Genomic DNA, 72,089 nt, shown 5'->3' on the forward strand with positions numbered 1-72,089 from the left:
AAGTGACGGGAAGAAACAAAGGGCAACCATAATTCGCGGTGCTCAGCCCTCCGAACGAAAATAACATGCGTTGTTGCCAGAATAGTGTCAGCAAAATATACATAATTTACGGACTATGTAAACTATTGTTTTTATCTCACTTTCACCCAACTGTATCAGATCACCCTCCGATCTATTTCCTTAGAAATTAAACACTGCAGCAATAACAACGTTAAAAATTTCTTACATTATGTATAATATTTCGTACACAGCAGGGTCGGATCCAGGGGGCGATCGCCCCCCAGAAGAGGACAGTTTCTTATTTTATATATAAATAAAACCCATCCCAGAGTTTGGAGCTCTTAAAAATAGCTCTAACAAGGGAACCTTCCGAAAATGATAGTTGCAGAGAAAGATATGGCCTATGCCAATTGAAAGAGCTGTAACAGAGATGAACATTCCCAAAAAATTAGCTGCCCATAGCAATAGGTTCAAGAAATATAAGGGGTGGAAGTTCGGGAAACAGCAAGATTGGACAAGGGGGAAAAGTGCAAATTCCGCAAAAAAAAGGGGGGGCACGGCAAAATACAATGCTGACAAGTCATGTATAGAAAGAGACTTGCCACAATAGGGAACAAATAAAGGCCACCAGTGGGGTTAACAGTGTTGCCAACTTCAATGAATAGTACATGTTTTGCAAAGAGCACTATATGTAGTGAGTGCAATATTCAGTGTCATGTAGAACATAAGATATGACGTGTATAATCAGTGATACAATCTAACAAAAGAGAATAGAAAAAACAGAAATACGAAAAATACGGAAAAGACGAAGTTGGCCATAGTGCGCCACATTTGATCACGAGCTGTGCATATTAGAATGATCAAAACAAGAAGCACCAACAATGCAGGAAACCGACGTACCTAGAGTCGAAAAGAAAAACGAGTTCCAAAGTTGGCAACACTGGCCATGAAAATCCAGACAATTCTAATATAGTTAGGCCACTCGCTTCACAAAAAGAAAATTCCGGCAAGAGGCATTAGCCTTCGCATCATTTGTACATGCTCGTTCACATTGCACGTGCAATTGTTCGATGAGACAATGGTCCAAACAGAAGATACATTTGCAGTGAGCACAGCGGAATACTGCCAATCCGTCAAACATGGTACAGCGGGGGACACTTCTAAATGGTACAGCCATATGGAGATTTACGGCTAAGGTGTACCATTTAGAAGTGTCCCCCGCTGTACAATGATCGCCTGTGAATGTCTCGAAACAGTACTCTAGAGGTGTCGGAACCTTTGGTGGTCTTTCTATACATATCCACACCTGTAGAAAGCAAACATAATCAAAGGCTTGATCTGCTGTGTGTTGCTGTCTGCAGTACTATCACCGCCTATATGATGTATCCAGAGTGTCCTACCTAACTCTGCAACTGAAATAGTTTCAAAGCGGAAAAAAAAAATGTGACACATCCAGTTGTGCAGGAATGTACCCATGTCAGCGGGCGAGAAACTTCTGTGAGACGCAAATGCCCCCAAGTCCCCCATCATAGAGTCCCAGGGGCCAACTTCAAACTTTCAAATAGCACCATCGGTCGAGTTATATTTCTTTCCATAAATCATGGAATATGCAACAACGCATATCAGAAATATTTACTATATGGGATTTCAAAATGACAAATGTTTCTTATAGGCGGTGTTGTATCTATCCAGAGAAATATCATCCGCCCCCTGTTCCCATTTGAAATGTTGCGGTTGACCCCTCGAGCCTTATGATGGGGACCCTGGGGACTTGCTTCTTACAAAGTTTTCTTGGCCCTCGACATGAGTACATTCTTGTGCAATGGATTTGCAACATCTCTTTTCGCTTCGCAGCAATTTGAGATCACAATGTTCGATGCCATGTTAAGACACAACATATATTTGTGGTGGCCATTTTGAAATACATGCTTCATATAGCAAATGTTTCCTATATGTGTTATTGCACATTCCATGATCTATCGAGAGAGGTACCACTCGGTCCCTGTTGCCATTTGAAAGTTTGAAGTTGGCTCCTGGGGCCCTATGATGGGGATGCTGAGGGCACTTGCTTCTCACAGACTTTTATCATCCCCTGACATTGGTACATTCCTGCACAACTGGATCCGTCACATTTTTGTTCGTTTCTCAAATCTTTCAGGTCACAAAGTTTGGTGGGACACCCTGTATATTACCACATAGGACCCAACCATGGCATAATGTTTACTTCTATTGTAGGTTGTTGGCTCAACCCAACCATTTCATGTTCCCCGACTTGGCATTGCCTCAATCACTCTAGCATTGATGCATTCCGAGTGATGCCTGTTGCCGGAATTTTCTTTTTGTGAAGCGAGTGGCCTAACTATATTAGACTTGTCTGGATGTTCATGGCCAGTGTTGCCAACTTTGGAACTCGTTTTTCTTTTCGACTCTAGGTACGTCGGTTTCCTGCATAGTCGGTGCCTCTTGTTTTGTTCATTCTAATATGCACAGCTCGTGATCAAATGTGGCGCATTATGGCCAACTTCGTCTTTTCCGTATTTTTCGTATTTCTGTTTTTCTATTTTCTTTTGTTAGATTGTACCACTGATTATACACGTCATATCTTATGTTCTACATGACACTGAATATTGCACTCAATTCATATAGTGCTCTTTGCAAAACATGTACTTTTCATTGCAGTTGGTAACACTGTTAACCCTACTGGTGGCCTTCATTTGTTCCCTATTGTGGCAAGTCTCTTTCTATACATGACTTGTCAGCATTGTATTTTGCCGTGCCCCCCCTTTTATTTATTTATTTATTTATTTATTATTATTATTATTATTATTATTATTATTATTATTATTATTATTTTTGCGGAATTTGCACTTTTCCCCCTTGTCTAACCTTGCTGTTTCCCGAACTTCCACCCCTTATATTTCTTGAACCTATTGCTATGGGCAGCTAATTTTTTGGGAATGTTCATCTCTGTTACAGCTCTTTCAATTGGCATAGGCCATATCTTTCTCTGCAACTATCATTTTTGGAAGGTTCCCTTGTAAGTAGCAGTATTACAACCCACCGCCACCCCCCCAGAAGTCCGTCCTGGATCCGCCCCTGGTGCGCAGTGTCGTAGGTTCAATTCAAGAGGAAAGCCTTGAAATTTGATCCCATTACGGTGGTTCGACAGTGTTGAAAAGAGACATTACACTATGGCTAAACAAAACATTAGGATCTTGAAGTTGAAGCACCTGTATGTACCCCTAAGAAACGAAACTTTTCCCGTTTTCCTTACGGTCCGAAAGAGAGAATAAATTCGGATAAAACAGGACGTCTGAAAACAGGACGTCTGACGGATGGCTCCATATATTCAAGGTTAATAGCCCTGTAACTATGCAAAATTACACAGGGTTTTAATATTATCTATCATCTTCAAAGTACTTGAAATAACAACTTTCCACAAACATTATTCTTTATTGGTAGTTTTGATTAATTTTTAAATAGCAATAAATAATTTGATATCTTATTAAAAATATTTACTGCATTCCTACGGTGTAGTCAACAAGCTAGTCTGGGAGATCGTGTTCAGGGGATCTGGGCTTTCTATATACTGAAATGAAACCATACGTCTTCTTTCAGAATCTGAAAGCATTGATAGCTCACCATAAATACATACATTCCTATTAAACTAGGATTATTGTTATGTTTTCAATACGTTACTTTATTGAAGCATGGGTCTTGACAGATCAAGAAGTAATGCTCATAAATTGCAGGAAATATACTTATAAACTACCCATAAGGAAGAAAAACTATAGGAGTCGATCTTTACATTTATACATGGTGTTTCAAAACAACACGGGCAATGTTTAGGAGATGATTCTTGACACCAAGATCAGCCAAAATGCATAGACCAACCTGAGTACACAAATGCTTCCTTTCGGAGTTACAGGCTGCCGAAAACATGAAAAAATGAACTTTAGAGGTTCATAGCTCCAAAACTATGGGACCTACAGTAGTCAGGTCAAGACTCCACTTAGGAACTAATATGACCACTATCCAAAAATCCATGTTTCGGAATCCTAAGGTGCTCACGCAACAATTTTTGTAGAGGAAGTTTGGTTACAGGTATGTAATTTGAAGTACTCACGAACTACCTCCATAAAAATTGTCCCGAAAGTAACGCAGGATTCTGAAACTTGGATATTCAGATAGGGGACATACTAGTTCATAAGTGAAGTTTTGACCCGACTACGGAAGGTCTCGCAGTATTGGAGCTATGGAACTTTGGAAGTTCATTTTTTCGTGTTTTTGGCAGCCTATAACTTCGAAAGGAAGCATTTCTGCAGCCAGGTTGGTCTATACTTTTTGTCTTATCTTGGTGTCAGGAATCACCTCTCAAATGTTGTCGGTGTTGTTTTGAAACAACCTGCATATAAATGGCTAAACTGATCAAAGAGAAAATAAGATGAAATTCAAACACTCTTGCGTGATAATATAGTCACTGTTTGTATGTGAGTCATATGATAGCAAAATATATATACAGTAATTAGTTTCAGTTATTTTTATTAATTAAAGGGTGCATGGTGGCTCAGTAGTAGAGAGTTTATCTCTGGTGTTTGGTTCCCTCTTTCGATTCCTTCTGAAGTAAGTTTGTGGTAGACAACATCATGTCCGTGGGTTTTCTCGGGATACTTCCGCTTCCTCCCACAATTTCATTCCACCAATTCTATAATCATAATTCAATTACCTTAATCATCCGCCTCCCTTAGCATAAAGGGCATAAACGTGGTACGTTAAACTGAAAGATTATATTTCAGTTTCATTTTTAATTAATTAAACGTGCTGACAAGTTTTATTTACAGGGTGAGTCATAAGTCTTCATACAAATGAAAATACGTAAAACACAAACATTAGTCATCTTGTATGGAGACTTACTACCTGGAAAACAAAAAAAAAAAAAAATATCATTAGTCATCGTGTATGGAGACTTACTACCTGGAAAAACAAAAATAAACATTAGTCATCTTGTATGGAGACTTATGACTCACCCTGTATCTTAAAACAAATCTTTCATTCGTACGTGGTAAATAATTTTAATAAAAAGTACTTGAAAGATGACCCTCAACTAGGGAGGAGAGATAGCAGTTGAGGGGCCTTTACTCATTTGTCCCACCCTCTTACGTGATTCTATCTCTCCCATATTTACCATACTACCTATGTTACAACTTAACGACAAGTGTCTTGACAATTGACAATAATTCCATGTAAAGCGGTATCGCATCACAGTGTGCTACAACAACTCCTATATGATGCGATTCAAATCAAAAATTGTGTCGCAAAATGTGATTAGTCTATGCTCATAATTTATTACCGAAGTGGGCTATTTTTTTTTTTCAACAGAAAACAGTTTATCGTTATCTTTCCGTTATGACAAAATAGTTCACTTTCGATCTTACGCAAAGCTCAATGATTAGTGTTCCTGGAAACCCGATCTTTTACCTTCAGGTGTCTGCTGGTTCTCAAGAACACAATCTACTATTGACTACAAATCACATTATTGGAAACAGACCGTACAACTCATGACAGAGACCGTATCTTCTTTGACACTTTATTCTATCTGTAAAGAAAGTGGCTCAATCGACTCTCCAAATCCAAGATTCGAGCCTACTTTTCAAAAACTAGAGATTACAAGCTAAAATACGCGACCTTAGCAGTATTCTTTTCTACCCTCCTATTATTTTCATATTTGTTCCTATTATTGGTCTAGAAATATCTGTTTTACTATGCTTGCTTATTTTACATTAAAAAAAAAATAGTGTTCGGTTTAAAATGTTTGAAATATGGATTGGCTACCATTAGAAACTGGACTTTGTGAAATATGTTATTTTATTTCATCGTAAAAAAAGGGATGTTGACTTCGTGGTGCGTAATTCCAGTTACCCGTTTCTTCAAGTCATTAAGAATTCAAAATTAATTTTTAGAAAAGAAACTCTATATGGACGGACACACTCGAAAACAGCTACTAGTTTAAACAATCACTAGAATGTCAAAGTTTAAACTTTTTTAAAAATATAATTGCTGTTACTTTTTCCTTACTTTTTGCTTTTCCTTATCATACTTGTTTGTGATACATAGAAAATGTTTACTATTTCACTTGAGAAAATAATAATAATACAGTAGAGCGTCGATTATCCGAACGACCGCTTAACCGAACTGTGTACTCTCTCGCAACTGTTACTCTCCCACCCTATCGTCCATCATCCCCCTCACTCCCAAACCAAGTTTCCCACAGTAGTCGCCGCGCTGAGCCACCGCTGACGGAACATTGCTTCTAATGGGGCCTTCATAAAGCGCTGCTGACCGGCCAAGCCGCCAGTCGCTATGTTTCAACAATCAGCACACTTCTGTCGGTTTGGCACTGGCTGTAGAAGTAGCGGCAGTATCAAAACTGTTCACAGCAACAGCTGCGCCAGTTTAGAGTTGAGGCGTGCCGCATGGCAAATAAATATGTACAGTTCGATTATCCGAACAAACCAGTTTTCCGAACACCCATGTCCCCCAATTACTTCGGATAATCGACGCTCTACTGTAATATTAATAATAATAATAATAATAATTTTTTCTTGGCAGTCGAGAGTGCGATACAAAACTAACAAATTGCAATACAAATTTAAATTTGTTTAAGATTTTACTATGCAAAAGTCAAAATCTAAAAAACACTGATTCTCTCTCTCTCTCTCTCTCTCTCTCTCTCTCTCTCTCTCTCTCTCTATATATATATATATATATATATATATATATATATATATATATATATATATATATATATATATATATATATATATATATATATTTCTAATGGGTCTGGGACAAATTTGTGTCAATGAAATATTCAACTCTTCCTTTCTTTCCCTTTTGGAAAAAAAAAACGGAAAAAATAAGAAAAATGATTTTATCAGTCGAAATCTGAAAGAAACTTAACAAAGGTTCACAGAGAAATTACGTGGATAAATCCTTGTGTAAACATACATGTGTAAAAGTGGACTGACATCAATATGCAAATTTAATGTCCTGCATCATGTTTTTCAATTCTTCTTCAGCGACATAAAATGTTGTTGTGTAACATGCCAAGGCTGAGAATATAAACAAAGAATTCATACGTTATTATATATAGAGATCCCTCTGTGAAGGTTGTTTACATTTGTCAGTATGACTCTCTGACTCTCAAATTGTTTATCATTCTGCTTTTTCTAAATTCAATTATTAAGATTACAGTCATCATTCTAACTCTTGATTTAAGACTACGCCCTGTGGACTTTCTGTTGTTTCTTCTCAGACCCGTAGTAGCTAAGGGCACCCTTGTGACTACTTTCAACTTCCCCTGAATCTTTCATTTGTTTGTTTGGATAAATATAGGTTCGAAAAATAAGCAATCAGGAATCTTTTTTATAGCTTGTTCCATTTTAAGCAAACAAATAAAATCCCATTTGGCTATGGAGAGAAACAGAGAACCATTTTTAAAATTTTAATATTGTCGACTTACTATTTTCCTGAGAGAAGTCGATAGACTTATTCTGACAAATTTGTTTGTTTTAGAGATTGCCGTTCTTGTTGACTTAACTATGATTCCATGTATCGTTGAAGGAGAAATGGATTTAGACGTTTTTTCTTTCCAGAAACGTAAGTGTTTTCACATGATTTTGTCTTATGCAGGCAGCAGAGATGGAGTGGGTCAGTGAGTCAAGTTTTCTGAGTGGGTCAGTGAGTCGTGGGTCAACAAAATGTAATCCAGTTAGACCTACCACCCACCGTGACCTACTGTTACCCACCATCCACCTTGACCCACTGTGACCCACCGACACACCATAACCCACTCTGATCTACCGACACACTCTGCTCAGTGCATTGTAGACAACATCTTCTGAACACTGGTGAATTTGTTTACGTTTTACTTTCAAGGCCTTCATTTCCCTTCCTTTTTCATTTGTTTCTGTTTACTTACCTAAGATCAGTATATCTCTGATTGAAAAACGAACTTCAGGCACTTTTGGATATTGATATTTGTAATCGTAATAGTAACAATAGAACTTACTACTTGGCTTTCGAGACATACAGCTTGTTAGACTTTAGAGGAGTAACTACTGGAAAAAAATACATTTTTTGAATCACTGTAATATATAAATTATTATATAAAAAATTGAATGTAACTATGTGTGTCTGATCATCACGGCCAATTTGCAAAGTTAAATGAAATAACTTTTTGTATATAGTTAGGCCTTAATCCAAACTGGGATGTTATCATATCGTTTTCATTGTAATACATATCCTAAGGGGGTAGTGGGGATCCGAATTTTTGAGAAAAAAAATTGAGTCTCTCTCGAGCCGTTAAACTTAGGAAGCTAAAATTCAGTATATTAACTCTTTATTAAAAATAAACGAAACGTGTCCTAGCCTTTTTTTAAATTCTCCTTACGGGGAGGGGCATATTTTATATATGGAAATTGGTAGTGAGTTGGTTTGTAAAAATTATCGAAAACGATCGATATTAGGTGAGAAACAAATTCAGAAACAATTATTAATTGAGAAATAAAAAAATACAGTGCTTCACTTCAGGCCGGTAGCCAGCCCAAAAATTTAGGGGGACCCGGTAGAAGTTAGGGGGGGGGCGATCAAATCATATTATAGTCCATTACCATATTATAGTTCATTTGCAAGCCTACCGTGGAAATTTAGAGGGGGCCAGCAAAGATTTAGGGGGCCGGCTCCCCCTAGAACCCCCGTGGATACGGGCCTGCTTCACTTCATGTATTCATTGCTTTCTACTATAATAATTGCTGAAGCTTGTGTTTATTATATGGAGCGTTCAGAGCACAAAGCAATCAATCCATAAAGTTGTAGAAAAATATAGCTACATAAAAGTTTTACTGTTGCTTAATTACACGGAAATTTTAAGTTCGTACTGTACGCTTAATTATATGAAAAATTTTACATTTTTTTCTTTAGGTTGGTCTACTTACTTTGATTTGAGACTTTCAAATTTCATCTTATTTTTCTCTGAAAAGAATATGGAATTCAACAAGGAAATAATTATACCATGATAATTTAATTGAAATCCATCGTAATTTGGCCCTTGACAAACACTATCATTTTATATTGTAAAGCTCAGATTTACCGTTATTGTAACAGAGACGTGCTTGAGCGATTGACTGTAGAAATTCAAACTCCGATTAGTGAGAATTTCAAAGTCTTATTTTATTTCAAGTGTAAACTCTTTAAAGTCAGTAGAGAAGAGGCCGTTGATCATGAATCAGAGTTGATGACGATGGGTTTTGGTGGGTCACAGTGGGTCACGACGGGTGTGGGTCATTTTCATTGACCCACGCCATTTCTGGCAGGCAGAAACACCATCTATTCACTTAACAGGACTACATGTTCATTTTGTAATTGATCTTTACAAGCTGTTAAATTCATATTATACTGAGTCAATAGTTCACTGCAATTCAAGTAATTTTGTTTCAATCCATTCTAAGGAAATTTGTATTATTTACATATTAACAGAAATATCACCTAAAATATTCTTCAATCCAACGTATTATACTGTCACCAAGCAGCCAAAAATATTTGTGCTGTTTGCGTTTTAAGTGACTAAGCAAGAAATTAATTTTAATTTATGTTGTTTAAGTCAGCACATGTGAAATTCGTGTCAATATACATCTGTACGTTTGTTCGACTTGTGAACGATAAATTTTATGGGAAATATTTAATTTTGATGCCACGTGATGCATGTTTTCTCTGGGATTTTTTATTTGCTCTGGAGTGACCTCTAGTCATTGAGTCACGATTTATTACCAAGATTGGACTAGTCTACCAGGCAGTTAGGCAATTGTCCGCTGCGACCTCCCTTTTATGTATTTTCCCCCAAATTTATTTAATAACGAAATTTACATTATTTTCTGCAATAATACACAAAATAGTTCGCATGTCTTGTGGATCTTTGTTGAAAATAACTTTTCAAGGTGCGTGTATATTGTTGAATAATCTAAAAGTACAACTACGAGCTTTGTCCAGACAGAAACAGAACTTTTTCAACATAATGGCATTTACCGTTTGTGGAAGCAATTCTGATTTATATTCTTCAAAATAATTTCCACTCTTAAGATTGTAGGAAACAAACTTGTAGATGGTGACATCTGTGGAGCAGTCCATTTACTAACGTCAGGTGACGCTGTTACAGCCTCCGACATTTCTGTTTTTGAGAGGCTGTTGGAGAAGCATCCAACCCACCCTGGTGAATTTACTTTACCGAATCTTTCTGTTGACCCAAATAGTTGTCAAAGAGTTTCGTTTAATGAAATTAAAATTGCTATTAATTCATTTTCATCTGCCAGCGTGGGAGGTCTTGATGGTCTTCTTCTTTCGATTTTCAGATCTCCTATCCTGTCAAGTACTTGAATCGAAGAAAAAGCTCTTAAAATCATTACGCGATCTGTTCAATTTAACTATTTCAGGAAAAGTACCCTTGGAAGTTCGCCCATTGTTTTTCAGAGCCAAACTTACTGCTCTTAAAAACAAAATGTGGTGGAAATAGGCTATCACCGTTGGGAATGTTTGGCGCAGAATATCAGCAAAAATTATATGCTTCAGAACACGGGATCCTTTTACGAACTTTTTCTCTCCCAATCAACTTGGTGTTTGTATTCCCAATGGAGCCGAAGCAGCTGTAAATGAAACCCGGGTTTATTTTTCCTCCACTCACAATGCTCCTAAGGCTATCTTAAAGCTGGATTTTCGCAACGCCGGGACTGCATGCTTACTACAGTGTTGAATGAAAATGAAATCTTTAGTTTTACGTCCCACAGTTATGCCGGTTATTCTAAAGGAGATGGTGATGATGAGAAATGAATGAAATAGTGGAATGAAGAAAGAGGGGGAAACGGGAGAACCCCGAGAAAACCCACGAGCACGATGTTTGTCCACCACAAAGTCCACACGGCGCGAGCTGGGATCAAATCTGAGAACCCACCCAAGCACCGGAGGTGAACGCTCTACCACTGAGCCACCGCGCCCCCCAGTGTTGAATGAATTTCCTTCAATCCATCCATATGTTTATCAGTGTTACGTCCAACCCAGCGTTCTATCCTTAGGTCAAGACACTATTTTATCCTAGAGAGAAGTACAACAAGGCGATCCCTTGGGCCCAGCATTTTTAACTATAACCATTCATTTCTTACTGAAATCAATTAAGACTGAATCAAACATTTGTATTTGGATGGTGGGACTATTGCTCATGAATCTGAAGTAGTACTTTCAAGTTTAGCACAAATACATGAGAAGGAAGGCATCTTGAACTCAGATCCTACATCTGAATTTTTCAAAGTGTGAAGTTGGGTTTCTTGGATCAGATGAAGTCATGTTCGACCTATTATGTAAATTTGGCGAAGCTGCCCCAGGAATATGTCTTCTAACTAACCAGGATCCTTGTCTTCTGGGCACCGCTCTCACAAACGAAGCATTTACAAATGTGCTGTTAAACAAACTATCAAAATTAGAATACTTTTTGTATCGTCTTGCCTCGATTTATGCCCATGCAGCTTTTTATCTTCTACGTACCCTTTTGTCAGTCCCTAGTTTAAACTACTTTTTACGATGCTTTTCATCTTGGAATGAGAATCCACTACTGGAGAAATATGATCTTATCCTTAAAATGGGTCTGGAGCCAATTTTGAACTGCTCCTTAAGCGACAAATCTTAGATTCAAGCATTCTTACCTGTAGGATTAGGGGTCTTGATATTCGACGATCCGTGGACATGACGATTCCTACCTTTTTAGCGTTCTAACACGGATCTCTTCGTTTAGTCGAGTCTCTCTTTGCGCAAGGTTATCATCTAGACGCAGATGGTACAGTTCAAGAAGGGTTTAGCAAATGGAAAATTTAACAGATACAGATCTTCCAGAAATTAACAAAAGACGTTCTCAGGCTTCTTTGTATACACCAATTACAGCGCATTTTCATGAACTTCTCTTACAGTCAGTTATTGCTCCAGAGGATAAAGTCAGGATTCTTGCTGCCTCATCCCTATATGCTGGGTCATATTTGAATGCAATACCCTGGTCTTCATATGACTAATGAAACCTTTCGAATCGCAGTCACCTCAATATTAAGTTCAGCTGTTTGTGAACCACATCGCTGTCCAGCTTGCGGGGATCAAGTTAACCAACACAGACTGCATGGCTTTTCATGCATGAAGAACAGTGGCAGATACACTAGACAATCCTCTGTTAATAATATCATATTACGAGCCCTTACCACAGCTGAAATACCTTCCATACGCGAACCCGCAGACTGTTGTTCAGATTGAACACGACTCGATAGCATGACATTAGTTCCTTGGACAAGAGGTAATTCATTAGTATGGGACTTTACATGTTCAGATATGATACATTTGTCCATTCAAGTCTCCCTTTGGCTGTTATGAATGTTGGAGCTGTTTGCTAATCACAGAGAGGTAGAAAAGGAAAGGAAATACAACAACCTCCTTAATAAATTTATTTTTGCTCCAATTGCTATCGAGACTAGTAGTGCTTGGGGATCTACAAGCTTTGATTTTATTAGAGAAGTATTTATATCGTTACTGGAGAAGTTCGTTCAACATCTTTCCTAATTCAACGCATATCTATTGCTATCGAACGTGGCAACGTTTCGTCGGTTCTGGGCAGCTTACAACACGGAAAGTAACTAGATGAGATGTTTCTTCTCTAACACAAAGGACAACATTGAACATTTATACAACTGAACGACATACTCTACAATTAAGATAAATTACATCAATGTTTGCTAAGAGAAAAGTCTGCTTGGCTAATTTAATAATAATAATTTATAAAGTAATTATCTTATGTCCTGCTAAGATATTATTTTTCATTCATACTCTGATATATTAAAAGTATAGACTTTCTTTTGGTAAGAATTTAAGTAAATAGCTGACGCTTTTATATTTGTTCCTATTCATAGTGGGCTTCTTCAACTGTGTTGAAGCATGTTAATATTTATTTTTAAAAAAATGAAAGGTGCGGAAGATAATTTCCTTCACTGTTAATACATCGTTCCCAGCACATCTTCCACTGTGGAATGCATGATGGAACGCACTTTTGAAAATAGTCTGAAAATCACATTAATTTTTATTTCTTCTGCGGATTGGAAGCGGAGACCTTGAAGAATGCATTTCAAGTTGGGGGAAGATAAGATCCTACAGGTGGCACTTCAGCCGCATAGGGTGTGAAAATCGTCCCTAAACTCTTGTCTCACCTTCTCTGCGACATCCTTTGTATTAAGTGAATTTACGAAAGAAGTTCCTGTTCTGCACAATACAACTGTCCGAGTGGGCATGCAACGCAATGTAAAATTAAATAAATACTTTTAACCCCATGATCTTTATTGAATGCAGACTCTTATGTAGACAATGAAAAGTAGGTTTCTTTTGCTATTTTTCACAGAAAGGGGACTGTCAATGGGATCGGATGTTTGGATTAGCGTTCCAAAGGGAAATAGGTCAAATGAATGAGCAATTAATTCAGCTTTACTTCAGCAAAAATATTGAGAAGGTAAGCACAATTATTTACATCCTCTTAACATATTACATTGTGGATAACAAAGACGGTCTCCGAGCGGCAGACTGTCGAAAGTAACAGACAATCCAGGATCTATATTACAAACATTATTTTCTTGAAGAAAATAAGAGTATTATTGTTCCACGTACCAGTGCTTTAGTGAAGGAGACATGCAGGGACGCCCGCATGATTTTTTTTTCCAAGGAGGGGCAGAAGACTTATACCAAGGATGGGCAAAAGACTGATTCCAAGGGAGACAAAAGTCCAATACACAAGCACGGTTACAAGTACGCACAATTTGATGCTGATAATACATCATATAAAACAACAAGTATTTCCATACATTAACTATACTAAATAAACCATAATATCAGCATTTAATGTACAGAGTGCAAATTATTATGTATACAATGTTTGACTGACTGTAGTATTTGCAATTCTGAACAAAAAGTTTCGATATGGCAACACTGCCTACTCTGATAGTGGGGATAACGGTCACTAGACTTAGAACTGTTAGTTCTTGCCACACAAGATGACGGAACGGTTGTCTCTGGAACAGCGTGTGCGTTGTCTGCACTGGATCTGCCGACGTGGGTCTGTGGAGTGACCAGCTCGATCTACCGATTTCAAATCACCTCACTTTTTCTTACGGGGTGTTGTAAAGAACAAAGTGTATCAATACCACATATGCAATTTGGCTGAACTACGCAAAGCTTTCACAGAAAAGTTTCACAGGATGCCACAGTACTAATCTGGTCGAGCCACGTGTGACAATGTTGCTCTTCGTCTTCAGGCATATATCGATTTGGATGGTTGGTCTTCGACTCCAGTCATGTATCGATTTGGATGGTTGCTCTTCGACTCCAGGTATGTATCGATTTGGATGGTTGCTCTTCGTCTCCAGTCATGTGTCGATTTGGATGGTTGGTCTTCGTCTCCAGGTATGTATCGATTTGGATGGTTGCTCTTCGTCTCCAGACATGTATCAATTTGGATGGTTGGTCTTCGACTCCAGTCATGTATCGATTTGGATGGTTGGTCTTCGTCTCCAGGCATGTATCGATTTGGATGGTTGCTCTTCGTCTCCAGACATGTATCGATTTGGATGGTTGGTCTTCGACTCCAGTCATGTATCGATTTGGATGGTTGGTCTTCGTCTCCAGGCATGTATCGATTTGGATGGTTGCTCTTCGTCTTCAGGCATATATCGATTTGGATGGTTGCTCTTCGTCTTCAGTCATGTGTCGATTTGGATGGTTGGTCTTCGTCTCCAGGCATGTATCGATTTGGATGGTTGCTCTTCGTCTCCAGACATGTATCGATTTGGATGGTTGCTCTTCGTCTCCAGACATGTATCGATTTGGATGGTTGCTCTTCGACTCCAGGTATGTATCGATTTGGATGGTTGCTCTTCGTCTCCAGGCATGTATCGATTTGGATGGTGCATTAGTAGTGCATGCCATGGAGATCAGAGATTAAACTTCTTGTAAGGAAAGGTATGAGCGTAATGTGTGTATGTCCAATTTTATGTTCAAGTCATGTTGCTAGTTTCTTTAGCACAGTCTTTGAAACATCATGTACATAATTATGGGCCACCTTGTATAATTTAATTAAGACTATAATATGTAAGAGATCGGAGAGAGGGGTTCCGGATTCAATTTCCGGTGGGGGCACTCGGTCGAAAAAGTATAAAGAACTTTTTCAGGCCAGCAATCCTGAATGAGGTTTTCCTGGATTTTCTTCATTTACATCAGGCGAATGCCGGGGTGGTACCTAACATATAGGTCCCAGGTTGTTTCCTTCCTTCCCCAATCCATTATTCATTCCCTTTCCCCTGATAATGTACTCGCCGAGGGAGGTCATCCCTCATATGTTGCGGGCTAAATGGCATGGATGCCGAAAGCCCAGAAATTTATATCCTAAATCCTAATTATGTAAAAGAAAATTACTATGTTTTGGGATATTTCCAAGAACTGAATAACCTTTTGAAATTCCGGAGGAGGTTCGATTTCCCTCTTTGTTCCCTGCTGCGGGCGACCATGGAGAGATGGCATTTTTTTTTTAAGTCTGACTAACAATGATAAGAGAATTGTGATGTACGATCTTGTCTTCAAAGTAATAAGAATTTTGGCTGCAGAAAATAAAACATGAAGTACGTGTTTAGATCGAGTTCCCAGAAAATGATGTGTTTAAGAAACCAGGAATAATGACTATGTTTTCAAGTATAATCCGACATTAAAATCTAATATTATTTGTATATATTCAGTCTGGGGTGAAAGTGGATCTGAAATTGTAAGGAGACGCATGCCGTCAAACCGTCCCCCGTGTCTATCTTTGCTCATTGTAATTTTTTAGAAAGCGGGGGGACGCCACAAATATTTTCTGGAAGTGCGGAGACGACGTCCTCCCGCGTTCCCCCTCAGTTTTACCCCTTGTATGCAACATTACTTATGTTCATGATTATGTACTTTGTAACGTAGTAATAGATGAAAAATAATTGTAGTTTTCAAAAATCCGTTAAACCTATGGTAATAAATTCAAGATGACACTCTTATCTGCTTAGGCTCCATTGTTACATAATTCAAAGAAATTTACGTTATAGACGATCAATCTGTAACGTTATGCCAATTTCCGTAGTACATTACACCAACCCACTTAAATGTACCACATTTCTTAAAACTTCTTGTATTTATTAAGCATACCATTAAATATTCAGGTAGCCCAACTTCAATACTTTCTCTTGTATGTTTGGAGATTCATTTTTCTAATATTTCCATAGTTACACGGATCTAAGTACTGTCCAAATCTAACGTACGTAATGATGGATTATCCCATTAGTGGTGAGATTTATTGGAAATTCAGTAGCTGCCAATTGAATGGTTCATAGAAAGAAGCTCTTATAAATCTTATATACGCAATATTTCTAGAACACTATTTTCTAGAATTGATTGGTTAATTTGCACTCAACGTCCTTTTAAACCAATGAGGTTAAATAGAACGAAACCTATAGTTCCAAGTTAGATTCGAACTACCACGTTATCGGGAATCCAACCCGCGACTTCGTGTACTAAAGGAACTCGCACTAACTATCAGACAACAAGGAGACATTGAGTGTTGAATGGAATTAAACTCTTAGATGCTGGTATGTTCATCAAGCAATCGTATCAGAATAAAGTTTTAGTTTGTTTAGAAGCTCACGTAAACAGTAGGTTCCATCCAGTGGCGTATGCAAAGCTGGTTTTTAAGCTCCCTTTAGCAGGGTATTATGTAACTATAAACATTTACCATATTCAGGTACATCTGAATGATATTTACTTGGAAGCTCGAACCCTTTCCCCTTGATTGAATTTTTTTCACGCCATTGATCCCATCTTTATAAGATCAATAATGCGAAAGAACGGAAAATAAAAATAACCAGTCAACATTATGGATTAAAATACCACTTACTTTTTGTATTATTTCCTATAAAACGGGTGTTGGATCTCAAGAAACATCTTGGGGACACACCTAGAACAAAAAAAAGGACTTTTTTTTGACTGGATTTCCAAGCATGAGTAACAGTACTTTTAACACCTAATGGTTCTTGCTCTAAGTAATAGTATAATAAATTAATCTATTCTTAAGGAAATAGATAAGTATTTGGGTCATAACATTTAAAAACATTTGAAGCAAGCAACACCCAGCTAAACGAAGGGCAACAACGGTCAATGGAAGGCTGGAGCCATGACCTTGCAGATGACCTCTTAACAACGGACGCTCTACCACAGTGCAAAACGGTTCCGTGTTCACTTTTAAACCAAACAAATTTTCAATGTCTCTTAAATGTAGTGGAAAAATTGTCAAATAAAAGTGCTTCTGGGAATGTCTCTTGCCCATTAGCCAAAGGTCATCAGGAGCTGTCGTGCTAATGACATTGTCTTTGGAGGCAGCAGGGAGGAGAGAAAAGAATCTGGAACACAGTAGGGTGATTACATGACAGAAATCTCATCTACTGCTGGTAGCATCCATATCTTCATCTCTACAATCTTTTTTATCTTGAGCCAAGTGAAAGTTCTTTTGTAATGGCAAGGCATTGGGACCTTGATCCCTTTCCTTCTTGGAGACGCTGGTCTCACACCAAGAGCTCGCACCAGTCAACCCAAGAACTGCTCCGCCGACTATCTTGCTCTTGCAGCAGAAAGCAGGTGTATCTAGCTGTTGGGCGTGCGGGTGGAAACGTAAAGGGGGGATTTTTCTCCAGCGACAGAGGTGACGGGAGGGGACTTCTTGTAGAGGGGGCAATAGCCACCAGCTTCTGAATTCGAAGAGAAGGTTGAATGTGCGATCTTGTGATCGTATATAAAACAAGTGGAGAGGGGAGGTCCTCCTAGTTTTGTAGTAGTTACCGGGACAGCGAGTGTGTGTTGCCCTCTTGCTAGTGACAGAGTGGGTGCTTTAGAATCAGTATGGTCTTCAGAACGGTACGTACTTTTCGTAACCCTAAGCGGTAAATTTTCCAATTGTATTATACATACCAAATGCATAACACTATAATTCACATACAAATATTAGTGTCGGAGATATTATTCTTGCAGAATAATCTGCAAAAATTTTCAATTCAGTTACGAGTGCCGAAAACCGGCTTAATAAGAAAAGTTGTTTTTATTGCTGTTATTTGATTCATTTTTAAAGGTTCAAACCAAGAAATACATACTCTTACTTCCTGAAAGAAAAAATCGACCATATTGTAAGCTAGTTATTTTGAAGTGTTTTAGTTGCTTTTGCATGCGCTAAACAATTTACTGAGTTGAAAATTCCGTTATTTTTGGTATATAAATATATATATTACAAAATTGTGAAATTAGGAAGAAATGGGCATACCCAGCAACTTTCAATATTTGTCTGCTCATATCTCTGGCTAAATGATTCGCTTTGCCTCATTTCCCGCGTAAAACTTCGAGTTTGGTTCCCCGTGGGAGTTTGCATGGTTGGCATCCCACGCTTAACTATACATCCATATATCATGTATCCTCAATACCGGATCGGAACGTCCAATTTAAAATTAGTATTTGCTCCAATAAGGAATAGAATTCTTTTAAAATAATACATCCAAAATTTTGTAAGAAACTTACAAGTAACGGGAAACAGACCAAACACATACTTCGATTGCCTTACTAGGAGGAGACACCGGGGAAAAGATTACCTGAAATTTGACGCGTTTTATTTTTTATTTTACGGTTTAACTGCTTTAAATATATTTCTTTATCATAATTGTACCCATACATTTCAAAATATAATTAAACAATATCTTTAATTAAATATAAACTAATTATTTGCTGAGCAAAACTATATATTTTCATTAAAATTCAACACGTGTTACAGTTTTGCCAACTAACTCTTTGGCTTCATCAGACAATATGTGATACAGTATCTTCATCACATATTCTATTACATAATGTCTGATGAAGCCAAAGAGTTAGTTGGCGAAACTGTAACACGTGTTGAATTTTAATGAAAATATATAATTTTGCTCAGTAAATAATTAGTTTATATTTAATTATAACAAAACAAAGCTTCTAGTTATGGAAAATATCTTTAAACTGAAATATTATCTTAATTTTGTTTCTTCACGGCTTCAAATTAATAAAGTAACGAAGATTAGAATGGTTATAGAAGTTGAATATCCATAAAAGGGGGTTAACGTTGACATCTAGTTTGCTGAGGGTGACTATTTATAGTTAAGAAGCAACTAAAACCGATAGTAGAATTAACTTTAAAAAAGTTAGAAAAGGAATAAAGAGGATAAGCTTTTATTCCGTAATATAAGTGCCCTTGAAAGGACCCAATGCATGCTCTTTCTTCATGGTACAAGAATACGTTTAAATTAGCTTGCCAACATTAGTGATTGGTATAAATATCACATTATAGGTTCAGTAAAAGTAATAGCAAACATGTGCAAATAAAACTGAAACATATGTGAAATATAAGCAAGAATAAAGATTCAAACTTTGATTATCCTAACGTATTAGTTAGAAAGACATCATTTCTGTAGGTAACTTTAAAAAAAGAACTAATTATGGCATACTTGACTTCACAATGGGGACATGTGACTATGGTTACATATTTAATTGTACAAAAGCCTTCGCCGCCCATCTTTTTTTTTTTTTTATAAAAAAAATCCTCGAATTGTTAGTAGAAAATTTTAATAAGTATTCAGTGGTTTTCAATGATTATGTTATTGCCCGGGCTAACGCATGGTATAGTTAAAAATTGGCATTTTTATTGTGAAGTATCTGTGAAGTAACAGTGATGTGACTCTGAGATGACTGTGTAAATTTTTAACTTAATTTGCCAAATTTAATTGCACAGCACAAGCACATTATTAATTAAGGTATTTTGTATCAAGTCCTCACCCCCTAGGAGAAAACTTTCAATATACCTCTAACTAAGTAGCAGGCCCGTAGCCAGCCCGAAAATGTTGGGGGGGGACCTCGGTGGAAGTTAGGGGGGGCCCGATCCAAAAATATTAGTTCATCCCATATTATAGTTCATTTCCAAGCCTGCCGTGAAAATTTTAGAGGGTGCCAGTAAAAATTTAGGGGGGCCCGGCCCCCCAGACCCCCCTGGATACGGGCATGCTAAATAGGAATAGCAAAAATTACTAAGTTCCCATTACTACAAGTGTTAGCAAGAAATGACTGGGTTTACTATTAGTAAAGATACTGACACATTTTATGCGGTGGCGTCACTTTTGCCTTCAGTGAGGCAGGCCCGTATCCGCGGGGGGCAAGAGGGGGCCGCCCCCCCCTAAATTTTGGCTGGCCCCCATAAAATTTCACGGTAGGTTTGCAAATGAACTATAATATGGTGATGAAGTATAATATGATTGGGTCGGGCCCCCAAAACTTCTACCGCCTCCCCCTAAATTTTTGGGCTGGCTACGGGCCTACAGTGAGGGCACTTACTTCCCTATGAGTTCGATAATACGTATAATACGTATAGTATTGTATTATTGTTTTAACCAATAATACAATACTATACTAATGATAAATATGAAAACCTATTTCCCGCCCTTTCCCGAAGCAAAACTTGAAATTATGCTACTGATTTTGAGCGGAATAAATGCATTTTATACTTTCCCTTCATATGTGTAGCGTGTTATGTATGTAGTGTGTCAGACAAAACGTTCTGAAGATAAAAAGGTCTCCGATCAACCAATCAACTGATTCACTTCATGCTGAGCAATCGTCAAGCATAAATAATTCAATTGAAAATCACGTGAATATTTCTTTCTGTGGTACGTTATGTGTCTGTACGGATAGCATAAATTAAGTGTAAGGACTTGTACGTTTTTAAGATAATTTTAAAATCCTAGTGAGTAGTATTAGGGACGTGATCCGGGATTCAATTCCCGATGAGGATTCTGTTTCAACATTAAATCCAAAATTTTCAGTGCTAAAGTAAAGAAGAAGTGCGCATATCAATTAAACCTCTGATACAGGTATTAATCTTCCGAAAGTAAATGCCATGCTTTTAAATATTATTATTATTAATAATAATATTATTAATGTTAATAATAATAATAATAATAATAATAATAATAATAATAATAATAATAATAATAATTTTTGAAAGGAGTTACAAGATCTGGAGAAAGGAAAGGAAAGGAAAGCAAAATTTGTTAAACTAACCCCTTCTGTATTTTGCTTGTCCATTTAAATTCATCACACTTCTCTGAATAAAGGAGACATACATTTCTGATACCATTACTCTGTAAGTAGATCAATCATGTATTTTGGTTGGTTCATTTTGAATTTAGCAGCCCTTTCAGCAGCCAGACTAGATAAGACATGTATTCACAGCTTAACTTGAGATCCGATTCACATGAGCTCCTACATGGAATCAAACCCGGACCTCCCACTTCAAAGACGCGCACAATAATCAAGTTTTCTTTGGCATTGAAAATGTCCATGGATTAAGGGTATAGAGCCTACTCGGGAATTTTAATGGGACAGTACTGAACCCTGCAGTCCGGTAGCCAGCCCAAAAATGTAGGGGGGCCCGGCTGAAGTTAAGGGGGGCCCGATCCAACCATACTATAGTTTATCATCGTATTATAGTTCATTTGCAAGCCTACCGTGAAAATTTTAGGGGGGGCTAGAGAAAATTTAGGGGGGCCGGGCCCCCCTAGACCCCCCTGGATACGGGCCTGGAACCCTGTTCCTAGCAATAGCTCTAATTAATTAATTCCATGGAATATCAAATTATTGTAATCAACAATGATAATGGGGAAGGATGTTAGTAAGACCCTATATTTAAATGTATGATCCCGGTATTCGTTCAGCCCTGAAAAATTCTGCCAATTTCGGAGGCATCTGGATTTGAAGCCGGTATCTTGCTATTATGAGCCACTATATTGCACCTTCCGTCTCTCCATAATTTCAGCATCAAATTTCTCTTATTACTCTGGCATATAGAATATTAAGCTTGCAAACTCCTTGCTTCAAAATTACATCTGCTTCATTTGGTTTGGTTCATTGGAATTTAGCATCCCTTTTCTTCAGTACCATGGCTATATGAAACGGGATTTATTGTTCACAGATGGATCCGAATAATTACTGGGTTTTGTATCCTAGCTAAGTACGCGTAACGAGAATCAAACCCAGGATCCACGTGTGAGCCACGTCTGAAGAGCAGGAGCACTTTACTACTTCGGTATGTACGGAATTACTTAGGGGCCATAGTCAAGGGAACCCATGTTGTGGTTTCCAAGTTGGGGGGGGGGCAAGTATAAGCGACATTTCAAATGTAGTCTCAAATTTTGCGGTAACTATTCTAAAATATCTATTGGGTTTTCGATTTTCCGAAGCACAATTTCCTCTAGGGGGGGGCGAGCGCCCCACCGTGCCCCCCTGATGGGTGCCTCCATGGCCATTAGTGGTTTAATGGTGAAACACTCACTTCTAGTGCGAGGGTTCCCTAGTTAAAACACAAACCAATTGAGTTTGAGGTGGACAACAATGAGTGTACGGGTTTTCTCAGGTTTTCTCCTTTTCCTTCCTCATTTTCTTTCCACTCACTATTTTTTTTTTTTTTTACAATAATTCAATTTCATTAACCATCCATCGTCCTTAGCCTATATGAAATAAAAATGGCACGTCAAGCTAAAAGTTTTCATTTAACTTTAATGTGATTATCTCTTTTTTTTAGTCTGTATTTAATACTAATTGATATTTACGTCCTGCATCAGCAGCGGGGCTATTTAGAACAGTGTCTACAGTTTAAAATCAGATCTGAACGACTGTAGCTCATTGCATACTATCCCATCGAGAATTGAACCCGAGATCTCGTGCATCAAAGTCCAGCGTGCTAGCCACTTGACCAGCAAACAGATTTATATACGAAATATTATCCGAACCACTAAGAAATAAGAATGTCTTGTGAAATTGCGTAACGTTTGAAAATGTAAGAGTTCATTCATTCTCTACAAAAAAAAAAAAAAAAAAAAAAGACTTCACAGCCAATACTTCAAAACATAAAGTATACTATACAAATAATTAACAATAGTAATTGGTTGATGACATAATGGTTGTTAGAACGAAGCTTGTTTCAGATTATTTGGCTGTCTTTTGCTGGAAGATATGTTTAGCTACAGAACACAATTGGTTTCTATACTTTTACTTTGTATCTATCGCTACTTAAACTTCCTGGAACTTTGTGTCTAAGTATCCATGCCTAAGGGAAGTAGCAATATGATATTTTGGAAAGGAAAATTACATAGAAATAAACAAATGATTTGTGTAGATTGAGATTAATAGCTTGTCCGTATGAGTAACAGCATCATTCTGAGTCGAGAGAAGGTTAGAGTAAAACACGATCAACAAGTAAGTACTTTCTCCAACAACGCTTTTCTGTGTGTCATTTAAGAACATATATAATACACACGCACATACTTATTCACTTATAAATACATACTTATGATGTAAGTGACTGATTTTTAATGTAATGGATTATTTTATATAATTATTAATATAATACATTGCTCGAAAGATAGCTATTAAATGCAAGTATGATTGCATATTTAACAGAATTGAATATTCGGCCATCTTTGTTTTTATCCCTATGAATTTTTCAATTGAAGTATGATAATATATTTGAATATGCTGAATATTTCGCTATCTTTGTTTTTTCCTCTTGAATATTTTAATTGAAGTATGATTGTATGTTATACAGTGCTGAATATTGCACTATCTTTGTTTTTATTTCTTTGAATTATTAAATTGAAGTATAATTGTATATTTAACAGTTTAAATATTGCATTATTTTTGTTTTTATCCCTTTGAATTATAGTCAGTTGAAGTATAATTGCATATTTAGCTCAGCGGTAGAGCGTTCACCTCTAGTGCATGGGGTCACGGGTTCAAACCCAGCTCCTGCCAAGTGAACCTTGTGGTGGACAAACACCGTGTGCGTGGGTTTTCTCGGGGTTCTCCCGTTTCCTCCCACTTTCTTCATTCCACCATTTTCATTCATTTCTCATAATCACCGTCTCCTTTAGCCTAACCGGCATAACCGTGGGACGTAAAACTCAAGGATTTCATTTCATTTATAAACTCTCAGTTGAATTAAAAGCAACACTGAAAAATAATTCCTCATATACATCAATGCCGTACGTACTCAACACTGTTAAAACAATCGGAAGGCTATAATAATAATAATAATAATAATAATAATAATAATAATAATAATAGTAATAAAATTTATTGGAAACCATATGACAGGGATTCTTACAATAAGAACATCCCAGTAAACTGAAAAGGAAGAAAAAATGAAATGAAATCTTCGCGTTTTACGTCCCACAATTATGCCCTGCAGGATAAAGAAGACGGTGATGATGAGAAATGAATGAAATAGTGGAATGAAGAAAGTGACAGGAAACGGTAATAAAAACACACATAGTGTTTGTCCACTACAAAGCCCACATGGAGCGAGCTGGGATCGAACCAGGGACCCCAGGCACCAGAGGTGTACGCACTACTACTTTTTTTTTTTAAAAAAAAAAAAGTTAACTGACTCGCCGAACGTGTCTCAATAACTTACTTGAACTACTTATTACTTAATTTTACTTGCTTTACTCGACTTTTTTCCAATTACCTAATACGACAGGGACACGAACACAGAAACATCGAAGACAGTTAAAATCACAAAGGCTCTCCCACCGGGAATCGAACCCAGGACCGCGTATACCAAAGGCGCACGTGCTAGCCACTAGACCAGCGAGGAGGGCACCACTGAGCTACCGCTACCTCAAGCTAAAGGAAATAATATATAAGACATTAGTGAGACTAATCTTACAATATTATTAGAATGTAGCTTTGAAAGATATCAAAAGTGGTATAGACCTTATACGAAAAGCAGTCAAAAAGTTCCCGGAATTTCGTTGTAATTATTCATTACTACAATATAGGTACATATTCATTTAATCGCCTTCTAAATAGGCTCCTTGAGAACGCACATACTTGTTCCACGTCTCCTACCATTGCTGGAAACAATGCTGAAAATCCTGTTTTGATATGTTCCAACGTTCAGCAGTCACTTTGGTTCGGATGTCTTCTACGGTGGCAAAACTGCTCGCAGATACGAACATTCCCCTCCTCTCCCAGCCTCCCCACTCACCGGATTTAGCACCCGCGGATTTTTGGCTCTTCCTCAAGACCATAAAGGACCTCAATGGTACCTCCAACGCCACCTGTTAGCGACCGGCTGAACCACATCCAACCTAGCGTCCAAGACAAGGTCAACACTGCGTCGCACTGTCTCTAATAACTATATCAGGAGCTTTCTAGATCTAGTCTATACTATTATTCATATGACTCCCCAGTTTACCTCACTACTCTGGCTAGACCCCGGGAATTGGACCCGGGACATAAGTCCAACTCTAACCACTAGAGTAGGGTCTCCGATTGATAGATGTGTGTTGTATTCGAGACGAGAAACTTCTCGTCTCAAATCCGAGACGAGACGACAACTTTGACACCGAAGTCTTTTATCTCAATCGTTTTTTAATGTTACATGATTCATAGAAAGACAACTTTAAGGGTGTAGACTACTAAATATTTTTGAAAGACTAACATTTTTTCTTTTGCCCGTTTTTCGTAAGTGGAAAGAGGTAATAAAATGTAACTTACCTCAATAATAGACAACGTTATTCTACACCCGAAAATACGAATCGGAAGATTTTTCAGTGTTGCCATCCATAGAAATTACAGTGTGACCAGAATTTGAATTACTCAAAAATCTAGGTTAAGGCAGCGACTAGAAAAATGAACTCAACGGTAATTGACGACTTATCATGCTGTCTATGTTCCTTGTTTACTACTTTTTAAATAATATTTCTATTTATTTTATAAACCTTACATAAATTATTACAAAATAAATAGAAACATTATTTAAAAAGTAGTAAACAAGGAACATAGACAGCATGATAAATCATCAATTTCGGTTGAGTTCATTTTTCTAGTCGCTGCCTTTACCAAAGAGTTTTGAGTAATTCAAATTCTGGTCACACTGTAATTTCTATGGATGGCAACACTGAAAATTACCCGATTCGTATTTTCGGGTGTAGAATAACATTATCTATTATTGTGGTAAGTTACATTTTATTACCTCTTTCCATTTACGAAAAACGAACAAAAGAAAAATTATTAGTTTTTCAAAAATATTTAGTCGTCTGCCCCCTTAAACTGATATAGGTATAGTTATTATACGAATACAATGTAGAGCATTTATGAACGTTTAAATATACGCAAGTCATTACACAATTCTACTCCAATAATAAACATGGTTTTAAATGCTGATATATCACATCCTTCGTAGCCTTATTGAAACGCAAGAGGATTTTAGTAACTTCTAAATGAAATTAAGAAAAAAAAAAAAAAACCAGGGCATAAAATTTGTATATACATAAATTAACAATACGGGACGAGAAAATCTTGCCGACAATCGAGTCAAGACAAGAAAGAATTCTTCGAGAAACAAGATGAGACGATGCTTCTCCAAAAAAAATATTTTGAGACGTCAAAACTTTATTTTTCGTTTCGTGGAGAACACTAATTCAAAAAATGAAATGAAATGAAATCTTTGGAGTTTTACGTCCCACTATTATGCCGGCTAATAAAGGAGGCGGTGATGATGAGAATGAAGGAAATAGTGGAGTGAAGAAAGTGGGAGGAAACGGGGTAACCCCGAGAAAACCCACGCACACAGTATTTGTCAATCATAAAGTTCACTTGGCCCGAGCTGGGATGGAATTAAGGACCGCATGCACCAGAAGTGAACGCTCTACCACTGAGCCACCGCGACCATCACTAATTCAAGACGAAGAGGGCCATACAACATGGAAGCCACTCAGCTAATGCCAGGTGACCTCTCAATAATAGGAGAATAGGAGAATATGATGAGGTTAATAATACATATTTACTACAAGCGCTCATTTGACTTTTGCATGTCACATAGCACATATTTAGTGTGAAGATAGCGTGCGTATGGTCATGTTGCAGTTCACCCTTGAATCAGCACATACTTACCCTATTAAAGATGAGCGTAGGCTCAATTCAGGTCAAGGATTTTTGCCAATACCACTGTTAAGCCTCCCACTGTTTGTTTATTATATGGATATCCTTAGTGGACTGTATTATATAATAGAAATTCCGAAAGAAAGTCTAGATTTAGAGAATAGTGTACACACGGCATGCTCTTTTATTTTCTTGATATAATAATAACATTTTTTGTTAGCACAGGTGATCAAACAAACCCAATTACTACAGTGCGTTTCAGAACCTGATTTTTTTAAAGTTTACATAATAATGGTCATTATGGTGAGTGTATATTTACTGAGTTACCTCACCACACCTCGCATAGATTAAATTAAAAAAAAAAAAAAACATTCTCACGCTTCCGCATAAATTACCCAGACCATACCCATGTGAAGCTGCTGTTCATATCTGAATGTGGGTAACTGTGTGTCTATTAGCATAATATATATGTATATCATTGAAAGTAGATCATATGGTTAGTTTTCTTTTTTCTTTCTTTTTTTTTTTTAAAGAACTTTCCAGTTTAACTTTTCCTTTCCAGCAGGATAATAATGAATTCCTGACATTCTTTCTTCTCTGTATGTTAGATTTGTTTCACGTGCTGCTAGTTTTAAGACGAAAATGCTCTGATGAAACGTCAAGTGAAGGTTTTTTCTTTTTCTGTCAAACAGTATATGTATTATTCCATCCCAGCCGTTGCTCACAGCGAGTTTTTAAATATTTATTAAGTGCAAAGGCTTTCATAATCTACGTAAGTAGGCACAAAAGCTTAGCATGCTAAACTATCTGCTGATAGGTCTCAGAGAAACCTGTAATTAGTACAAATATTCAGTACGTCTAACAAAGTGGATTAGCTTATTTATTGTTGCGCATTCCACGCTAAATTCATTTGTGTTTTTAATGTGAAAGTGGATATGTTTCGAATTTCACAGAAACAGCAATCTATGTGCTGAAAATAAAGTGTAAACAAGCCAATTATTGGTTTGCTGCAAATTTTAGTGTCCTTTCCAGCTTCGAGGCTATATGCGAAGGGGACCCATTTAGCATGGGAACCGTAACTCATGAATTCCCACCAGGAATCGAACACAAGGCTCGTATGCTAGCCGTAAGCCACGAGGGAATTCTATATGTATGATGTTAATATATATATATATATATATATATATATATATATATATATATATATATATATATATATATATATATATATATATATACAATATTAATAATTCTTCCACCATCACCCACTTGCCTTAATCATCCGTCTCCCTTAGCCTAAAAGGGCATAATCGTGGGACGTTAAACTAAAATATTTCAAGATACTCTTAACTCAACATGCATTTATGCATCTGGCTATGTATCTATTTCAATATAGTAAGTTTCAAAAATATTAAAATAGAAATGTGTTTACCAGAGAAATAGTTGTCTATATCTAATATATGTTTTATTTTCTCATCAGTAGTATAATTTCAGGTTTTGCCTAAGAGGAGCAAGTTTGTCAACCAACATAAGAGTTCTTTTATTAGTGTATTAGTATACACTTTATTAAAAATTATTTTCTTTTCACACTCGAGAGGGGTGGCAATTGCTCCCTGTCTTCCCCGAATAGAGTCCCTGTTTCAAATATGTACTTTCATAGATTTAAGCTTAGAAATTAACTTAAGTCCAGGGATAAAAGTGCGGTGGAACGCGGGAGGACGCCCAAGGGCGCCGATCCTGTTTGGCGGGGGGGCTCCCCAAATCTCATGTGGGCCCCCCTATTGTATTTGTGAATATACAATATTTGGCTTAATTCGAACGCAATTTGTCTTAAAATCCTCATATATATATAAGTTCTGCATCTGAATGGCTCCCCCCAAACTTACAGAGAAATCGGCGCCCTTGGGGTGCCGTTCTCCCTCCTCCCCAAAAAATGCACGGCTCCTTAGTGCCTAAGAAATTACAATGGGCAAAGATAACCAGGAGGACGGCGTAACATCATGTCTCTACCTACCGTCCGCCTACCTTTTCAGATCCACTTTTACCCCTGGTTAAGTCTATTCAGATCTTACTGAAATCTATACATAGCATTACAAATTCAATAATTGCAATTAGAGTGTAATAAAATAAAATAATTTATTATAGAGCTTTTTTACCATTTAAGGATACATGATCTTTATTATAATACACCTGTAAAATTCCTAATAGTTCAGAGTCTCCCTAATAGGCGTCTCTATCTATGCTTTCTGCCTATCTTGTACTAATAGATGGCGCTAGCATGCACGAGATTTCATTCATATTTAATTGTAAATTAAAAATTTGACTTTCAATTTAATTATTTCAAAATTAAAAAAATGACAGACATAGCTGTTCAATTGGCTGTAAGCTTCGGGAAACAGTTAGTTCTAACAGATATAAAAGAACATAATAAAACACACATTTGCATCTCTTCCAGTACACAATAAATTAGCAAAGTACTTTTCATCTAAGTACTGAATTACTTTCGGGGATCACTTTTTAGGATACAATTATCTATATTATAATTAAGTTATGTAAATTGAGTGAGACCAATGGTTGTATTTGAGTATGTTAAATCTTGATTGAGGTTAAGAAAGAAAAGTGCTAAGTCGATTAATATTCACTTTTTCAAGCTATCACATAATAATTTCTCTGCGATCAATTTACATTTTTCTTGTCAATAGTCAAACACTATCTTATATTTCAATTACGACAATACGTAATGTTATAATAAAATCACACAACCCGATAACGCTTGTAAAAAGAAAATCTATTTTGATGCACTATGGCGCATTCACATGGGGTTCTTTCACTTTTTCTTACGACTAGAGATTATGTAGATTTTTAATTCAAACTTTTAAGCGTTTATTTCGGATATGGCTTGAAAAAAAAAAAAAAAACGTAGACATATTCATGCATATTTCGAAGCAATATATATATTTCCTTATAGAATTAAGCCTGATTAATATTAATGAAATACTATTAGATTCAGGTTGCACAGTAGTAGAATCTCAGGTTTGAAGTGAAGAATGTTTTGTTTGAACTCAGACTACGGGCTGGCTCTGGACTCTTCTATTTATCTCCACCCACCCACCAACCAACTATTTGTATTTTACCATATATTAAATGATCATTATTTGTTTGAATATATCACAAGTCTTCATATTTTCATTCAAAATATATATATATATGTTCTCAGTGAATTACAGCAAATGCATGTCGGTGCATGTTAAGGTCACGCGTTCCCAAGGTTGACTCAAATTCTCTTACTTGTCTAAAATACACTTGACACGTAGAGTTCACTACCGTCCATATTCCATTTACTGCGTACGTGCATATTACCTTGAAATCCTGATTCTAGGACGACCTTCAATGCCATAAAGGGGGTGGAGGGTGGAACAAAGACATTTAATCATTTTATTGCTTGCATGCGAGCTCTTAACAACTACTCCTATATAAAAGAGTATACTACCAGACACTCTCTTAAGCAGACCCGCAAGTCAAGAAAAATGCATAATGCAAAAAGAACCATGTAGAAACTAGTAATCTTTTTGTTATGTGAAGGTAAATCAAATAATAATGGATAAACACAATTGATCAGACTTGTTTTGTGTAGCAGTCACTCTAGAAAAATGCGGAAATTTTTCAGAAACAATTTAACCAGCTCGTATATGCCTTAAGGAACTATCACTTTTCAATAAGCTTTGTTTTACTTGTGTTATTTTTTCGACTTTTATCTGTGAAACGGAATGAACAGCCTTGTTCACTGTTGGAACTCGTGTGATTCGGATCCAACGTTAAGCTGTAAGTTTATGTCTCATATAGCCTCGATGCTGAACGGGACGCTAAATTATAAATCAAATCAAACTAAACACCAATAATTTCTCCACAACCATTTAGTGCATCTACACTGCATTCAGACTGTAAGAACAACTATTATGCTTTTTAGCAGGGACGGATCCAGGACCGACTTCTGGGGGGGGGGGCATGAGTTGTCATACTGCTAGTTTTAAGGGCTCCAAACTTTGGGATGGGTTTTATTTATATATATAAAATAAGAAAGTTTCCTCCTCTGGAGGGGGGGCAATTGCCCCGATCGCTCCCCTGGATCCGCCCCTACTTTTTAGTAGATCTAATGTCTGTTTTGAATACTCTGTTGCACAAATTACTTATTCGTAAAGAAATAAGAAAAGTACATTCGAAGAGATCCAGGAAATAGTTTCTGACAGCTTCTCTCAGAATTCTCAAAGATGGTCTCGGCAATTATTTCTACTTCTAGAACTGTATCAATCAGTTTTTGTGAATTCCTAGATTTTCCCCCCCTTTTTGCTGATGCACTTTATTCTCATTGTTGATCCATCTACTCAGTAAGTTCAGGTTATTAACATTATTACATGGCTACTACTTGTCAACAGTACAAGTAGACCCCCCTATAGCACTTGAAGAAATATGTTTGTAGTTCGATTCCCGGTGGGATTTCATGTGGTTCGGGTTCTGCGTTAAGCTGTAAAGGTTGATATGTCTCAAATAGGTTTAATAATGAAATGAATGTTAAATTCCATCTCAACCAATCTATACAGCTATTAATAATACATTTAGAAACGAAAATTTAAATTTGATGTCAATTTAGTGGACATGTTTGAATTTTGTTGGATATTGTGTGTTTTAGTGGATTTTGGTCAGTTAGTACTTAAGCGAAATTTTTAAGTGCATCCTCCCAAAACTTCTGAGTATTGACAGAGTTTTTATGAAATGAAATGAAATCTTCCACTTTAACATTATATATTACAGAGATCCACGATTATATCCGTTAGACTAAGGGAGACAACGATTAAGGCAAGTGAATGATAATGGAAGAATTGATGGAATGAGAGAAAACGGGAGTACCCCGAGAAAACCCGTGGATACAATGTTGCCCACCACAAACTTACTTGGTCGGGAATCGAATCAGGGACCCCAGGCCCCAGAGGTAAGCACTCTACCACTAAGCCATCCTGCTCTACCGACAGAGTTATAGTTGTGATCCAATATAATGATGCAATACAGCACGCACATTATTTCTATTATGTTTTGTAAACTTTACTATATATTTCTAACAATACAGGGTGTCCGGAATGGGACTGACGGTTTTTAAAAGTGTATAGTTTTAATATGGTCAGGTACACAGAAGAAAAAACATGCATTTTAAAGGAGAACTCATAAAGTTTATTTGGTTTTACTTACAAGTCATTCTAACTCAATGTAACTCCACGTGAGCTCTATTTGTAACTTTTACAATAACTAGCCTGAACTCAATCTCTCTTCACGTATTCTGTAACATCTGAGCTGTTACTGAAGCAATCGCATTCCTAATACGGTTCTTTAGTTCATCAAGGTTACGCACCTTTTCACCAGAATACACAAGGTCTTTCACATACCTCCACAGAAAGAAGTCCAGGGGGGGTAACATCAGGAGAGCGTGGAGGCCCCTAATTGACCCATCACGGTCTATCCAATGGCCGGGAAATTCAGTATCAAGGTACTTCCTCACTTGTAGACTCCAATGTGGCGGGGCACCATCCAATTGGAATATCACTTGAGGTTGCAAATGTTGTAACTGGAGAAAAGCAAAGTGTTGAAGCATGTCTAAGAACACATTTCCTTTTATGGTTTTCTCTATGAAAAAGAATGGGCCTGTAACTACATTATGCGTTAAAGCACACCAAACATTTAATTAAGATTGTCTCTAGAATGTTCTATGTACGCATGAGGATTCTCAGATCTCCATATCTCTTAACATTGTGTCTCTTAACACAGCCAGACAAGTGAAAAGTTACCTCTTCAGAGATAACAACGTTCAATAGGAAATTATGGTCATAATCAATCCTGTCCGGAATTTCAGTTGCAAATGCTGCTCTCTGTGGCTTATCATTGGGCTTAATTTCTTGCAACAATTGCACCTTATACGGGCACAAACGTAACCGTTTGTGTACCACATCGTGCACTGTTGATTTTGGAATTGCCAATTGTGTGCTCGCTGAGCGAATTGACTTCCTCGGGCTAATTGAGAAACACTCTCTTATACCTTCCACATTTTCTTCTGACACACGCGATTTGCCACCGCTGTGTTGTTTCACTACACACCCCGTTGATAAGAATTGGTCCTTCCACGACTGGATACTGTTGTGTGATGGAGGATCCTTGTGATAAACACGTCGAAAGTTACGTTGAACAATGCTTTTTGTTTCTGCAAACCACCACACGGATTGCGCCTTTTCGACTGTAGATGCCATTTCTGTTTATCGGCGATACTAGCGCCATTACCGGTAGTTGTTCAAGTATGAAAATTTGCTGAACAAAAGTTTTTTTCGAGTTTTCCTTCAATATGAACGTTTTTTTTTTCCTTCTGTATCTCTGACCATATTAAAACTATTTACTTTTAAAAACCGTCAGTCCCATTCCGTACACCCTGTATTATTTCGATATCTAACTATTTAATAAATTTCCAGATAAAACCCCAAAGGCCATTCCTCAAATATAAAATCGTTAGCAACAATTTTGGAGAAATTATGATAGTATAGTTGGCTACACCTATATTTAAAGGCACAATACTAACACTCTTTTGATGGTAATTATATTTTTAAAAAATGAAATTTTAATTAGAATTCATGCTACCTGATTTAAATCCAATATTTCTGAATTGGGAAGCAAGAACGTTATCCACTAACTTAATCTCATTAATACTATTTTTAATTTTATTTATTTTTACATTTCTCGTTCACAGTTATGTATGCTTGCTCTGGTAGCAAGTTCCTTTGCTCAACAGTATGGAAACAACTATGTAGAAGACTATGATTACCAAGAGCCGGCCCCCGCACCCCCTCCGAGGGTACAGTCAAGACCTCCTGCAGCCAGGCCATCTACTGGTGGTTTCGCTTCTCGAGGATCAGCAGCTCCCGTCAGACCAACGCCAGTTCCCATTCTTAAACAGATCAACAGGTGAGAACTCGATAATAATAATAATAATAATAATAATAATAATAATAATAATAATAATAATAATAATATAATAGTGGTGGTGGTAGTGTTTATTTTTATTTTTTTAAAAAAGAACGATGGACAAAATAACAAAAATACGAGGGTTGATCGGAAAGTAAGATTACAAAGCCTGCAGTAAAGCATGTGTTATTTATATTGGGTTATTTTTCGACATAGTATTCATATCTGTTGAAACACTAGTCAGATCGTGGGATGAGTTTGAGGATTCCCTCCTAATAAAAGTCCTGTCTTTGCATGTGCAGCCACGTCGTCACGAAATATTTTACCTCCTCATCTGAAGTGAAGCGATAGTCTCTTAGGTGTTCCTTCAAGTGCGGGAACAGGTGAAAGTCACTTGGAGCTAGGCCTGAGCTGTAGAGAGGGTGGCCGATGGACAGCTGTGTTTTAAATTTGTTGATATCGTGCTTGGTTGGCCACTGCGCCCCTCGTCGGTGACGTTTTTCTCTACCAGCTGCAAACTTTCGACACCATTCTGCGACCTGCTGAGGAGACATTACAGTCTCTCCGTAAACTCTACCAGCTGAACGTGATTCTGCGTGAACGCGCAGAAAAATCGAATAATTCAGCGGACTTCTCCGCGAGACAAGTTTTCCAAAAGAGTCGTCATTTGTGTTTATCTACAACTGGCACCATAGGAGACTGGTGACTGAAACTCTGCACAGTCGCGAACTCCATTTATTAAAATTTATCGCACTCCCAGAAAATATAGGTCTTGTAACCTTAGTTTCTGGTCCACCTTCGTAGATATAATTTAATTTTTGATGACATTCCCAACCAAATTATGATAATTTCGAATATTCTATCAGATATGCACACAACAGAATGTGAGTGACGCCAGCAGGATTTTCCCAATTTAGGAATTACACCGATTCTATTGGGAGTGCAGAACACAAGTGCAGTCACAAATACACAGTTTGATGAACGCGTGCACATGTATATCATATAAAATGACAATTACATGCGCACATATCCTTATTAACTACAGTAAATAGATTATAGTATAATACAGTGGGACCTCGATAACTCGAAGCAAAAGGAAATACATAACTATTCGAGTTATCAAGTAATCAAAGTTCGAGCTATTAAGGTGGCTACAACAAAAATTCGAGATATCGTTGCTCATGAAAAGTGACTATATATCCTCTATAACTGGAAGTTTTAGTCATTCAACCCTTAAAATTCGAAGTTTCGAAAATTCTTTAAATTAAATAAGATGACTAGTAAAGATCACTCGTAAGATGACTAGTAGCTACTAAGTAAAAGTAAGATGACTAGTAGTAAAAGTACTAGGCATGACTAAAACACAATTACAGTACATATTAGCAACAATGACAGAACTAGTAACAATGAGAAAAACGTAAAACCATAGAACTATGGCTTCGAGTTATCGAGGTCACATCAAAAGAAATTCGACTTACAGAGGTAAACTGATGCAAATTAGTCGTGCTCATACAAGATTAATTTTATGAAAATAAAACATTCTTCCATTTGTTGGGGCTATTACGTTACACACTACAACATTTAGTTTAACATTCCATTATGCTCCGAGAGGAGGGGAGACGGCGACAATGAAATTGACAGGTGATAATGATGAAATGACGAAAGCAGAAGGAGCGCCGGCAGTGACTCAGTGGTAAAGTGTTCACCTATGATGCATCGGGTCCTTGTTTCAATCCTAGCTCGCGCCAAGTGGACCTCATGGTGGACAAACACTGTGAGAGCGAGTTTTCTCGGGGTTCTCCCGTTTCCTCCCACTTTCTTCATTCTACCATTTTCTTCATTTCTCATCATCACAGGCTCCTTTAGCCTAGCCAGCATAATTGTGGAACGTAAAACTCAAAAAAGAAAAAAGTAATAGGTAATGAGAGAATGTCGAGAAAACTCACGCAGACGGTGTTTGTCCACTTACAAAACCCACTTGACGAGAGCTGGGATAGAACCGGGGACCCCAACAAGAACCTCGCATAAGAGAATAAATAGATTAACTTTCAAATTAATTTTTCTAATCTCATTTGATTACGTCATGTCAGAAATATATCGCTCTCATATTCTAAGGTATGCTATGAAGCTGAGATTCGACGTCAGGACATTGTGATAGAAACTCAGATTATTACGCTAATTATTTGGTAATTTAGCGAAACGTTAAAAGTAAATGTCATCTTCCTAAAAATAAAACATTGGGAGAATTATTATGATTTACTAATCCTTTACTATAGAAGCAAAAGGCTTCGGTCTGTCCGTAGCGGTAATATGCAAGCCTCAAAACATTTAAGAGAATAGAGAATTCACACATTTTGTTTGTATGTAGCCCCACTGTCTCCTACCTGAATACCTTTAACGTTTAATTTGTAGATTAGCTGAAGACTTCAAGGGATCTAATCTAATCTAATATAAATAAAATAAAGAGTTTGTTTGTGTGTTTGTCTGTGTGCGGGCTGGGGACCAGACAAGTGGACCGAAGGTTACCAAAATTTGGTCACGGGTACTTTGGTCTAGGCCCCAGATCAAGATGAAGCCTTTTTTTTAAATTTCGAACCAGGGGGGTCTCGGGGGGCGTTTACCGGGATAGGCCTGGGGACCAGACAAGTTGACCAAGATTTACCAAATTTTGGTCACGGATACCTTTGTCCAGGCCCTAGATCAAGACGAAGCGCTTTTGTCAAAATTCGAACCAGGGATTCTCAGGGGGGCGTTTACCGGGACATGTAAAAGTAGTAAGTAGAAAATGACTGATACTAGTGTCGAATTCATCGTTTTCGCGGTCGCTGAGATCAATGGTGAAACTCCGATCGCATTAGGTTCCAAATTTACCCAATTCGGCTGCGGGCTGGGGGTCACCGGGAGGGGGGTGAAATACCGAAACATGTAAAAATAATCCAAAATGACCGATATTAGTGTCAAACCCATAGTTTTCACGGTCGCTGAGATGAATTGTAATACTCCCACAGGCGTTGACTTCCAAATACATCCCCCATGCGAAGAATGGACATATTCAGCTAGTAATTAATAATAATGTGCTGATATTAATTAGTACTCTAAAATCATGGTTTTCTTTTTTTTCGAAAATACTAAATTTCATTGTGGTCTATCATTATAACTTGCATGCGAAGGTAGGATTATTAAATGCGGGATGAAAAATAGTGTGGCGGTGCAGACCATTAAGTTTATTAGCTTAGATATTAAATTATGATTTGACAATAAGTTATTATAAATTTTTAAATAAATGAAATTCAAATGAGGATGAGAATTGATAATATATATGTAATTGATATAATATAAAGTTATGTTTTAAAGGGATAAATAAAGTTTAACTAGTATAATTTGACAAATAGGTATTAGTTTAGGTAGAAGGTAAAAGAGGGTGAGAAGAAGGTATTTAACTGAAAGGTTAAAAATGAGGGGTTGTTTTTGTCATTTTAGTTTTTGTTCAGGCTCCAATTGTGAAGGATAAAGGATGGATTTTTAAAAATACTTTTACATTTTATGGTTGGAATTTGTAGAAATTAAATGGAATTGACGTTTGGAATTTATTTTAAAGTCAGAGGCGATGAATGGAATTGTAAAGTGGTTCAATGTTAATTATTGCATGGTGGTTTGGATTCTTTATGGCCTGTAGTATTTGTGGCGTCGAATTTTTGCGCCTTAGAGTCTAGGTAGGCCTAGAGTTAATAATTTTTTTAAATTGAGTTTGTCTGTCTTTTTGTTTGTTGTTTTACATTTAATAGATTCTCTATGATTATTTTTTAATTTTTTTGAGAAAGATCTTTATTGCTGTAGATCATATAATTAGAAGGTTCATGCAATTTAAAGGAATGTGCCATAATGGTAAAAGACACTAGTTTTTTTTATTTATTGGCTAATTTATACAATGACGAGGTAAATATACTGATACATTTATAAATGCTTGTCTGAAAATGTACATACATGATTAAAAGTTTTGTAAAGCTGAATTTGTAATCTAATTAAGATTTAAAATAATTTGATTTTTAAAATAATGCAAATAGTCTATTAATGATTTTTATTTTAGTTTCAACACAATACAGCGATAACTTACATTACTGTAAGGTACTGTACAACAGAGTGGTTTCAAATACGGAATGACTCTGGCATTAGGTATTAGGATTTTTGTTTTAACATTTTGAGTGTACAAAATTAAAAGTATCTCTTTTGAGTGAGAATAGGTGAAGAGTATTTCTTGCCGAGTATTATTATTAACCGACATTACAGAATGTAACAAATTAATATCAGTTGATTGCATGTTACAGACATTACCATACTGAATTAAATAGTGAAAGCGAGAAATATGTAGTTGACAGTATGTCGAATAAATAATTGCTGAATTGAATAGCTTATTTTGCCTGTAAACTTTGGGTTTTCTTCCGTAGGTTGTAAACGTTTGGAAACAGCACTAATCTTGAGTTAATATTTATATGTATTAACATATGTGTGCAGTTAATATGAAAGAACCAAAATAGGCGTTGAATTACAGCATTACAAAATACTAGTATGTTGATACCATAAATTTATGCTTCATCTCACAAATAAATTTATGCATCATCTTGTAGCATTAAAGTGTATGCTACTGAAGTTGCAATAATACGAGCAAACTTGTTATTCGTTACAAAACTTCATCAAGAGAAAAGGAAATATGTCGATTTGATTTCATTTTGAGTTTAGCGTATCTTTCAACAGCGAGACCGTATGAGACGTGGACTTACAGCCCAACGTGGAATCCGAACCACATGAACTCCCGCCGGGAATCGAACCCGTGTCTCCCTCGAAAACATTTTTGAATATTCATTATTTGTAAGTCTATCCATCACGACTTTGGAACTCACTAAAGGAATACCTATAATTATCACTTCTGACCAGAATATACACATTTATTAAAACTAAAATGCAGTGTAACACTTTCGACAATTTAACATTATCTTCATCATACACTAACTCTCAGACTAGCATCTGAGTTTCATGTACTGCGTACCGGTTTTCAATTTCTGGTGGGGAAGCAGTGAACACATTACAGTGATTTGGATTCTACCATAAGCTCCAAGTCCGTGTCTCATATAGCCTATGTGCAATAAGGTACTCTAAACAGCAACCAAACCAACAAATCTCTCTCCTTGAAAATGTCCTGAAACACTAGTAGCTTCGATACTTTCTGTTAGACATTTGGAATAATAATAATAATAAATTATATACCAAGTACTTGAAATGACAACAATGGAAATTTGAACATTTCCTGAAGGATAATCGTACTTTTCCATTGGAACTCAGTGTATATTTTGGTGACAAATTATTTTAGATAACTAAAATTTGATCACCAACTTAAAGTGATAAAGACAGTAAATGGTTTGAAGCAATGATATATTGCTAGAATTATTCGTAGGCATACGCTCGAACGTTTTCAAAACCATAACATATGCCTACCCTTATATCTTACATTACATTCCAGATATAAAATAATATACGCTGAACTATAAAAGCACTGTAGTAGATATACGGTACCCTTGTCGTATACTATCTTATATTTTCAACTACATCTTTGGTTTACCATCACACCAAAAATTGAAAACGTCTGTTTTAACCATCTTTGAGTGTCTCCAAACGGTTACACAAGTGTTCACAATTTTTTGTGTGATAATTTCACACACAGATAGTTTTTTTATCACTTTACTTTTCCTGATAAAGTAGTTGTATTTTATTTATATTTGATATAATTACCTAAAAAACATAATTTCTTACCTTTATGAGATTTAATAGATTTTTTGTTTGTGTTTTAGGCACAACGAGGATGGTTCTTACACTTACGGCTACGAAGCTGCCGATGGAACATTCAAGATCGAAACCAAATTCCCAACTGGTGACGTCAAAGGCAAGTACGGATTCGTTGATGACACTGGAAAGGTCCGAGTGGTAGAATATGGAGCTGATAAGTTTGGATTCCAACCAGCTGGTGAAGGTATCACTGTTGCTCCTCCAACTCTTGTTGATGAAACCGCCACTGAAGAAGAAGAGGATGTTATTTTTCAGTCCAGAGCTCCCGTTAGACCACGACCTCAACCTCAGCCTCAGTTGAGAGCCCGCCCAAGACCTCAACCAGCAGCCTTCCAACAAGAATCTTATGATGTCCAGACCACTTTCCACCAGGAACCAGTCCCAGCACCAAGACCCGCTCCTCAAGCCTTCAGACGACCACAAGCTTCACCTGCTCGTGGTCCTCTTCCTCAGAGACCTGCAATCGCTGGCGCTGCCCCCGCAGGACCTCAAGGTGGAGTTGTATACGCCCAGAGACCACGAGCGAACAGACCCGTCCCAAGCCCAATTGAATTGATGCAACACGCTCCTCGAGCTGGGCCTTCCGCAAGGGCTTTCCCACAGCCTGAGCGCTCCCAGTACCAACAACCCGCACCCGCACAATTTCAACCTCGACCTGCTGTTGCGGGAGGAATTTTGGACCAATTGGCGAAAGACTATGCCTTGCCTCAGACTAGTGGAGTAACTACATTACACGATATCTCTTTTGGTTATTATTAAATTGAATTAAAATTGTATTAACAATCATTTCTATCATTTCATACAAATATGTTGAAACACATTTACCTCTATATCATGTTAAGCCAAACGAGTAAACTTAACTTCATAACATAATAAAGTTCTAAGGTAAATAAGAATACGGGACAAACAAAAATGTGGTAATATAAGTTATTACCAGTAGATATGCCTTCATTCACAATAATGATCTTATAAAGTTAGTCCCACTAAAAAGTAAAGTAATGTAAATTTGTAAATACCTTTTATCAAAATTTAATTTTCTTTTAAATTTAAGGCTAGTGTGTTCAAAGATGACAAATTCTTGTGCCAATATTTCATAAGAATTTAAAGCTCTGTAGGTGCTTCTGCAACACTCCTTTAGAAATACGGTAAGAGGCATATTCTATGCATATACTTCCTTATTGGAATTAAGAAATTGAAAAACCAGTGAAGTAACAAAGTTCATTAATACTTCTGTGAATATTCTCTCCTTATGTAAAGGAGAGGTTTTGTACTTGTTTTCTGTATTTATTGCGATGCTGATAAATACAATAAATATATATCTTTTTATATGTTTTTCGTATTATTTTTTAAATTAAACTTACCTTTTATGAAGGGTCGATATAAATTACTCATCGGATTTGAAAGGGTGATATTCAAAAATGTGTCGGGTATCCCACAAAGAACCAACTTTTGAACTGCCCGCCATTTATATTCTGGTAAGTTGGCAGCATTGAACGCTACACGATTTTCATCTGTTGTTTTTGTGGTTAATAGTCATCGACCGTCACCTGAGTTTAAGAACAGTCTCTGCTCAAGAGTCACCACATTTGTAATAGGTTTTCACTATAAAAACACAGTTTCGCTATGAAGCATTCCATTCCTACGCGTACAGGAAACAATGACAGTCATGCGCTATTCGGCGGTGCGTGACTACAAACCACAAAGACAACAAATAAAAAATCGTGTAACGTTCAGTGCTGCCAACTTACTATAAGGTAATCAAGAAAGTTCTGTCGCTTTTTGTGGAGCTATGTGTTCCATTGGACCTTACATCTTGAGTTGAATGCGAATGGAGATAAGACAAAGGCAAGTTGTTTGTGTGTGTATATCCAACATAATACCTGGTTGTGGCAGTTCAGTTACACCGTGAACTTGCTTAAAGACAGAGTGAACATGGGACTTCCACAGAACGTTATAAAGGCGTGTATGACGTACGAGTTCAAATTGGGGTCAAACGCCGCTGCAGCGTGGCAGAAATTATGTCAGACCTATGGTAAGGGTGTTCTGACTACACGGACAGTGCAGCGGTGGTTTAACAGGTTTAAGGACGGTGACGAAACACTCGAAGACGCATCACAGACAGCAATTGAGGCGAACAGTGACCAGACATGTGATGAACTGGAAGTACAATTCAGTGTCAGTGAAGAAATCATTCGGCAGCACCTCCATCAACTTGGGAAGCACTACACGTTCGGTCGATGGGTCCATGATTTACTAGTGGGGCAAAACCGGGCAAAATGATTTCTTTTACATAAACAATATCAACAATTACAAAAGTAATTAAATCATGTTTTTAAAAGTGTAACTGCATTGATAGATAAGTAGTGCATATTTTTGCAAAATGTTGTTCCTTTGCGGTTAAAACGGTGATTTCTGGAAGCCTTAAAGCCTTAGGGTCACGGTTTTACCCCACTCTCTCCTATATATATATATATATATATATATATATATATATATATATATATATATATATATATATATATATATATATATATATATATATAGCAGCAGCAGCACTATAAAAGCTACTTAAAAAAAACTCACGGACTACTCCAGAAAACAGCAAAACAGTGATGGAATGCAATATGTGCTGAATACGCTCTTAATCTAAAATTACCAGCTGCAAACTCTTCTGGCCTTTGTTGCAGGGAGTATTTTAAACTCTCAAAGATACAAGTATTCATATATGTTACATAAATATATTTAGAATATGTACAAACATCTATTTACAATACTATTTACATTTATGTACATACAATTTCTATTTACATATATACAGTATGATACATTTCGTATTATATACAGTGCAACACATTATATACATTTTTACAACTATTTACAAAGATTATTTATATACAAAAATATTAGAATTTCATGTACAATTATTTACAATACATATTTACTTTTTTTTTTTTTTTTACAATAATTGGGAAGAGAAAACGCTTTGGAAAGAGATGAGATATTCCACTGTAGTTGGCGTTGTTTTCTACTCTGGTAGTTTTCGCTAAGATGGACGTTTACTTTCAAGAATGGATCAATGGATTGATTTGTCTGACAGCTGAACTCATTTGCCAGAATTAGTTTCGGTCTCTCAATAAACCTTTTTACTATCTGGATAATAGCCTGGAAGAACTGTGACGGAATTATCGGATAGTCTCAACAAAAATATTTCGGAAGACAGTTCTGCGTCTTCATTTGAAGGCTCATCAATTGGTGTTGTTAGAGCATAACTAACTATAAGATTGAAGTTTAGTTTTTGTATTGCTCCTTCTGTCGTTGGGTAAGAGTGCTTCGCAGATTGATGTAATAGTTCTATTTTTATTTATCCTTCTTTAAGAATAATTACTTTTGAATGTCCTCTAGGTGTGACGAAAGCGCTGATGTGAACATAGAGTCACAAGGAAAGAATAGGACTTCCTCCTTATTAAATCTTTTCAGTTTCTATACCATTCCTATCATCCAGAATTCTATCATCTACGTGGACTGTCTTTCATCTTCGTACTGCAATCTCGTATTTTACTGCATATCTTGGCCTTGATGGTAGATCTGTTGATAAGTCTTTCTATCTATCTATGCATCTCCCTTGCGGGAGATTTTAAAATTAAAGTCACAGCACTAAGGCCAAGTTGACTGTTTCACTAAAATTGTCTTAAATCTTCTTGTTGTTGTTATAATTGTAAAAAGATGGCCCGTTCCAAAATGGACGAATTGGCCTGTTTCAGATAGTTCTGTTTCCACACTAGTTTGTTATTGAAAAAGGAAGGCAGAAGCGTAGAACATACAAAAAATTATGTAAAACACTATAAAAATTGTAATGCACTATATTATGTCCAGAATGGAAATTGTTGTTAATAATTAAATTGAAATAGTTAAAGAGCATGACGCTCTATGATGTAAAACATTCTACGCCATCTTGCCAACCACCCGATAAGTCTTTGTGTAGGTTTGGTGATGATATTTGTCATGTCAACCAAATCATAAAGACAATAGAATGTTCTGCTTAGAAAATATTCAAAACAGCCCTCATAGAAACATTATATTGGTTCATTGTTGTTAATTGTTTGTGTTGTTTCATTTCTAATGTTGCTTGTTTCGTTGATAAAAGAACATCATTATTGTTTCTTCAACTTGAATGACAATTTCTTGGTTTCTCTCGAAACTTTTAAACGATTTTACAAAATGTCAAAAACTTAATTGAAGTCAGAAATTGTGATGTTATTATCATTAGATCGATATTTTTGTGCTGCTTGCATTCATATGTGTAATCAGTGGTGTCGCTCAGATAATTTAACAAGCGATTCTATGATTCTATGATTACTATAGAAAATTGGCTTACTAGTAATATTATATCGTTATGTATTTGTATATTATTATTATTATTATTATTATTATTATTATTATGCCAAAACGAAAAAAAAAAAAACAGACGCGATTTCATATCGGTTTGTAAGGGCACGGTGGCTCAGTACTAGAGCGCTCACCTCTGGTACGCGAGGTCCCTGGTTTGATGCCCGGTCAAGTAAATGTGTAGTGGACAACATCGTGTCTGTGGGTTTCCTCAGGGTACTGCCGTTTCCTCCCACATTCTCATTCCACGAAATCTTCCATCATCTTTTACTTGCCTTAATCATCCGTTTTCCTTAGCATAAAATGCATAATCCCTGGAGGTTAAACTGAAAGACTTAATATAACTCAATTTTAATTTTAATATCGGTTGGCGTTAGCACAAAGCTACATTTGAGTTTCTCAAGGGAAAATAAACGTATTTTATAGAAACGAACTGCGTCTGTCTACAGTGGCGGATCTAGAGGAAGGGCGCTGGAGACAACCGGCCATCCCAAAAGGCACCTTGTCTTCTTGGTTTTGCGTTATATAGAGCCATATATCGCCCTTCTAACTAATACTAGTTTAATGTTGTTACTTAGAAATGAAACAAACGTTGACGTCGTTGAAAGATTATAAACTGACATTACGTCTATTATTTAGTACGCTATATACGGTAGTTGATATAACATTCATGTGCTAGTTACTCGAAGTACACACATTACAATTGTAATAATAAATCATAAGTAAAACTACGAAAAGTACAATAAAAATTAGCCTATAGTATCTACTTGCTGAAAATTTATGTTATTCTTTATGATGTAAAATAATCCATTCGTTATAATCATCGTTCAAGAAGTTATCCACCCTCTTCTGGATCCGGTAATGTCCGTACATGGACAGAATTACATTTTAATTGATGAGAGATGCTGTAAAAAGTTAACGTGTTGGTCTTTGACTGTCTGAATTGTTCCCTCAAAAAATGGAAAGAAAAAAAAATACACTAGATTCTCAAAATAGTACAAAAGACTTACTTTTATTGTCGTAAATACTCGATCCATAAATGGTAAAAATTCTAACGATTTCCGGTTCCGAAGGTGAAACGACGCAAACCTGTCGAATGCTACCCTGTGTGTGTGGCTGATTTAAATTTTTGTCTCTTCCTTGACAGACCCTTCCTTATTACGCTATCTATTCGGTTCTATTATTCTTTAAATTTTAATGATAGACCCGACACTGGAAGTATAGGAAATCATACATATGATATTCGCAAAACGCAGGGTGCCTCTAAAGTTTTAATACGATTAAAAAGTGTTTTAGCTTAACGACGGCTAATCATAATTGAGTGGAACACTTACGGTTCGAAAAGGAAATTGTTCAAGTCATACACATATAAACTTATCATTCGATTTCAGAATGCTGCATTAAGTCAAATGAAAAACAATGCAAATGTGTTACAAAATGCAAAATAATTGTAATTACAATACATTTTCAGTTCACAAATGTTCAATATGGCCTCCTTCTGCTATACATCACACATCAAGTCAATATTTAAAATACCTCCATCAGTAACGTATGAAAAGTTAATCACCAGCCAAAATCAATTTGCCAAATACTATCAACCAACCATCCAATATTTCGTACTCGGCTGTTGAAGGCGTACAAAAAGAGACAACTCATATTCGTGCAAAGCAATCAGCTTTTCGGGATTCACAGTGGCGTAGTATGCAAGGTCCAATCCAAGAACTGGTGCCAATCGAAAACTTTATTGATGATGTGGTTTTGGTGATTTTGTTGAATCGGCCATATCATCTTGTTTCGCGGAAAATTTCAGTATGAGTCTTTTGAAGGCGTTATATAAGTTTTGCATAGATGTATACATTATTTCTATTAGTTGCAATATGATGATGAAATTTTAGGTGAACATAAGTTCATTTTTTGGCTTCAAAATGGTAATAATTATTTCCTATTAGTCACAGGTAAACTACAATGTACACTGATGTAGACATTAGGATTCTACAAAAAACGGTAACGGAATTCCTGTTCAAAATCGTGCGGTTTAAAAATCTAGACTTTCCACTTTCCAGATCAGGGCAGAAAATTACGGCTTCCTTTTTCAGGGATCAGTGCGGTGACATTTTTATGGACTTCTTGGCACATGGTTACATAATCAACAAGAAACGTTATTGTTTGTCAGTGCATAAGATACGACGTGTTCTCTAGATCTGTAGACCAAGAGACAGGAGCTTTAAGGTGAGGTCAATAAACGTGGGACGTTAAACTGAAAGATTTCATTTCATTTCAAACTTCATCATGACAACGCCAAGCCTCAAACAGCCATTATTGACAGAACAGAAAATTATGAAAATTTGATGGGAAGTCATCCCTCAAACACCCTATAGTTCAGACTTGACTCCTTTGGTTTTATTCCTGTTTGATCGTCTGAATGCTCAGCTGCGAGGAAAAACATTCGACAGTGAGAAAGTCCTTATTTCTTGTACGAAACAATGGTGTAAAAGTCAGCCACTGAATTTTACCAAAGTGCATTCAAGGCATGGAAAGAACGTTGCACGAGATGAGTCATAGCAGAGGGAGGCTGCATTGAGTAACATGCAGGGCCGTGCAGTGGGGGGGCGAGCGGGGCGTCGGCCCCGGGCGCGAAGTAAGGGGGGGGGGCGAAAAATTCGGGAGAAAAAAGGAAAAAAGATAGGAAAAATTGCTTGGGATATATGTATGGGAGCGCCGTCGTATACTCTCGCCCCGGGCGCTGATTTTCTACGGCACGGCCCAGGTAACATGGTCTTAAAAGATCAAAACATGTTAACTTAAACTTTCATCATCATGCTGCATCGTCAAGGAAATTATAGTTAATCATCTGTGAACATCTTGTTGTATGTCTCCTTCAGTCTCGCTGCTGAAAGGGACGTTAAACTCAAAATCAAAGCAATCAACGACAACCTGCCAATATTAATATATTGCCTCCGTATATATAGATTTATCTGGGTGATTCCTTCTGTAGTCATGAGTACAATACGATATTAATAATAAATGATGCTCATTGTGACTATTTTAATTATAAACGTGGATTTGATAAAACAATTGTTAAATACTTAATATTATTTGCTAATTGAGCATTTTAATTGTTGCAACTGGAAACAAATAATACAGGGTGCGGCACGTAAAACCGGCCCGTCGTAATATTCTGGTATATTGTGTTTTTGGCAACACTTAAATAATCTACCTTCCTACCAAGAGATGGCGTGTCAAGGTCGGGTCGACTTTCGTGACCTGCAGCAGTCACGTGCAGCCGCAGCCAGTGAAACTTGTCGAAACCAGTTGAGAAAAAGGCCTCGGGCTGTGTTAAGCCGGGTGAGTGTCAGTGTGTGATAATGCCGTATTCGATACCCGAGCGTGTTGCCATTGTTGAAGGGTTCATTCTCACTGGATCTTTTGTGAAAACAAAGAATTTGTTTCGGGAGAAATTTCCAGGACGTTCTGTGCCAGCAAAAAGCACCATTCAGGAATTAATTGAAAAATGGCGGCGTACAGGTCGGTTCAAAATGCTCCCAGGAACAGATGACCATCTGTCTGCACACCTGAATTAAAGATGCAGGTGGAGGAGATAATAAGAAGTCATCGAAAGTCAACCAGGAGATTGAGTCAACAGGTTCATGCGAGTGAGAGAAGTTGCAGACGTGTTTTAAGGGGACTGAAGTTAAAACCGTACCGGATAAGTGTTGTGCAAGAACTGAAGGAGCCTGACCCGCAGAAGATGGTGCATTTCTGTTCATGGCTGTTGATCAATGTTGCCAGTGGTTTCTTGGATCCACTAATGCTCATCATGAGTGACGAGGCGTGGGTTCCACCTGTCTGTGTACGTAAATTCCCAAAACAACCGGTATTGGTCGACAGAAAATCCACACGCAATCCACCAGGTACCCTTGCATGATGAGAAGATTGGTGTTTGGTGTGCCATTTCCGCCACACGCGTTATTGGGCCCATATTCTTTGAGACGACAGTGAACAGTGACGTGTATATGGGAATCCTGGAGGAGTTTTATACAAACTTGACCGAAGAGGAGCGTCAGTTATGTTACTTTCAGCAGGACGGTGCAACATGCCACACATCAGCTGCATCATTGTCCCTTGTGCATGAGATGTTTACACCAGAGAGGACAATCAGCAAAGGCTTGTGGCCTCCTCGGTCACCAGACTTGTACACGTGTGACTTTTACTCATGGGGACTATTAAAGGGAAGAGTATACGAAACAAATCCACACACAATTGAAGAACTCAAGACCAGGATCCAGGATGTCACCAATAGCATTACAACACAAGAACTGACAAGGGTATATATGAATCTCCTCAATCGTGCTCACATGTGTGTTGAAGTGGGCGGAGGACACTTTCAGCACCTGCTGTGAAGGCTGCTGTGAAGGTGAGTAGTCATATTCAATACATTACATTTCATTTATGTGTTGTAGTTAATCATATTCAATACATTACATTTCATTTTATGTGTTCACTTTACGGGCCGGTTTTACGTGCCGCACCCTGTATAATCACATAATAATTTTTCGTAATATTTTTTTTTCGGAAATTATTAATATCCAAATACGGAAAATTATTAATATCCGTAATAATTTTTAATTTCTTGAAGAGACAGAAAGAATATTAAGACTTGGGTTAGCGATTGTAGCAATTTTACCTTTTGACATTTATCCCTGTCATCTATTATCATTATTTTTAATTTATATCGAGCGTTAGTTGCTCTCTTACACATGCATACATATAATGAAATAGGAATTGTCTTTTGAACACATCTAATTAAACCTAGGCTCCGAATATTTCACTTTCAACTGTTCTTAACTAATTTATTTCGTAAGACACTGGAAGAGCTACTAATATGGTACCGATGTGCTCTCTAATTGAAAGGTGTTCTTCAGCAAGAAATTTTGTTTCGACACAATAAACATAGAAAGTTGTTTACTAACTGAGCATAAACATATCCTAAGCGTATGTTTCTTGTCTTCAAGGAAGCAGGAAAAATGATACAAAATAATTTATACTCCGCTTTTAAGACTAGTATATGCTAATTAGATGTACATGTGTATACTATATACAGTGCGATTCGTTAACAATATTTAAACTTACAAAAGCTCCATATTTTGTTTCATTTTTAAATTGTTTTCTAAACTTAGGCAATGAGATCCTTTTCAACTGGCTTAGTTTATTCATTAGCTAAGCTTTTCTCTACTTATTAGCCAAGTTTAGTCAACTTATTAGCTAAGCTTTTGTCTATTTATTAGCCAAGCTTTTACCTACTTATTAGCCACGTTTCGTCTACTTATTAGCCGCCGTTGCTGACTTGATAAGAAAGACATCCATCAAACGAAAGAACTTCGTTCAATTCCCAGTCAGGATTTCTCTCTCGTTTCAAAGTGGTTCAGTTCAGTAATTCATCCACTTCCTGTAATATTGTACAGGGGGAAAATCTGGAAGTAAATGCGAACAAAGAGCATGAAGTTAATATGTAAAATTATAAAGTTATATAAATATATAAGGTTACTTTAACTCATTAAACCATTGATACAAGATTACAGGTTCTTGATTATGTCTTTAGGACATGATTATGTCTTTAGGAGAGAAGCCAACAGGAAAATTTCCAAAAGTATAATTTTCAGAAGCTGAAAAGAGGAGATGAAAGAAAACTCTCCATGTTATTTAGATGGGTGTTTTGAAGTCATAAAATGTGTTGTTTTAGGTGGTTGGAAAGGGAATAAAAACTTGAAATCTTGTATCATATGCCCGTAGGTTTTTGACAGCATGTAAGTAAATAATCACAAAATAAAACAATTCTAACTTTAGTAAAGTTTTATGGAGAACTGAAAAATCTTCCTAATTTTATTTAAATGGGGGAACAACTACAATACTGAGCCTCTCGGCAGGTTTGCAGCTTCTCGGGACTAACATAAGTCACAGAAAAATTGCAAAATGAATAATTTTTGTTTCTAGAGGGTCTAAGGAAAAATAATTCCCAATGTTATTTAAATTTGGTTATTTACGATTGAAAAATTTAAAAGTTTACATACTTTAAATTATAATAGGATCTCAGAGCTTGGCAAGGTTGCAGGATTCTGAAAGTGCCAAACAAGGAACTCATAACAAAATTTAAAAAATCTTGTTCTTAAAGGTTTTTTTTATCGACCCCATGCTTTTTAAATAGGACTACTTCCATACTGTAAAATGCTTGCCAAGGGCACTTGCTCCTGGTTATAGGATTAGCGTACGCTCCTTCAACGTGGGAGAGCCGGGTTCAATTCCCCTTGGAGCTTACGTGATTCGGATTCCACGTCAAATTTGAGGTCCACGTCTCATATAGTTTTGCTTCTGAAAAGGACGATAAACTCAAAACGAAACAACCAATTTTCCGAAGGCCCTCCTCCACAGTATTTCAGAGGAGCTAATATTCCTTCCAGTATTTCACATGCTGTTGGCTGGTCAGTGCTCACGGAGCTCAATTTCAACGTTTCATTGGAAGGAAGCTTCAGATTCCAAAAGCATATGATTTGCTTATTCACCATTTCTGACCCAAATACACTCCTTCCGACACAAATACATAAGTTTTCACAGCTATATGAGTCAGTTTCAACTTGTATAAGTAAATCACTCGAAATTTTGTGTTCTCCATGCTGCACCTTCACTTCACTCGACCCAGTTCAAGAACACACTGGCTCCTGTCGACTGGATGCCCCAACCATTTCTTATAACTTCTCTGGAGTTTGTAACCCATTTTTTATAACATCTCTGGAGTTTGTGATCTTGCTCATTTGGCCTCGGTCAATTCATTGGTTGCATTACAGAGAGTAGTTTCCGGTGAGACGTAAAATCAGACACTAGGCGCATATGGGCGGAGAGGGATCTAAAGTATTCTTCTTGGGGGTCCAATACGTTTACGTAATATTGAACATGTCTTACTATACACCCGAAAATATTATATGTAATTGCTAATTATTGCTACCTGTATTTATTTTGAAAAAATGATAGAACTAGATTATTTGTGTAAGAAAGAGTAGAACAATGGCGGATTTAGTCTAGGTCTGGCTGGCCTAGGCCCGCCAGTTTTATGAGTGACAAAAATAATGTGAAGATATTACTTACACATTTTTGAAAGTTTATAATGAACTCATAATATACCTATCATAGCCTGGGTTCTGGATGCTCCCTCTCCTTTTTTACCTTCTAAATCCGCCACTGAAGTACAGATGAGGCATAAAATAAAATTTTTAGCCAACATCAATTATTTTTCTGTTCAACAAGTATAGTTCCGTTAAGAAAAATGTTAGTCGATTTACGACTTTTTTTTCTTTTTTTGGAGGGAGCCCGGATCCTATAGACTCTCCGTGGATATGCCACTCTCGGACACTTCAATCTCACTAACCTAATAGAAAAATGGCAGATATAGTCTTCCTTCAGTAATATTAGTTAATCTCGAAAATAGCAGGCTGGAAAATATATATTCCATAGAGCTCCCAGATTTTCGGAATAAACATTAAAAAAAATAAATAAATAAAAAATAAAAGAACGACACTTCCTCTGAAAATTCTCATTAAAATAGGGACATCCTATTAAAATTTAGTTTATAGTCAATAGTCATAGTTTTGCGGTAATTTCAAAATCAATTAAATAAGAGATCAGCACGTGAAAAAGAGAATGACAGAGAGAAGACCGTTCCTATTAGTTTAATATCAAAGATTAATATAAGGAGCATATTTTAGTATCGCACGAATGATATTAACCAACCTGTTTGAATATTTTTTTGGTGGGAGGGGACAAATGATGTAAATTCAAGGTTATCTTGCAACTGTAATCATATAAGACATTCGAAGATTGGTACATTTTAGTCAAAAATTATATGATCAATTTAGATACAGATGGTGATCAGAAAAATGGAAACACCTGAACGAAATTGCAACTTACCAGATTAATATGGTGTCGGGCCACCTTTTGCCTTCAGAACAGCCTTGATGCGACGTGGGATGGAGACATAGAGGTCGTGAATGGTAGCAAGTGGAATTTTACACCATTCCTCGTGCAGGGTATCGGCCAGTTCTGTGAGAGAGGATGGAGGTGGAAATCGTCGCCGGAGTCCTGTTTCCAAGACGGACCACAGATGTTCAATTATGTTGAGATCTAGGGATTGGGCGGGCCAGGGGAGGTGTTGAACTTCATCCCGATGTTCCTCAAACCACGCTGCAACAACGCCAGCTGTGTGAATGGGTGCATTATCAACCTGGAAGATGGCGTCATTGTCCGGGAACAACATCCGGACCATAGGATGCAAGTGGTCTCCTAAAATTGCGACATAATCGTAGGCAGTGATTCGTCCGCTAAGTGTGACCACAGGACCCAATGAAAACCATGATATTGCGGCCCACAGCATCACCGAGCAGCCGCCATGTTTCACAGTTGGGCGGAGACACTGCAGATCATAAGCTTCTTTGGGCGTTCTCCACACATAAACACGGCCCGTGGTTGGGAATAGGGTGAAGGATGACTCATCCGACCATATCACACGTTTCCAGTCCTCAACGGTCCAAGTTTCATGGTCGCGGCACCATTTGCGGCGTGCGAAAGCGTTATGGTCCCTGATGAGCGGTTTGGCCCGTGCAACACGACCCCGTAAGTTCATGTCATGTAATTCGCGGCGGACTGTGATTGTCGAAACAGGGTGGGGGAGGTGCTGATTGAGTTCCTCCGTCACTTGCTCCGCAGTGGCACGACGGTTCTGCGTGACAATGCGCTTTAATACTCGGCGTGACCTGTCACTCATGATTTTCTTCCGCCCACTGTTCCGCTTCCCCGATGTGGTTTTCACGTGTGTTGTGTAGGCCGTCATCACCTTCAACACTGTCCCACGCGACACACCTAACACAGTAGTCACTGCCGTCACACTCACTCCACATAACCGCGCACCAACAATTTGCCCTCTTTAAAAATCTGAGAGGTATCCCATTTTACACTACCTCCGTCTGCTGCAGCCACTGGACACTGCTGTTCCAGTGCGCCTGACGTAGTATGGAGACCGACCTAACACACCACCACCAGCGGTCCGGCGCTGCGGGCGCCACGACACCACTGCCAACCCATACATCTGACGTGTTGCCAACTACAGGTATTTCCATTTTTCTGATCACCATCTGCATATTCAAATCAAACTCATAGTACGTAAAAACGTTTCATTGGCTGCTTGAAGTCTTCTAGAATTGAGGTCCATAAAGTCAATTACTATCAATAGTTAATAAAATACAACAGTAAGTAAATACCTACTTACTTTTCTTTTCTTTTTACTTAATTACTTTTCTTTTTGTCTCAAAAACACAGATCATATAATAAATCTGGGTTAAGTTTAGAGTTACCCCTCCGCTTTTTATAAAAATCAGGAAAATTTACAGGAGAAATGAGGTAAGAAATGATAATTTGAAGTTTTTATTTGATGTTTAGGAATGTAAGTTCGGCAGGAGAGTTATGTTTAATACGAGAAACGATATGTGGAAGTTAGTACTATTTGCCGGATGCTGAAGCATTGCGGAAGGTTTCAGCAGCATGGTAGTTGTAAAATATGGCGAATATGGCGAACAGGTCTAACGGATGCGCAAAAATAATGAAGAAAACCTTTTAAATTTTTGTGAAACACACTGAGTACTGAAGTTAAGTGAAATATAACAATTTTTAATACTTTAAGCACTGTTTTTTGTATGTTACAAAGTCCAAGGGCAACTTCAGACTGGAGGGGCAACTCTAAACTTAAGCCATAAATCTCCCTGTATAAAAATATTGCTTATGTTTTCGTACTAGAGTACAGTGGTAAAAAGAATTTCTAAGAACACCAAGATCTAGAAATTCACAGTTCTAGGTCAAAGTTGTTACACGAGAAGAAGGCGATAGCAATGATCCAAAGATACACCCAAGGAAAATCCGCAACATTTTTGTACAGATTATTCAAAAACATATTGTACTAGTTTTAAGAAAAGTGTAACCATCCCGAGCCACAGAAATAGTTGTTTGGGAAGATTGTGTTTGCGAACTACCAGTTCAGATCATCAATATTTGTATGAAGCATGGTATCTCACACTCACTGTATATCTTGAGGCAGTGATTATTGAAGAAATCTAGCTGGCGGTCATCTACCACGCGTATTTAACAAGATGTAATTCAAGAGACCTATAGTAGGCCAGAATGTAATGTAAGGTATCCAGCACGCTCATTGGCCAGACGTAATGGTGATATGGTGAATTGTGTTGGGAGACGGGATGTTCGAAGATCGGAGAATACGATTGGCTGCGTTAAGGAACTCATGGCATACTAGTCATACTTTTCAGAATGAAGACTAGAGCTAAGCGGTGTGTGTATCTTTGTAACGTTCTGGGCGAGATAACACCATCTAAAATGGTATATTGTAACCATCATTTAAAATGTAATGATTAATTTATATATATATATATATATATATATATATATATATATATATATATATATATATATATATATATATATATATATATATATATATATATATATATATATATATATTCCGTTACATTAAACCCACAATCCGTGTAATTCTTAAAATATATAAAAACGATCAAATTACATTAAATCAGGCACGACAAATTATATCACTATTACTTTTATTCTCCAAAACTCCATTAATTATATTTATCTTTTTCGGTTGCCATAGCAACGTTTGAAACAAGCAACTATCTGCTGTCAAGATAACTAAATGTAACGATTATACACATAAAATCAACATATATTTTCAGCTACTAAAATTAAATCTTATTTCTTTCCGTTTAGAATCAACATATATATTTTCTTCTTCTTCTTCTACACGTCAGATTGTATACTTTTATGGACCGTTGCCCAAAATCAAGATATAAAAATAGAAGAATTTACAAAATAGATATACAATATCGTTGTATCTTATTGTCCAATATGCCAGATGTTACGTCTAGGCCCCGTATGATGTAGATAGATTTATCCTTGGACGTGCATAACACGCACACCCTCGTCACTGTGTCTGAGAAAGAAACTACTTTAATCGTTGAATACCGCCACTTCATTCCCCTCGTCATTACAATCTCTTCCTACACGGTCTTATTTTTAAAAAGAAGTTCTCTGCGATGACCAGTTGTCATTTGTAATCATCCAAGAAGAACCCTAGAACAAAGATCTGCGTCTAACAATCGATTGTTTAGTGTTCGAGTGCTCTCTGGTTCTGACCCGTTCTGTTAATTAGCCTGGGCTTCCTGTTTAAGTGCACTCTGTTATGTTACGAGGGCATTATGGAAGGGGGACATACCCTATCAGAATTTTCTGCCTTCCACCGTGTTCTCATCACTAAAGGAACACTGACACATAACACAGCCCAGGCGAAAATCGGAGACCCCAGAAAACGACCCGCCTAATAGCATAATAGGATTCGTTATCGTTGTTGGATTACGGACACATACCATAGTTTATAAACAAGGATCCGAATACACAGCTACACTTGTCGTATTATCCGACGGTATTTTCAACATATGCTTCCCGCAAACGCTACGATCAGCTTACACTCTAAGGCTGTCAGTGTGTTGGGAACTTTGAACAAACTATGAATGCTTCGCAACTATCGACTGAATATATTCCTCTATATTTCGCCTCCTCCCCTATATATTTTGTATCTGACCCAGTGTTGCTTATCCATAATATTTCACTCATTATCACAAGTATCCCGTGGTTATATAGTTAGCACACGTGAACACAAGATCCCTGTTCGATTCCCGATGGGAGCTTAATTAGCTCTGATAACGTGTTAAGCTGCAGATGCACGTGTTATATAGCATTGATTTTGAACAAGGACGTTCTCGAACAACGCATTTTTCGACAGAAATTAGTATCACTCATGTGATGGAACAGTGCACTGGGTACTTATACTTTTATCTCCGATCTGTGTGTTATATAGCCATCGTGTAAGACAATCTTGAAAAGTCTTCTGTTTGACGATGCCAGAACGTAAAACAACTTGTTTTCATCGGTGCCTGTTTTCGAGTGTTATGTTCTCGGATAATCTTAAACCATTGCCAGCTGATTGAAATTTTGATATTAATGTGTGGCCACTGTATCATATTTAATCCTTGGATGACATCGGTGTAATTCCTTTACTACCTCTTTGCAATTTCAAATGCCTGTCAGTATGAACATCACAATACGTTTCGTGGCACTTACCGGCTTTCTGACAAGTGAGTCAAATGTGGAATGATAAAAAGAAGATTTCGTGAAGATTAGAAGTATCAGTACTTTACTTGATAATATACTTTTATTTCACCTTTCTTGCTGTAAATACTATCTTTATTAAGCAGCTAAAAGACTGAGGTTTAGCTTTTGTATTGCTCCTTCTGTCGAGGGATAAAGAGTACTTCGCAGGTTGATATAATGGTTCTATGTTTACTTATCCTTGTCTAAGAATTATTTTTGAATCCTCTCTGGATGTGACGAAGGCGCTGACATGAACATAGAATCACAAAGCAAGAGTAGGGTCCTTTTCCTTATTAAATCCATTCAGTTTCTACACACTTCCGATTATCCAGAGTTCCATTACTTGGTGAACTGTCACTAAATGATTTCTCTTTGTGAAGGGTTCACCTTGGCAATGCGATGTCTTGTTTGACTGTACAGCTTCGCCTTGTTGTGTTGGCAGATCAGTTGATAAATCCTTGTGTAGGTTTGGTGACGGTATTTGTAATGTCAACCGAATTATAAAGAAAATAGACTGTTACGCTTCAAAATGTTCACAAGTCGTTACAGAAACATTATATTCCATTCATTGTTGTTAATTATTTGAGTTCTTCCATTTTTAATACTATTTGTCTCGTTAACAAAGAACATTATTATTGTTTCTTCAACTTTAATGATAAATTTTTGGTTTTCTCTCGAAATTTTTAAACAATTAAAAAATGACCATAAAGTTAGATATGAACCTGTTGCTGTCAATAGATCCAGGCCCGTATCCAGGGGGTCTAGGGGGCCTCCCTAAATTTTCGCTGCTTCCCCTAAAATTTTCACGGTAGGCTTGCAAATGAACTATAATGTGGTGATGAACTATAATATGGTTGGATCGGGTCCCCCTAACTTCAGGCGCCCCCTCCCTACATTTTTGGGCTGGCTACGGGCTGAATAGATCGGTAGTTTTGAGCAAGCTTTCAGGGACATGTATAATCAGTGGTCATTCAAATCATTTAATAAGCGGTTCTATAATTAATATAGAAAATTGTATTTATACAGTATTATTACATTATATTATTATGTATTTGAATATTATTATTATTACTGTATTCAGGGGCGGATAGGTACTACACCCGGGGCCGGAAGCACTGTAGTACAGGGGCCTTACCACAATTCATTCATAAGAATATTATTACTTTATTATTTATGAACGGCTTTCAAGCTACAACTTGCGTTCATGTTTAATAGGGTGGTGTGAAAAAACTTTTTTTCACCAAGCAAAACGCCTGGGGTTCAAAAAGTTGCGTAGTGCCCTGGTGACAACGGGTGTAAAATATATCCTTGATTGGTTGATATTTTCAGATTGCGCATGCGCACTGAAGTTTGGCGAAAATGAGGAAAATTTGAAAAAATGGGATATTTTAATCTATTTTTTTATTTTTATTTTTTTTGTCACCAAGCAAAACGCCTGGGGTCCAAAAAGTTGCGTAGTGGCCTGGTGACAACGGGTGTAAAATATTTCCTTGATCGATTGATATCTTCAGGTTGCGCATGTGCACTGAAGTTTGGCGAAAATGAGGAAAATTTGAAAAAAATGGGATATTTTAATCTATTTTTTTATTTTTATTTTTTTGTCACCAAGCAAAACGCCTGGGGTCCAAAAAGTTGCGTAGTGGCCTGGTGACAACGGGTGTAAAATATTTCCTTGATCGGTTGATATCTTCAGGTTGCGCATGCGCACTGAAGTTTGGCGAAAATGAGCAAATTTGAAAAAAATGGGATATTTTAATTTTTTTTTTTTTGTCACCAAATGTGAAATGAAATAAAACTGTTACACCATATTTTTGCCATCTCTCATTCATTATCGAAATACGTGTATTTACTATTTTTCATTTATTTCTTACTTAAATATTTAACCTAATACGCATTTTTTCTTTGTTGAAGAGAGCGATTGTTGCCGTATAGTTAGCTGAGGAAGTAAAATGAACAAAGAGTCCACGCGCAACAGTCGCAGTTATGTTCCGAGACAGGTAGAAGGGTAAACGGACAATTACACAGTAAAAAAACTTATAATCTTTCGAAAACAAGACGTCAGGTTGATTGCCCGGTTGTAGGGAGTGCCTCCCGCCTACCGAATGCAGTTCTTCCCACACATCTAGATGTTCTGAAGTACGTGGAATTCAAGCGTGAATAAAAGAAGCAGCTGAGCAAGAAAGACCCGCCTCTGTCTTTCATAGACGAAGTGGCCTGTCAGGTAGAGGAGGTATGGACTAAGGCATCGATTCCGACAGTGAGTCACCAGAGAGTCGTGGAACTAATTAAGAAGGATGTGGAGAAAGTACAGAAGCTGAAGAAGTGATCCTTAAGTCGAAGGAACGTCGACGCTTTCAAGAAATCGCTGGGCTCATTTCTAGATGAAAATGGCAAGTTGTTCGACATCGCCGCTTGCAAATGTCAGAAATTTTCCCTCTGCCAGTGCGAGAAAGGGAAGAAGGTCCCCAGACAGGAGCAACAATTCATTGTCGACCAGAGAACAGCTCAGCAGATGTTCATTGGGAGACTGGACGTCAAATTCACCAAGGCCATTCAGAAACGATTAAGTAGGAAGGAGTCCGAAGCAGCCAGAGCAAGATCTTTCAAAAAGCGGAAGGAAGACCCCGGTCCAAGTTCCCAATTTGACACGAAAGCTGACTATTCGGATTCCAACGATGGCGTCGATTGCGCGGAGTCTGCTAGTGCTGAGACAACTGACCAATCAGTAACCTTCGATACCCGGAAATCCACAAAGCAGTCGCCCAGTACCAGTCTCAAACTCCCCACGTTTGCCCAGGTGTTAGACAGATATGGGATTGCTGACAGGCCTGCCGCATCGATTACTTCTGCTATTCTGCACGACACAGCCCATCCGTCAGCTGAGAGTACGGTCATCGACAGAAGCAAAATCAGGCGAGAGCGAGAGAAGATGAGGGAGGGTTTACAAGATCCGCCTCTCCAGCTTCAACCACTGCGGGCACTATACTTCGACGGGACAAAGGACAAAACGATGTCTGTTGAAATGATGGCTAATGGAAAATTACATTGCAGGGAGATTGTGGAGAAAAACGTGTCCCTAATCAGTGAACCAGGGTCTACATACTTTGGACACGTGACACCAAAATCCGGATCTGCTATAGCAATTACGAATGTAATCCTGGAATACGCAACCGTCGTGAACATGGAGTTGTCGGGACTGCAGGAGATCGGCAGCGACGGTACTGCTGTCAACACAGGAAAGCGAAATGGGGTTATTCATTGCCTGGAAGTTCAGTTGGGCAAGCCATTGCAGTAGATAGTCTGTCAACTCCACTTCAATGAGCTTACCCTATGTCATCTAATCGAGTATCTAGAGGTACCTACGAGTAGCCCACGAGGGTATACGGGACAACTTCGCAAAGAACCTTCATATTTGCGAGAACCTTCCTGTCCTGGAGTTCCAGCCTATCAAAGGCAGTTTTCCCGACGTCGTCCCAGACCTCAGCACCGACCAGCAGTATCTACTCGACATCTGTCGGGCTGTCGCAACCGGGCAATTCCCGCAAGGGCTGGGAGGAAGAAGTCCTGGCATGTTGTCCCATTCACGATGGTTGACTACTGCAAATCGAATCTTGCGGCTGTATGTGTCGAGTGAAATCCCATCTGAAAACCTAGTCATCCTGTCCACGTTCGTGGTCCGCGTGTACGCTCCAATGTGGTTCAATATCAAGCGCCACTGGAAGATCACGGAGGCACCAAAGAATCTATGGCATTCCATGCGTTGTCGCAGTACCTCGATCCGGAACTGAAGAAGGTCGTTTACAACACCATGCAGAGAAACGCCTTCGCCGCACATCCCGAAAACCTCCTACTGGCGATGCTGCATGACGAGAGACCTCATATTCGTACTTTGGACAAGAAACGAATCCTGAAGGCAAGAGAGACTCCTTCTGGTCCTGGCGGCTCGATTCGAACCTTCGAAGTACCGCCGTTGAACTTCAGCGCCAAGGATTACACAGGCATCATCTTTTGGCAAGACCTCGCTGTCACCGAACCGCCACTCGTTATTGGACTGCCAGAAGATAGCCTGGATCAAGATCAACTTCAAAATCTGTGGTGGAACGATCTACCGTGCCATACGCAAACAGTTGAACGATGCATTCGTGTGGTGACAAGCTGCAACTCAAGTCTGTGGACAGGACAGGCGCAATGGTTTCATCCGGGCACGTCTTCTGAATCGGCTCGTGATGCCGAAGTTGGAAACTAAGAAAGACTTTCGCCCCTGTTAATCATTAATTAATTAATTAATAATTAACTAATTGCTTCTTAACTTACTCTTACAAACAATACATGAATCTTGCTAACAGAACTTCAGTGCACGAATTGGGCTTAATGGAATAATAGCATTTATTGGTAGAGCAAAAAAGGATGTTACTTCAGTGCGCATGCGCAACCTGAAAATATCAACCGATCAAGGAAATATTTTACACCCGTTGTCAACTTTTTGGTCCCCTGGCGTTTTGCTTGATGACCAAAAAAAAAAAAAATAAATAAATAAAATAAAATAAAAAAATAAATTAAAATATCCTATTTTTCAAATTTTCATTTTCGCCAAGCCAAACTTCAGTGCGCATGCGCAACCTGAAGATATCAACCTATCAAGGAAATATTTTACACCCGGTGACACCAGGCCACTACGCAACTTTTTGGATCCCAGGCGTTTTGCTTGGTGAAAAAAGTTTTTTTCGCTCCACCCTAATGTTTAAGAAAGACAAATTTCAGCTTCCAACGTTTCTTTATTACAATTTTTAATTTGAAAGCAATACAACAACTTTGAGGATAATGTAGATGACTGAGAACAATATACAATACAAACATAACAGTAAAAGAGAGATTTTCCTACAAAAGTAACATCTTTTAGAAACTTTTTGCTTTTTGTTGCAAAATGATCTTTAATGTTATCATTTTCAAGGTTTACTAAAATGTCCCTTTCAATTGCCATAAGCATAAATGTTTCCAAGTGTTCTTGGGACAAAGTACTTCTTAGTTCTCACTTAGTTCTTAGTTCTTACTTCTTACTTTTCATCAATTTCAATCTGGAAAAGCTTTTTTCGAAGAAAAAAAACAGAGTAACAGACAAAGTAAGTATAACCTTAGAAGCAAGAAAGAGACCAGGAAAGGCATTTGTGTACAAATTATATTTCTTGAGGACTAAAAAACAGGAATTAGGACAGTTGGTTTGGACAATATGGTTTCTGGTTTGGTTTTATTATGAGGAACTTTGTTTATTATCACTTCCTGATGGTACTGAATCACTACAGCCATCTCCATCGTCAGCACTGACACAATTTTCTCCCTCAGACAGTTCCTCTGAGTTTGGGCACTCTATTGAAAAGTTCACTAACTTTTCTCTTAGGGACTGTTGACTAACTTCCAGATTAAACTTCTGCACAATAATCACAATATTTTCCAGCGCTGCTTCTGGAAATTCTTTTACATGCTGGAATTGTTTGGATCTAAGCACGGTATATCGGCCCATAACGTACTGTGCTCATTGAAGCAACTTTCTTTATGCTAGTTGTTACTGTGTCCAGGATAACATTGTGCACCTCAGTTTCATACTTTTTAAGCGGATTACTAACGACCTCTTCTTCACCTTCACTCTGGAGCAGCTTCTTGCCTTTTCTTGGAAGAATATCTGGCAAATTAGTCGAAACCACTACACCAGTTTCCATAGCGTTGAATGCATTATTTGCCCTTTCTCCAAACACTGTAGGAACATTTACGATGGATTCAAAATCCAAGCGATATTCATCAAGTTTGGAAATTACTGTATGCAGCGTTTTGTAAGTCTGTAATATGTAAATTCCACTTGGCTGTAAATACTTCGACAGAGGTGTTGTTTCTTGAAGATGCGAAGAAATATTTGAACAGTAAGTATTGTTTTATACTTTAAAAGTCCTGCGAGCTGTTCTGCTTTATATCTAGTTTCGGTCTACTATTTTAGGCAGATGCTATTTCCTTCAATTTGTAGATTAACTGAACATGCAATGCATTTCTGGGATCCGGTAAATAGCCAAACATCTTTCTCACTGTACCGGTAGCATCTTCAGTTCATCATCTTGTTTCCCCAATTATGTTTAGTCGTCTTTCAGCACACTTGCTTCTCCATGCATCTATTCGCAAATATGACGACTCCCTAATAAACATGGCACACTTGTTTACAACACCGAACAAAGGAACTGTATCAATACAACTTTTAGTAACATCACAAATGACAAGATTTAAGACACGCGAATAAGATCAAACATGAATCTGTTGAGGACACACACAACTCAGTTTGCTCGTAAAATCCAGAATATTCTCCCTGCATGTTGCTAGCTCCATCTGTCGCGTTTCAACACATTTTTGTTTTAACGTCGATATTCATTGTCTTCAAAACGCCCAGAAATACATCACTTAAACATTGTCCAGTGCCGGACTGGCATTTCACAACGGCAACCAATCTCTCTTTAATTCCTTGATCTCCAACGTACAGCAAAGAATCGAATATAGATCAGACAGAAATATCTTGTGTTGTATCTAACAGCACAGAAAACATTCCTGAACTGTTTTCTTCACCTGCTATGGCGTCTTTAATTAGCTTGTTAATACGTCCAAAATGTGGTTTTACAGTTGTTTTCAACAGCATTGTTATTGTTTCGCTTCCTTATTTGCTGCCGCAGTTGTGACTCTTTTTACTTTTAGCAATTACTTCGTCTAAGTTTCCAATAATGTGTCGAATTTACTCAACAGGACAATTATTTCGAGGAAGTTTCCGTCATCAATTTTTTCATTTTCTAAAGTGTAAACGGTTTCATTGTCTTGGCATCTGTAACTTAAACATCTTTTGCCAATAAGTTTCACTACTTCGATAATATGATGCATAATCTGTCTTCTCTTCTCAACCATAGCACGATGTCCCTCCGCTCACAACTTGAAATACGCTGATAACAACAAGGTTTGTTAAGTGAGACGCTTATAAACGTTTCTCAATATCAATTGTTAAAATCAGCATTATTAATGTTTTCACATATTCTTCCATCAATGCCTCAATTAGGAATAAGCAACGTTTGCATTGTTTCACAGAACTGTACGAAGAACATAAACATTTCAATTGCTATGATGGTAGGGAAGGCAGTACCGTACTAAAATATGTGCAACAACGCGCTTTTTACATCAAAAGTTTTCCTCCGCGTTCGGCCATACATTTTTCGGATTGAACAAAGTCCCAATACGACTCCAATGTTTCAGATAACTGTACTACAAAATTTAATAGTATATAAATATTGTGAAAGTAACAGTCTGATGGGTGCCAAAATATACTGCCCGACAAATGTTTAATATGGTCTTTTTCAACCATACATCACACATCAAGTCGATATTTAAAATCTTCCCGTCAGTAGCGTACGAAAAATTAATCACCAGGCAAAATCAATTTGCCAAATACTGTCAACCAACCATGCAATGTTTCGTGCTCGGCAGTTGAAGGCGTACAGGAAGTGACTAACTGATATTCGTGCAGCTTTCGGGACTCGAAGTGGCGTAGTACTTAAAGTGTCAATCGAAGAACTGGGTGGCCTAAGTTCAATCTGCAGTAGGGTGAAAAAGTTTTCTCGTTCTTCTCTCGTTCTAATCCAGCTCATCGTTCACAGAACGTATACAAAATGAGTACCTTTGGGAAAGTGAAATCTCCGAGTTTACTGTCTGTATCCTTCGTCTCTGTTGTATGTGTTGTAGTCTACAAAGTTTGGAGTCTTTCTTTCACATAATTTCCTATGACATAAGGTACACTTTAACTTTACCTTAACGACATGGTTGAATATTCCCAGCGGGAGCTCATGTGGTTCGAGTCCCACTTTAAGCTGTAAATCCACGTCACATTTAGCCTCGGCTGAAAGGAAATCTATAATCCAATCCAATCTAAGATGATAGAAAAAGTAAAAGGATGCACAGTGGAAACTGTTTGTCAATCTTGGTAAATCGGCCACATCATCATGATTCTGCGGACAATTTCAGTATAAATCGTTTGAAGTTGTTATCGTGAAGAAAAAAAACTATTTAAGTAACCAGAAAATTTAACATTAACCTTTGGTACAAAGGAGGTTAAATAAGTTTTGCATATATGTGTACATTATTTTTATTAATTGCAATCTGATGAATGAAATTTTAGGTGAACATCCGTTTATTTATTTATTTATTTATTTATTTATTTTTGGCTTCAGATTGGTAATAGTTGTTGTTATCTGTTGATCACACATAAACTACAATGTACACTGAAAGAGACATCAGGAGCCTACAACAGTCGGTAACGGAATTCCTGTTCAAAATCAGTAACGACACGGCATATCCAACGTTGGTTGTCACGGTTTAAAGAATCTGGACTTTCCAGGTCAGGTCAAAATTATGGCCTCCTTTTTCTGGGATCAGTGCAATGTCATTTTCATGGATTTCTTGGAACGTTGCTCCTTAATCAACAAGGAACGTTATTGTTTGTCACTGGGTCACTGGATAACGTACGTCGTGCTCTCTAGACCAAGAAATAGGAGCTCCAAAGTAGGGTCATCAAACTCCATCATAATAATGTCAGTCTCATACAACCATTATAAGAAAGCAGAAAATCATGAAAATGGGATTGGAAGTCATCCTTCAAACTCCTTATAGTTCAGACTTGGCTCCTTCGGATTTCTTCCTGTTTGGTCGTCTGAAGGTTGACCTGAGAGGAACAACATTCGACGGTGACAAAGCCCTCATTTCTTGTGTGAAACAGTGGTGTAGAAGTTAGCCACCTGAATTTCACTAAAGTGCATTCAAGGCATGGAAAGAACGTTGGACGAGATGCGTCACACCATATGGAGTCTACAGTGAGCGACATGATCTTGCAGGATCAAAATATATTCACTTAAACTTTCTAAGTTTGTTTGAATGATTCCTTCTCTAATCTTGACAGAAGACCACTATAACTATTTTTATTATAATCGTGTACTTCATAAAACAATTATTAAGTACCTAATATTATTTGCTGATTGGGGTTTTTAATTCTTACAACTGGAAACAAATAACATCATCACATAATTTTCCGCAATATTTTTTCGTCATAATTTACGTAATAATTTTTAATTTCTTGAAGAGGAGGGAATAATATTAATCTTGGGTTAACGATTGTAGCAATTTTACCTTTCAACATTTATTCCTGTCATCTATTATCATTATTTTTAATTAATATTGTGCGTTAGTTCTCTCTATCTTTTACATACGCATGGATATAATGAAACAGGAATTGTTTTTTGGAACATCTTTGTAAGCTCCGAATACTTCACTTTCAACTGTTTTTCGTAACTATTTCGTAAGATACTCGAAGAGCTACTAACGGTCTAATATGGTACAGATGTGTTCTCTCATTGAGAGCTGTCAGTGCTTCACGAAGAGATTTTGTTTCAACACAATAAACGTAAAAAGTTGTTTACTTCCTGATCTTAACAATATTATCCAAAGCATATGTTTCTTGTGCTCAAGGAAGTAGGAGAATTGATACAAAATAATTTATACTCTGCTTTTAAGACTAGTATATGCTAATTAGAAGTACATGTGTATACTATATACAGTATGATTCGTTAACAATATTTAAAAACAACTTTTAAAAAGCTGCATATTTTGTTTAACTTTTAAATTGTTTTCTAGATTCAGACAGTGAGGTCAGTTTAACTGGCTTAGTCTACTTATAAGCCAAGCTTTTGTCCACTTATTAGCCAAATATTTGTCTACTTATTAACTAAGCTATTGTCAACTTATTAGCCCATTTTTTTTCTGCTTATTAGCCAAGCTTGGTGTTCTTGATCAGAAAGACATCCATCAAAGGAAAGACTTGCGTTCGATTCCCAGTCAAAATTTCTTTCTCGCTTCAAAGTGGTTCAGTAATTCATCCATTTCCTGTAAAATTGTACGGGGAAAATCTGAAAGTAAATGCGGCCAAAGCGCATGAAGTTAATATTTAAAGTTATAAAGTTATATATTTGGTCTAGGAATTAATTCGTGCGGTTGGTACGCACACATTGAAGCTGCAGTACAAACACAAAATACATAAATACCTTAAGAAAAATATTGTCCATCGCTAGCCACCACTTTCGCCCATCTGTCAGGCAATGTACGGATTCCGTGGCGAAAGAAGTCCTCATCCTTGGAAGCGATCCAGTCAGAGACCCATGTTTCGATATCTTCTGAAGAAGTAAACCGCTGTCCAATCAAATCGTTGTTCATGCAATCGAACAAGTAGTAGTCCGAAGGAGCTACGTCTGGTGAATACGGCGGGTGGGGTAAAACTTCCCATCCGACATTTTCTAAATAGGTTTTGACCGGTTTTGCGACATGTGGGCGAGCGTTATCATGTTGAACAATAAGTTTATCATGTCTGTTCTCCCATTCTGGTCGTGTTCTGGCCAGAGATTGCTTCAAACGCATTAATTGTCGTCGATAACGTTCTCCATTCATAGTTTCACCCGGTTGCAGCAGCTCATAGTACACCACACCTTTCATATCCCACCATATGCACAGCATAACCTTTGCACAGTGAATATCTCGTTTTGGTTGTGATGGACCTGGTTCACCTGGTTTCACCCAGGCCTTTTTTTCGTTTAGGGTTCTCGTAATGGATCCACTTCTCATCACCCGTAATAATTCGATGCGGAAACCCCTTTTTGCTCTGTCGTTGAAGCAGCAATTCGCAAATGGCTTCTCGTCTTTCAACGTCTCTGTCTTTCAATTCATGTGGAACCCAATGTGACATCTTTTGAATCATTCCAATGGCTTTCTAGCGTTTGGAGACTGTTGTTTGATCAACGCCTAATGCTGCTGCAAGTTGTTCCTGCGTTTGACACGAGTCCTGCTCGAGCAATGCTGTCAATTCTTCGTCTTGAAATTTTTTTGGCTGTCCAGCTCGCTCTTGGTCTGCCAAGCCGAAATCACCACTTCTAAAAAGTGCAAACCACTTCTGACACGTTCGCTCAGCTAGAGCATGGTCACCATACACTTCCACCAAAATACGATGGCTTTCAGTCGCACTTTTCTGCATGTTAAAGTAATGCAGCAGGACACCCCGCAAAAACACTTTATCAGGCACAAATTGCGCCATGTTTACTTAACTACAAACTGGTGTTGTTGACGCTTTGATCCACTGCCCTATACTACGAACGATACGCGATGACAGGGGTTTGCAACACATGTGTGGATACACGGAACTGTGGGACGCTCCGTTCGTTGCACCATCTCTTGTCCACCCGCACGAATTAATTCCTAGACCAAATAAATATATAAAGTTACTTTAAGTTACTAAAGTTACTTTACGGGTTCTTGCGGTTGACACGGAAAGTTGAAATTTTACAAGCTTATATCCTTAGGAGAGAAGCCAACAGGAAAATTTCCAAAAATATGATTTTCAGAAGATGAAAGGGGGAGATGAAAAAACTCTCCATTGTTATTTAGATGGGTGTTTGGAGGTCATAAAATATCATGTTTTAGATAATTGGAGATGGAATACAAACTTGAAATCTGGTATGAAATCAAATTAAAATTTTGAGTTTTATGTTGCACGGTTATGCTGGCTAGACTAAAGGAGACTGTGATGATGACAAATGAATGAAATGGTGGAATGAAGAAAGTGGGGGGAAACGGGAGAACCCCGAGGAAAACCACACACACGGTGTTTGTCCACCTTGAAATCTGGTATGGCTGTAGGTTTCTGACAGCGTTATGTAAGTAAATAAGCACAAAATAAAACAATTCCAAATTTAGTGGAGTTTTACGGAGAACTGAAAAATCTTCCTAATGTTATTTAGATGGGACATCTATCTAGGTATACACCCGATAATTATTAGATACTTCCAGAACGAATACAATACTGAGCCTCTCGGCAGGTTTGTAGCTTTTCGGGACTAACGTAAGCCACAGAAAAATTGCCAAATGAATCATTTTCGTTTCTAGAGGATCTAAGAAAAGAGGAATTCCCAATATTATTTAAATGGGGTTATTTTTGAATGAAAAATTTTTAAAGTTTAGGTACTTTAAATTGTAATAGAATCTCACAGCTTGGCATGGTCTTACGATTCTGAAAGTCCCAAAGAAGGAAGTCGCTAAACAATAAAAATATATTGTTCTTGAAGGTTTCTATGTTGTTGTTTTTTTTATCGACCCTATGCATTTTAAATAGGACTACTTCCACACCCTACAATGTTTTCCAAGGGCACTCGCTCCTGGTTATAGGATTAGTGTACGCTCTTTCAATGTGGGAGAGCCGGTTTCTATCTCCCTTGGAGCTTACGTGATTCGGAGCCCACGTAAAGCTGCACGTCCACGTCTCATATAGCTTCGCTTCTGAAAAGAACGATAAACTCAAACGAAACAACCAACTTTTCCGAAGGCACTTCTCCACAGTATTTCTGAGCAAGGGCTCCGATCCTGGGGAGCCTGGACCCACTCAAAGTTTATGTGGGGCCCCTATTGTATTTATGAATATAGTTAGGTGGCTTAATGAAAAAATCGTGCAAAATGTGATACCAACATGCCACTTTCAGGGATCATGTGTACTTATGTAAGGACAAAATATTGATATAGACCCAAACTTCTCGGGGCGTGGTTTGTCTGGTATGACGTCATCAAAATGGCCACCAGCTTAATTAATTTCCTTAAATTAAAAAAAAAAATAATACCTTGGCTACCGTTCAGCATAGAAACTTGGTTCGTTCTTTATTTGTGAGAACATACTCCAGATCTTGAATTATGTAGAGAATATCTTATACATATGGCCGCCATTTTAAAAAATGGCGTCTCAAAGTGAAAAGAAAGCATTACTCGAAAACAATTCATACGTTTAACGGTGAATAACTATGAAACGAGTACGAATTCACAAAAACACTTTGAAATAATCGAAATCCCGCGTTTCAAGAGCTTTCAAACGGCACATTTATTATTGTTGTATCAATGTTATTAACAATTACAAAATTAATAGTTTTATTTGTTTTTGTGTGTCTTTAGGTTCGCCCTTGAGTTAACTTCTGCTTGGGATTTGTTTGGAACACATTTCACAGAGAAACCATGTCGAAGGGAAAAAAGTGTCAATTAATCAGTCTTGACCAAGATTTGCAACGTGTAGTGAGTGTCAGACCTGAAAACATTATTAACTGGAACCTATGTATTTTGTGTCAAGAACATTCATCTGAAAAACTCGTGTGTCCAGCGAAAACCAAAATATCAGTAGTTGGCGCCTGATACAGGACTTTGTGTAATGATTTACTATCATATTAAGAAAACGATGGGCTTTGTAGAAGGCCGATGTCCTTCTCCATCATCTGCATATCGAAATGCAGATGAGGGGCACATTTGCATATTGATATGTAAATATAATGAATTTGTGGTATAATTAATTGTTTAACATTAGCATATTCAGTGCATATTTATTTGTTTTATTAGTAACGAAGTGTGAAACACCTAGCATAGTACGTAAATATTAATACAATATTGTATTATATTGTATTTATCTCATTTGTGTTTACTGCATTTATACTCATTATATAGTGTATTAATGGGTTGCATGATTACTGCATCGTTGCATAATGTATAGTTTACAGGGGATGATGGAAGGAATGATATTACAAGCATAGATGAAGGATTAATTAAATAGGAAATGAGAAGATTCTATAAGAATCATACATGAGTTTTCAGAACGCTTGGAAGAGAGCTTGCACTGAGAGAAGTTTTTTTTTTTCCGACTTGCTGTCGCCCAGACTTCTAGATGTGAGATCTCTCACAACTCAACATGGAAAGAATTACCAGAATAAGGAACTAAATAAGTATCTATACACAGGAAGTAGCCTACGAACTTCCTTGGTGAATCTACACTGAGTTTGATACAGTGTGTTGAAGCAGAGCGTTTGTATTGTTTCAAAAGCCATAAACTTTTTCGCTTCTACATGCGAAATTTTAGCTTTCTATAGGTGTGATTTCCAATGCACCGAGTTCAAGCGTCATTTCCTCCCCCCCTTCTCACCAGAGACCAGTAACCTGGCCAGCGAGCCTTTTAGTTAGTTCCCGAAATGCAACACCAATTTGAAAATGTATACTCTGATTTGACTTATTTTCAGTATTTAATATTAATATTTACGTACTAAGCTAAACACGTTCTTGGAAATACCGTACAAAATTCTGATTTATTTTAACAGCGTGTTTCCCTTATCGAACAAGACACTTGGATCTTGTATTTGTGAAAAATAAATAATTAACAAAGATGTTTCCTTCAATCTCTCTCCGAGCAAACATGGCTGCATTAGTAGCAGACAGTTTTGAACGACAGCCACAGAAATTGGGTGTACTGCTGCTTCTGAGAGAGATGACAGTTAATAAATTGTATATATATGTATTCTTTGTATGTTTACCTTTATTTTGATGTATAATATCATATGTTTCTAAAGTTTATTTGTATGTAACAAGTGAAGAAAACCAAAAGTGTGCGAAAAACTTTCATGGTTTCTGCTTCGAGCAAAAAGTTCAGTGTTGGCCGTTGCTCAGTGTAGGGGCAGCACGTGTCAGCCAAGAAAGGGTGAATTTGGCTACGGATAGTGACTGAACAAGTGCATTGTGCAGGTCGGACCACACGCAAATCGCCTCAGGGCAGAGAACCTTTTGTCAAAGGTTGCTTGAGGAAGCGAGTTTCTTCGTTTCCTTGTTTTTGCCAGAAACATATACTCGTTTTCCGGAGAGAACGGGGTAGTTCAAGTCAGATTCGTGAAGCAACAACATATAGTTTTTCGGTTCGAAGGAAGTCACCTGACTTCTCTTACAGAGTGTTCGATACCCGGGACGAGGTGTGAGCAATTTGTTTTCCGGCTCCCCTGGATTTGTCCTGTGAACAACTGAATACGCGAGTGCTTAGAACTTAGTTTTTTTTATGAAGCTATAATCATATTACTAAAATGTGTAAGACCTACACATATCTGCAGTTTGTCATCAGTGGTGCTTATTACATATAGTGACAATGGAAGATTAAATTTGAAATCTCCAGTTTATAATCGTTCATTCTCTGAGTGTTATGGACGCTCAATAGAAACCACATAACTTGAATCTCGTCGCACCTCCCAATTTTAATATGGGAAACCCAGTTTTTTTAAACATGGAAGAACTACATACTTTACGATATCTCAGTTAGAGATATAAGACCTAGGCCGGTAACGCCTTTAGGCCGTGCCTGTCCTTGGACTTTTAGCACAAGGCTTCCAGCAATTATTTTGCTTGGTTATAGGAGCTACTAAAGTTCCTCCATTGAACGTGTGAAATCCAGCCTACCGTATCTCCTACAGAACATTTTACATTTCAGTGGAATGGGAATCTAGGAGGACACTGTGTCATACCACATAGAACTTGTGAACAGTGAGTGAATATCGGAACAGTGAACC

The 72,089-nt window shown here is 37.5% G+C and overlaps 1 protein-coding gene across 1 annotated transcript; it reads left to right on the forward strand.

Moving 5' to 3' along the window:
- The first annotated feature begins 17,891 nt into the window (after positions 1–17,891).
- On the forward strand, positions 17,892–41,300 carry LOC145663106 (uncharacterized). Its single transcript, XM_081729381.1, has 3 exons — positions 17,892–18,045; positions 33,920–34,134; positions 39,978–41,300. The coding sequence occupies exons 1-3, from the start codon at positions 18,031–18,033 to the stop codon at positions 40,729–40,731; spliced, it is 984 nt and encodes a 327-aa protein (XP_081585507.1). The 5' UTR covers positions 17,892–18,030; the 3' UTR covers positions 40,732–41,300.
- The last annotated feature ends 30,789 nt before the right edge of the window (positions 41,301–72,089 follow it).

The sequence above is a fragment of the Thermobia domestica genome, chromosome 10 (genome assembly GCF_964235325.1).
Source record: "Thermobia domestica chromosome 10, izTheDome1.hap1.1, whole genome shotgun sequence".
NCBI classification, from domain to species: domain Eukaryota; kingdom Metazoa; phylum Arthropoda; class Insecta; order Zygentoma; family Lepismatidae; genus Thermobia; species Thermobia domestica.

Excerpts from the sequence above, each read along its gene's own strand:
- LOC145663106 (XM_081729381.1), top strand. Across the intron at positions 34,135-39,977 it reads ATTCTTAAACAGATCAACAG|GCACAACGAGGATGGTTCTT; the intron begins GTGAGAACTCGA and ends TTTGTGTTTTAG.